This window comes from Staurois parvus, unplaced genomic scaffold (assembly GCF_062004578.1).
Source record: "Staurois parvus isolate SC_StPar_1 unplaced genomic scaffold, SC_StPar_1.0 ptg000225l, whole genome shotgun sequence".
In the NCBI taxonomy this organism is placed as follows: Eukaryota; Metazoa; Chordata; class Amphibia; order Anura; family Ranidae; genus Staurois; species Staurois parvus.
The window spans coordinates 12-72,100 of record NW_028318021.1 but is presented as its reverse complement, the minus strand read 5'-3'; the positions used below and the strand labels follow the sequence as shown (position 1 = coordinate 72,100).

The 72,089-nt window shown below is 42.7% G+C and overlaps 1 protein-coding gene across 1 annotated transcript; it reads left to right on the top strand.

Annotated features, from left to right (window-relative positions):
- The first annotated feature begins 28,817 nt into the window (after window positions 1–28,817).
- Window positions 28,818–71,273, top strand: LOC149460555 (cryptochrome-1-like). Its single transcript, XM_089679499.1, has 3 exons — window positions 28,818–29,636; window positions 70,837–70,945; window positions 71,127–71,273. The coding sequence occupies exons 1-3, from the start codon at window positions 29,479–29,481 to the stop codon at window positions 71,271–71,273; spliced, it is 414 nt and encodes a 137-aa protein (XP_089535625.1). The 5' UTR covers window positions 28,818–29,478.
- Window positions 71,274–72,089: the final 816 nt, after the last annotated feature.

The window sequence follows — 72,089 nt, the reverse complement described above, 5'->3', positions numbered from 1 at the left end:
GACTTTTTTATATGTTAACCATTAGCCGCCCGGCCTATAGCCGTTTGGCGGCTGCAAAAATGCTTCAGCTTTCCGGGTGCACGCCATTTGGCGTGCTCCCGCACATGCGCAGTTCGCGCGCTTGCAGAGCCACGCAGCGGCGCGATCTGTCACTGGCCGTGTACCTCGGACACGGCCGATGACAGATCTGAGTACCGTCCCCCGTTGCCGGTACCATGTGACCTGCTGTGACCAATCACAGCAGGTCACATGAGAGTTGTATACAATGGATGGCTTCATTCATGCCATCCATTGTATACTAGTGTCTAGCTGTGAATGGTCACAGTAGGTCACATGCACATGTCATGTGATTAGCTGTGGCCAAATCACAGCTAAGCACAAAAAAAAAAAAAAACTGAATGAATCGATTTTATTCAGGTAAATGCTTGCTTATAGCAAAGTAATTCTTTGCTATAAGCAAATTGTGTAAAAAAAAAAAAATACTGATCACTTCCCCAAAGTAGTATAATGTTACTATGGTAACATTGTACTACTTTGGACATAGTGAAATATAAAAAAAAAAAATCTTGGTCATAGTAAAATATGAAAAAAAATATTAAAAAATAAAAAAAAGTAATAAAAAATTTAAAATAATAAAAAATATATAAAAAAATCAACAATCGGAATGCGCTAAATATATCAAAAATAATATGTGTACAAAAGTCCCAACATCCTAAATACAATATATAAAAAATCTCCAGTGAAAACAATCCATAAATTGGTGTATAAAAGTGTGTAGAAAAAATGTCCAACACCCTAAACGAAAATTCTTTTTAAACATATAAATCCACCGTGCTTAATCCACCACCAAATGAATGGAATAAACTCACCAGAGCTCAATGCTGATTAAATTATAAATCAGCACAAGCGTGTTTGCTCTGGGAGCGATGAGAGAAGGCAGATCATGAAGTAACACTCTGTAGTATAGACACTTCCAGATATCAGGAGCAATACTCTGCAGTGACTTTGAGGTATGGCCAGGACTCCTTATATAGCGATCATCCTCCAAATATATAGTAATACCACTCAAAAATAAAGAAAAGGCATGATGGTGCAGTAAGTAAGAACCATTTAACTTTTATTACACTCTCATCTTACTCACAAAGTTGAGTGTCCACCTGACACTGGTATAACAAGCGATCAAATACACGGAATGGACGAGCCCCGTTCACCGCGGACACCTCGCCGACAGCTCCAGGGAACGTCCTGACGTCATCCAATAGGCTCCGCCCTACGCGTTTCGTCACTCTGACGTCCTCAGGACGTTCCCTGGAGCTGTCGGCGAGGTGTCCGCGGTGAACGGGGCTTGTCCATTCCGTGTATTTGATCGCTTGTTATACCAGTGTCAGGTGGACACTCAACTTTGTGAGTAAGATGAGAGTGTAATAAAAGTTAAATGGTTCTTACTTACTGCACCATCATGCCTTTTCTTTATTTTTGAGTTGTATTACTATATATTTGGAGGATGATCGCTATATAAGGAGTCCTGGCCATACCTAAAAGTCACTGCAGAGTATTGCTCCTGATATCTGGAAGTGTCTATACTACAGAGTGTTACTTCATGATCTGCCTTCTCTCATCGCTCCCAGAGCAAACACGCTTGTGCTGATTTATAATTTAATCAGCATTGAGCTCTGGTGAGTTTATTCCATTCATTTGGTGGTGGATTAAGCACGGTGGATTTATATGTTTAAAAAGAATTTTCGTTTAGGGTGTTGGACATTTTTTCTACACACTTTTATACACCAATTTATGGATTGTTTTCACTGGAGATTTTTTATATATTGTATTTAGGATGTTGGGACTTTTGTACACATATTATTTTTGATATATTTAGCGCATTCCGATTGTTGATTTTTTTATGTTTTACCAATATTTTGGGTTAGAGGTTTGCTGCTGTAGAGGATTGATATTATTGATTGGCGCTTTCTTTTCTTATACTTTAATAAAAAATATATATATATATATTTTTTTTTTCATACTCTCACCAGTCAGTGTCCCTGTTCACTGCCATGCCAGTTATATGATGACGCTGTACTGCACTGGTGACAGTATGTAAAAAAAAAATAGTGAAAATTATTTTTTTAATTTTTTCATTTTCCGAAAAATTATGACAAAAAAATACAACTTCAAAAAACTCGCCATTCCTCTTATGAAGTACGTCGAACTGTCTACTCTGCAAAAAGGGGTCATTTGGGGATATCTGTACTATTCTGACATTCTTGGACCTCAAGAAATTAGATTGGCTGTCAGTACTTCAGGATTGATCAATTTTCAGATCTATACCATAGTTTGTGAACTCTATAACTTTCCTACAAACTAAATAATACATCCTAATTTGGGTTATTTCCACCAATGACATGCAGCAGAATACATGTTGGCCTAAATTTATGAATAACAATTATTTATTTGTAAACTTTTATAACAGAAACAAAGAAAAATGTGTTTTTTTTCAAATTTTTGGTCTTTTTTTGTTAATTTAGCAAAAAATAAAAATCCCAGCGGTGATTAAATACCACCAAAAGAAAGCTCTAGTTGTGTGAAGAAAATGATAAAATTTTAGCTTGGGTACAATGTTGTATGACCGCGCAATTGTCATTCAAAGTGTGAGAGCGCTGAAACGTGAAAAATGGCCTGGGCAGGAAGGTGTAAAAATGCCCGGTATTGAAATGGTTAAAAAAGATCTGAAGAATATATTTAAATAAATATTTTTCATATATTTTGTAATATTTAAAAAATGCATTTCAACATGCAGTATATATATATATATATATATATATATATATATTTATATTTATTGAAATATATTTTGAAATATATTGAATATGGCCAAAATTGTAGTATTTCAAATATATGTCAATATTTTTGGGAAGAATGTTTTTAAAATATATTTCAGATATATTTTTCTTCCATATGGGCAAATCCAGACAGAGAATTGTGATTCGTCACTCCAGAGAACAGGTCTCTACTGCTCTAGAGTCCAGTGGCAGTGTGCTTTACACCTCTGCATCCTACGCTTTGCATTGCACTTAGTGATGTAAGGCTTGGATGCAGCTGCTCAGCCATGGAAACCCACTCCATGAAGCTCTCTGTGCACTGTTGTTGTGGTAATCTGAAGGCCACATGAAGTTTGGAAGTCTTTAGCTATTGACTGTAGACAGTAGGCGACTTTTGCGCACTGAGCGCTTCTGTCATTTTATGTGAGTTGCTGTTGTTCCCAATTGCTTCCACTTTGTTATAATACCACTAACAGTTGACCATGGAATATTTAGTAGCAAGGAAATTTCACAGATGGACATATTGCACAGGTGGCAACCTATCACGGTACCACGCTTGTATTCAATGAGCTCCTGAGAGTGACCCATTCTTTCACAAATGTTGCAATCTGCATACCTAGGTGCTTGATTTTATACACCTGTGGCCATGGAGGTGATTGGAATACCTGAATCCAATGATTTGGAGGGGTGTCCCAATACTTTTAGCAATATAGTGTATGTTGGTAGAGCAACGCTAAAAGAAGGCTGCACTACAAGACAAGGATGCCATAATATACACCACTGTCATTATTTAATTGCTCCAATTGTTGCACTACTTATCATAGTTTGCAATAATGGTTTTTGTCACACTTTAAGATATCCAGTCAATGGGATGTGGATAAATGTAACAAAAATATTGCGTAGCTGTACTTTTATGGTGTGCTGCCATTGTCAGTGGAGCCACACGTGTTTCCCATGAACCAGCACAGTGGGTGGATAATGTGCTCACATGTTAAGGTGGCAGTAATGACAATACTCACTACTATTAATCAGGTGGTGTAGCATGCTGCTGTTCTGTTCTCAATGACCAGCTTACCGTAGTACAAACAAATCAAGCTGCATGGTTTGACAACATTTCTATGACTCATCCCATCTAGACGACTATGATATTGTGATAGCTTTGCTCCCTATTGTGCAACTTTATAAACAAACTAGCAGTCACACAGTTATACAGAGTCAGTGTTTAGTGCCCAATTACGTATTGTTGTGCTGATGTCATTCTGCTGAGTAATGAATGCAGTGTGGGCACATTTGGGTTTTTTGATAATGACAGTAAGTGGGCTCAGTGTTTAAAAAAAAATGGTTGAATACTAATCTTTTAAAATGATTGCAATTACTCAAAAGGTTACAGAATATTCTTAGTTTAACAGACGTCCAGTATTGTGGGCTGGAAGTGACATCTTTGTCTGTGATGCAGGTGATGTCGTCCTTTTAGCTCATCCAGCTGTGAACTTGATTGGCTAGCTGCTGAGTTTGTGATAGTTACAAAGATCAACATCCTAACATCCAATCTCTGGACTTTTCACCTGGGGACAAACAACTTTAAAGGGTAACTCCACTTTTGTTGAGAAAAAAACATTCCCCTCTATGTACATTGCAAGGATCTTAACAACATACTTTGTTGCAGATTCCTCACATTTGTTATTCTGAAGGAATAGTTGTTTGTTTGTTTGTCTGTGTCGATATGCACAGTGAATCTGTATTGGAGTGGGTTTTATAATTATCAGCCAGCTGCTGGGCTCTAATGAGAAAAGTTGCAAGCCCTGCATCCCTTTAGATGTGATTTCCCTTTGGGACTACCTCAGCAAAAATGACATTTTAGTATCTTAGTGCAGATTTCTGGGAAAATCAGCGGGCCAATCACACAAGCAGGAAATGACATGTCTGGGGGGTGTTCTGTACACAGTCTGTGTACAGAATGCCTCCAAGTTGCCATATTGCATTGCATTTTACAGAATATTACAGTGCTGCATATTTAAAAAGGAAAGGTAAATTTTAATAACATTCAATTGAAATATGGCTTGTGTCGCAATTGTATATGCTATGTTATTATTATTTTTTTTATTCACAATTTTTTTTTCGCACAAATGTGGAGTTGCCCTTTAACCTCTTCCCGAACGCTCTATAGCCAAAAGATGGCTACAGCGCGGTCGGCTAGTTCTGGGAGGGCGTCCATGAACATCCTCCCAGAACCACACCCACCGCACATCCCCGTGTGGTGTGCTCTATGCAAGAGCTGTGATCCCTGTGTCCTTTGGACACAGTTGATTACGTGTCCAGGTAAAGGGCCAATCAGAGCCGCCTTTTACCATGTGATCAGCTGTGTCCAATAACAGCTGATCACAGTGTAAATAGGAAATGCTGGTTAGCGGCATTTCCCACATGTAACACCATTGATCATCAGGGCACTGATCATCAGTGCCCTGATGATCAGTGTAGCTCCATTAGTGCTTAGTATCAGTACCCATCAGTGCTGGTTATCAGTACCCATCAGTGCTGGCTATCAGTGCCTACTCAGTATTGGCTATCAGTGTCCTTCAGTGCTGGCTGTCAGTGCCCATAAACGCCACCTATTAGTGCCTATCAGTTCCGCCCATCAGTGCCACCTATAAATGCCCATCAGTGCCACCTATCAATGCCCATCAGTGCCACATATTGGTGCAGCCTCAGTGCCCATCAGTGCAGCCTATAAGTGCCCATTAGTGCAGCCTATCAGTCCCCATCAGTGCAGCCTCATCAGTGCACATCAGTGAAGGAGAAAAATCACTTATTTACAAAACTTTATAACAGAAACTTAGAAAAACTTTTTTTGAATTTAATGTTTGATTTTTTTTGTTTGTTTAGCAAGAAATAAAACCCCAGTGGTAATTAAATACCACCTAAACAAATGTGTATTTGTCTCAAAAAATTATAACAATTTAGTTTGGGTACAGTGTTACATGACCGCGCAATTGTCATTCAAAGTACAACAGCGCTGAAAGCTGAAAATCAGCCTGTGCAGGAAGGGGGTAAAAGTGCCCGGTAGGCAAGTGGTTAAGAGGAACCAGAAATATACAAACTGTGCCCAAAAAGGCAAACAGAGTGCAAAGGATTGGTCAGCAATGTTACCTGCAGGCTGTCTGTAGCTGATCTTTTCCTTTGTTCTGCACTGTGTCTTTGTATGGAGGTGGCCTTCTTGGTAGATGAGCAGGACTTTGCTTGTCAGTCAGAGTTGCCCCCCTGGTGGTTGGTGATCTGATGACTGATGGGGGAATGTTCAAGAAGCAGCAGAATAGGTGCAAGAAGTCCACAGCCACAGGATGGATGAAGTATAAGTAGGAAGTTCCTTGCACTGCAGCTTCCTTTCCAGCAAGGACAAACGTGAGCAGCCGAGAAGTGGCATCACCAAATTTCACTCCAAATTTCGTAGACTAGCTGTGCCTTAGATGCACTGCAGATATACTGCTATGAGGCTCAGGGCACAGGAAGTGCACTTCTAGTTTTCAGGAATTAAAGACAAAAAGGTAAATTTTTCAGGATACACATTAGGCAAAATTATCATTCCTAGATGTTCACTATAACAGAAAATCTTTGAAATTTTTTGGCAAGAGTCAGATGGAACAGGAAGTCAGAGGAACTCTCCCTAATGGGGACACTGGGCTCAATTTATTAAGATATACTGTAAATACTGCATGAATTATTGCATTAAAATAACTTGTGTGGTATTTATCTCAGAAGCACATAATTACCTAACAAGCATGCAATAATTACTGTTTTCATTGTGTTTTTTAGTAAATTTTTTGGGCCCTTTTTTATCTCAGACCTTTGGATTATCTCTCACCACCTGCACCAACACAGGAGCATGTTTTGAAGAATTGTTTGTGCAATTTTTATATGTGGAATCACTGGTTGCTATGGACATTTGTAATAATATCACCTATATATGGTGACCTATATCCCTGTACAGGGAATCACTGTGTGCCACTTATATTTTTGAATTATCACTTGAATATTCAAACTTGATATGTATTGCACTAATCACCTACAAATGTTACCTGAATAGATCTACGTATAATTTTGTATCACTATTATATTTTGTACAAAAGGTAATAGTTTACTTATAGCGCTACATCACTATTATACCAATTTTGGTTCAATAGACTTCAATGTAGAAAACACATGTAGTGTGTTTTTGAGGCATTTTTGATGCATTTTGCATTTTCGTTTTTAGTCTGCCCAGCAACAAGTTTGGCCCCCCAAAAAATGCAAATAGCATCAAAAAACATGTAAAAAAAAGTGTAAAAAAATGTGCGTGCAAAAAATGCAAAATGCCAAATGCCCCATAAAAAGCACTGCAAAATGGACAAAACGCAAACTGCATTAATGCCTAAATGCCTAGTACAAGTGATGAGAATATCAAATGAATGATCATGCTAGTCTCCATATCGAAAATGAAGAGGTTACTCAACTTCTGAAAATTCTTGTGTGACAGAATAGAATTTCAGAAGTGATGTCATGTATTGTATTGTCTTTGCATTGTATTTTCGGTCGACTACACTGCTGAATCAACGAAAATCGTACAATCTGGTATCGTACGGGAAAAATTTTCGCACTTGTCCCTTCAGTTATTGTCACATGAACTGTCATGATCAACTCTCAAAAGCTGTATACTAACGATCAGATTATTGTACGATCGCTCCTCATACTAAAATTTTCAAACAATTTTCTTATCATGTGCATGGGCTTTAAGACAGCACAAAGTGTTTTTTACTCCACAAAGGAGCTTAATCATGGAGTAATAGATGAAAAAAGTAGCCCTTATATCTAGCATCTACATCTGTTCCATACTAATTACAATAACTCAACGAGCTGAATGGATGATTCCACTATTATTATTATTATACAGGATTGAAATAGTTTGCACAGCGCTTTACAAAGTGAAGGTAGACATTGCAGTTACAATACAATTTAGTAGAAGAGAAAACAGAGGGCCCTGCTCATTAGAGCTTACAATCTAGGAGGAAGGGTAATAGCTGTGGGGGACGAGTTGATGGAGGAAATAAAAGGCAGTTTACTAATTAGAAGCAGGATAGGCTTCTTTAAAGAGAAAGGTTTTCAGGGATCATCTAAAGGTGGATAGATTAGGATATAGTCGGACAGATTGAGGTAGGGAGTTCCATAGGATGGGAAAGCTTGGGACAAGTCCTGGAGGCCAGCATAAGAGGAGGTGACACGGGAACTAGAGAGCAGAAGGTCTTGGGAGGATCGAAGAGAGTGGTTTGGTTGATATTTTGAGACCAGGTTGGTGATGTAGCTGGGGGCAGAGTTGTGGATGGCTTTGTAAGTTGTTGTCCGAATTCTGAATTATATTCGTTGTGCGAGTGGAAGCCAGTGGAGGGATTGGCAGAGAGGGATAGCAGACACTGAACGGTTGGTAAAGTGGATGAGCCTGGCAGCAGTATTCATGATGGACTGGAGGGGGATAGCCTATGTAAAGGTAAGCCAATGTAGGAGGAGTGTTGAAGTAGTCGAGGCAAGAGATAACCAGGGAGTGAATTAGGAGTTTTGTGGTATCACTGGTTAAAAAGGCGTGTTTTGGAGATGTTGCAGAGGTTGAGGTGGCATGATTTGGACAGGGATTGGATGTGGGCCTGAAAGGATAGTTCTGAATCCAGGGCTACCACTAGCACCTTGGCATGCGGGGATGGATTGATAGTGGTGCTATTGATCCTGCTCGAGAAATCAGGGGAAGAGGCACGTGGAAGAGGAAATATTATGAGCTCAGTTTTGGATAGATTGAGTTTTAGGAAGCGGTGTGACATCCAGTCTGATATGTCTGTTAGTAAATTGGTGATATGTGAGGAAACTGATGCGGTGAGCAGAGGAGTAGAGAAGTAGATTTGCGTGTCATCAGCACAGAAATGGTATTGGAAACCATGGGAAGCTATCATTGGACCCAAGGAAGAAGTGTAGATCGAGAATAGGAGAGGACCAAGGACAGAACCTTGGGGACCCCAACAGTAAGGAGTAGGAGAGGAGGAAGTAGAGTTGTAAGTGACACTGAAGGTGCGGTGAGATTAGTAAGATTCGAACCAACGGAGAGTACAGTCACGGAGACCAAGTAAATAGAGTTTTTTGAGAAGGAGGTGTGACAGAAGTGTAGGCAGGACAGAACACACAAAGAAGATGGTAAACACACAAAGCTTTATTGAACTATGAAAGACACTCAATCCGGACAGTTCATGGCACTTCGCAACATGCGGCTTGTAGGGACACCCACAGTAAGCGGGCTCACGGTGACTCAACGGGACCTTGGCGATGGGCTCTGATCTCAGCACAACCCCCACACAGCTTACTAGGGACAACATCAGGCTCACGGGGACTCAGCGGGACCTTGGCTGTGGAGTCTGGTCTCAGCACAGCTCCCACACAGCTTACTAGGGACAACATCAGGCTCACGGGGACTCAGCGGGACCTTTGCTGTGAAGTCTGGTCTCAGCACAGCTCCCACACAGCTTACTAGGGACAACATCAGGCTCACAGGGACTCAACGGGACTTTGGCTGTGGAGTCTGGTCTCAGCACAGCTCCCACACAGCTTAATAGGGACAACATCAGGCTCACGGGGACTCAGCGGGACTTTGGCTGTGGAGTCTGGCCTCAGTACAGCTCCCACACAGCTTTCTAGGGACAACATCAGGCTCACGGGGACTCAGCGGGTAGCGATGGCTCAAGCACTCAGGGGGGCAGTCCAGGTAGCTATACTCCGGGCATGCCATGGGGCAGTTCAAACAAGGGTAGTCTGAGCGCACAATAGGGGCAGTTCATGACAAGGGTGGTCTGAGCGCACAATAGGGACAGTTCATAAGAAGGGCGGTCTGAGCGCACAATAGGAGCAGTTCATGACAAGGGTGGTCTGAACACACAATAGGGGCAGTTCATGACAAGGGTGGTCTGGACACACAATAGGGGCAGTCCAGGGCACTCTGCAACATGTGGCTTGTAGGGACACTCACGGTAGGCGGCTTGCAGAAATTCAGCAGCAGGCGGCTTGTAGGGACACTCAGCAATGGACAGCTTCCAGGGACACTCGGCAACTGACAGCTTCCAGGGACACGCAGCAGCAGTCAGCGTGCAGAGACACTCAGTAGCAGGCAGTGTGCAGGGACACTCACAGCGGTCAGCTTCCAGGGACACTCAGCAACGGACAGCGGCCCTCATAGCAGCCAGCTTTTCAGGGACAGCAGCGATTAGCAGGCAGGGGCCCTCACAGCGACCAGCTTTTCCAGGGACAGCAGCGATTAGCAGGCAGGGGCCCTCACAGCGGCCAGTTTTCCAGGGACAGTAGCGATTAGCAGACAGGGGCCCTCGCAGCAGCCAGCTTGCCAGGGACAGCAGCGGGAGTCCTGGCTGTGGGATCTGACCTTTGAGGAGGGGGGGTCTCCTGCAGAGTGCTCAGCGGGGATGGCTGCGAGGCCCGGTCCCCACCTGGAACTCCCAACGGAACAGCTGCGGCAGACAGCACAGGAGGAAAGAGACCGGCCGGCTCCCTCGTTGGTGTTTTAAACCGCCCAGGGCGCTTCTAGGTTGCCCCGGCAAAGGCCGGCCCAGAGCCGTGTTGCCGGGCAACAAGGCACGCCCCCTTGACTCAGGCAGCGCTCTTGTGAGCGCAGCCTTTGTCACTGGTGGGTGCAAAGCACGGGAAGCGCCTGTGCCTGCGCTGCGTCCGCCAGGGCGCGCAAGGACATCTCGGCGGTCTGTCGCTGGGGTCTCCTGGTGGGAGGGGGGTCACAGCTCCTCCGCCTAGATTGCCGGATGAGTTGTGATCCTTGCCGCAGGTGTCCCCTCCCCCCATCCTGCACAGCCTGGCTTCAGAGGCTGTGTGCAGGATGAGAGGACGCGGGAAGGGGGGAGGAGGGTGAAGGGACGGCAGGGCACACCGTAAAAGAGGGGGTGGTCAGCTGTGTCAAAGGCAGTGGATAGGTCCAAGAGTAAGAGTACGGAATAGAGACCTTTGGTTATAGCGGTTAGCAAGTTGTTTTTTTTTTCTTTTTTTTTTTTTGAGGAAACATCAGCACAGTATCACTGATATAATTGAATTTTCACAGATAAAAAAAAAATCAGCAATATCCATCATCATTATCCTCTGATAGCATATTTATTTTACACTTCCCCCTTCCTCCCCCCAGCCTCTCCCCCTTTCTTCTCATCTCTTTAATCAATATATAAACAAACTTAACCCCTCATAAGAATCCAAATACCCATTTTATCTATTACCCTCACCCACCCCTCCCCCAACCTCCCCTCCCCTCCCCTACTATTCTAATATCTATCTGTATCTATTACTATTCCTTTTTTAAATTCTTTTTCTCTCCTTCCCTTTATGTTCCCAACGTATGTTTCTGAGATCTTAAATTTCATCCAACCACTCCATGTTCTCCTAAACATCTCCATTTTATCCTCCTCTATACATCTCAATTCCTCCATTCGAGCAATACCCTCCACTCTATCTATCCAATCTACAATCTTTGGGGCCTCCTTCACCTGTCAATATTTGGGAATCAAACCTTTTGCTGCACTTATCAAATGATACAAAATTTTATTTTTTTTCGTAGTTCCGAGGCGGGCTCAAAATAATAAAATAGACATTTCCACAGGTCTCCCTGGATATCTACCCCACATATTTCTTGGATATATAATGCTATTTCCCTCCATATATACCCAGGGGGATATATCCTGTCTAAGTCCATAAGGATCTTGTATATCCTAGAGATTATATTTTTGGGGGTTTCAACCCCATTCATTAGTTTTTCCAGAGGATTAATTTCCTCCAATGATCTCATCGGTTGCGGTAGGCTTGCCATGAAATGATATAACTGGTTATACCTCCATTCATCCAACTTATTAAATAAATCTTTTTTTTTTTTTAACACTTGAAACGTGCTTATTTTCCCTCCTTTTACAATATCTTTCAAATATGCACTCTTTTTTTTGTTTCCATTTCCCCCCTATTTTAACATTTCCTGGTGCAAAAAATTCTGTACCCTCTAATGGTATCAAAAGTGAGTTGTATTTCCATTTGTCCTTACTGTGAATTCTATCCCAAGTGTCTAGTACAATCCCAGTCATCTTACTTGTGCCTATATCTAATGTTCAAAACCTATGTGGTATCCATATCATCTTCTGTAATTGTGTTTTACTTAATTCCTCTTCCATTTTTACCCAACTTTTCCTTTGCAAATTAAAAGACCAATCCACAACTCGTGATAGCAAAATTGCTGTGTAATAATCCTTCTCTTTAGGTAATCCCAGTCCTCCACTTCCCTTTGCTCTACATTGCATCTCATGGCTTATTCTAGGTCTCTTATTAGCCCAGATGAATTTTGTAATCATCTTTCTAACTATGGTAAAGTAGGCTCCTGGGAGGGGAATCAGGAGCATTTGAAATTTATATAGAATTTTTGGGAGTAACACCATTTTAACTAAATTTATTTGTCCAATCCATGAGGCCCCACCCTTTGCTAACCTTTTTACCTCCTCATTTATTTAATTTATCAGAGGAATATAATTTGCCTGATATAATTTTTTTAATGAAGTGGATAATTTTACTCCAAGATAGTCTATTTCATTTTCCTTCCAGGTAAATGAAAATGCTTTTTGAAAATTTTTCTTATCTTTCACTGATAGATTAATGTTTAAGATTTCTGATTTCCCAGGCTTTATCTTCAAGTTTGATATAGCCCCATATTGTTTTAATTCTTTCATTAGGTTTGGTAAAGTTAATATAGGGTTGTTTAAGTTATTTGTGAGTTTTAGGTGAGCAGCTTCTGTTTGTGTTGTGGGCGAAATCCAGACTGAAGGGGATCGAGAAAGTTATTCTCAATAAGGTGGCAGCTCAGCAGGTTGTAGACTAGACTTTTAAGGAGTTTGGAGGCAAAAGGGAGTTAGGAGATGGGTCTTAGGTTGCTAAGATTGTTGAGGTCCAGTGAGGCCTTTTTAAGTATGGGGGTGACTAGCGCATGTTTTAGAGATTTGGGGAAGATGCCAGTAGAAAGGAAGAGATTGAAGATATGAGTTAAAGAGTGAAGGATAGAGCCAGAGGGTGACCATAGTATTTGCGGGGGAAACGGGTCCTACACTACCTTGATAGTACCAATTTTACATCAGCTAAACCACAATACTACTCCACACTACCACCTAAGATCTGATATCCATTCTAATATGTATCATATGTATCAAAATTATCAGCCAAAATACCAGAATACTCATTGCAATATTTGCCAACAAAAGTTAGAATCTAACCTACAAGGAATATGAGAAACTCACACATCGTGTATACATATTCAAACTAGACCTATAAGGTCACATCTTTTGCAATGAATGTAGATGAACACATTATGGACATAGAACCATCCAATCAGCTAATCACCAGTGCAAATCAAAATAAAAAAAAAAATTAAAAACAAATTATTTATTAGAAGAACAATGAAAACAATATTCAAAACTGATTATCAAATACACAAAATGACATGAATATATAGTATATACTATATCAATATGGTATATCAATAAGATTCCTTATAACATGACTTTAAGTATTCCTTTATAGTCTGGTTAAAAAACCTTTTACAGACCTCAATAGCTGAAGCTGAAATGTACACACAAAAGTGGATAACGTATCTCTTATGAGATGGTTTTTCAAATAAATATACAAAAAAACAGATATAAAACAGTTTAAAAAGTTAAACATTTTAGAAAACGACTAAAATATGTACTTATTACAATTATAGCTTATCTTAACAGTTCCAGCTATTTAGGATAAGTTATTGCAGACTTTCTCTACAGAAACCCCCCTCCCCACCATTAAAGAAGTACTGTCACTATTCCCCAGTTATGCCCACCTTAGTTCATCTTCCAGGAATGGGGAACATGGGACCTTCTCCCACTGACAGTGGTCAGGTCTAGCAGCCAATGGTATTATTAATAAAGTGATACTAAACCTAAACATTTTTTTTCCCTGAATGCATTGCTTGCATTAAGGTAAAACATGTTTTTAGTTTCCCTGTCCTCCCCCTTCCCTGTGTGAGAGGAGAGAAGAGATCAGCGCTATGCACAGCTGCATCTCTTCTCCCCTCGCTTCCTCAGAGGGGCTCGAACAGCAGCTGTACCCATTGGCTCTTGCTGCTTTCAATAAAATACGGTGTAGAGGAAGTGGGGGGTTTGCTAATGCAGGCCATAGATGGGTCGAAAATCGGCCGATTTTTTTGCCAAAAAGAAAAATCGGACGATTTTCGCATCGTTAATGGATTAATTGGACGGCCGTTTTTCTGGATTTTGGCACATTTTTTTAATCGGTAAAGTTGGAAAAAAATTGGCGGAGGAGGAGGAAGAAGAAGGAGGAGGAAGGAGGAAGAGGAAGGAGGAAGAAGAGGAGGAGGGAGGAGGGAGGAGGAGAAGAAGCAGAATTCCAGTCCGCAATTATATTTGACATGAAAAAGTCTTGCGGTTGCAACAATGTATCTATTTGTATCCGAATAGAAACATCTGTATCCGAAATGGATACAAATAGATACAATGTTGCAACCGCTATACTTTTTAATGTCAAATATAATAGCGGAGCTCTCTGCAGGGACAGAAGTAATTAAATGCCGGTTGTAGACGGGACTAAAATCGGACGATTGTTTTTACCGTTGGTGGTAACGTCGGCCTATTGAACAACTGATTTTTCTTTTTTTTTTTTTTTTTTTTTTTTTTTTAAACGGCCGGTTTTCGACCCATCTATGGCCTGCATAAGTCCCGCTGTGTGTGCCTATGGAGCGAGGCTCGGTAGACACACAGTTCAGGCGCAAGTATGCAGCATGTGACCCCATAGCAAATGACTTGTTATGGGGACACACAAAGAAAAGGAGGAGTCAGGATTGCCAGCGGGGGACCTGAGAAGAGGAGGATCGGGGCCACTCTGTGCAATACCACTGCACACAGCAGGTGAGTATAACGTATTTGTTATTTACATTTGAAAAAAAAATCTGCCTTTAGTAACACTTTAATATACTGCTTTTATACAGAGCCAACAGTTTGCTCATCACTTTACAAACTAAAGGGATGCAGTACAGTTATAAATCAATTTAAGACAAGATGGCTAGGAGTGCCAAGTGAGATCTTTTTTGTTCAGGCTGCATAAAGAAAAAATCCATGTGTGTATGGCCAAGTTTACTAGGACAGGAAGTGAGGGAAAATCTTCACACAGAACAGTAAAAAAATAACAAAGGTTCTAGTCTTCCTTATTTTATTAAACATTAAAAAAAATTACTGTAGATGAGCATTAAACTTTTAAAGAAACCATCTGATTTAGCAACTTTAGTCCCCTGCATCATGAAGGGGCTAAATGATTGTTCCTCAGCCCCACAGGCTGGCATCCATTTTGAGAAATGTCTATGACTGTAGAAAAAAAGGTTTCCCTAATTTCTGAGCTGAATTGGAAATCCCTGACATCAGGGAGAGTCTGGACTTAGGGTTCTGACACATCAGGTAGTCCAAGAACTAAGTTTGTTTATCTCACATGGCAAGAATGTTGAATTGCAATAGTCTGGAGTGAAACTGGGCATATGGAATGCCTCTAGAGGAGGCTACCATTAGACCCAAGACCCTAATGCATATACAAACCAAGGGCTTTCTCTGGCCCCAAAGGGTCCCAGCATTAGAAAGAGGAAACAGAAGCTTTTCTGTAGGCAGACGGTCCTGGATACATTTCAGTCCAGCACCAGACCTAAGTACTCCAACCTTTGAGATGGGTCCAAAGGTGACTGTAGGTTGAGGATCCAATCAAAGCTCTGCAGAACCTGTACTGTTGGATATTGGCTGACAGATAGCAATAAACCTTTAAGAGGAGATCGTCCAGACACACCCTAGTATAGATCCCTTGAGAACAGAACACACTTGGAGGGCCTTAGAGAGGTCAAGAGGGAATATTACAAACGGATGCTGCTGATAGCCCACTTCAAAATGCAGATAGTATTGATGAGGCAGATTATGTAGGAATGAGCAAATAGTCATTAGGGATTTCTACTGAGCCCGGAAAATCCTCTGAAAGAAAGGAGGCAATGACTGACAAAGCATTTTCCATGCAAAACTTTTGAACCCATAGGATTAATTTTTAGAGTCATAGATTCTTAGATCCAGAATAGGCCTAACTCCTCCAATTGGTTTTAGAACTGTAAGGAGGATCCTTACAGGAAGGATAATCCTTAAAAGTACTCTCCTGGTGGTATAGGAGTAATGATCCCCAGGTTTAAAAGATGTTGGACAGCTGAAGGCAGATGAGGAAGGAGACAAGCTGAAGAGCATAAAGCGGAGAGGAGGTAGAATGCAAAACGTTAGTTTGCAGCCCCTAGATGCAATATGCTGGATCCAGGTGTTTGAGATAATCTAAAATTGGAAGGCTGGGTAAGCCAATACTGTTTTCCACTTTGAGAAGAGTGCCTTTTTATTCTGGCAAAACAGGTGTTCACTATTGAAGGGTAAATGCTCAAGGCATTTCTTGCAGGGGAGTTCAGCTGGCCAGCATTTTAAGAGTAACACCACTTTTGTGGGGGAAACAAAATAGCAAACAAAAAATAAATATATAGAGAGTATACAATCGTGACACAGGTCATATTGTAATTGAATGTTATTAATGATTACCCTTCATTTCAGGATGCAGCCGCTATAATTTTCTGTAACATGCAATACAATATGGCACAGATGGTGTACAGAATGCTCCCCAGAAATGTCATTTCCTGCTTGTGTGATTCGCTTACTGATTTTTCCAGAAGTCTGCACTAGGATACAAGTCAAATTTTGAGCATATATCCGGCCACAAAAAAATGTTGATGCAGTTTTAATGCAATGCATTAAAAATGCTCCGAAATGCAATATTCATTTTCAGAAAACTAATTTTTCTTTTTACAATGCACCAGTGTGAACAGGCCCCTAAGCATAGCTGCGTATAACCCAGTTGTAATTTTTTAAAGAAACCTGTGCCCTGTACTGTGCAATCAGGCAATACTCATGCAACAAATACATTTCTGTTTTTTATGCTTGATTTTTAAGTCTTCTGGAAGATTCTATGGTCCTCCAGAGTAAGGAGGAGGAGATAGAGCCACAACCTGCTGAGTCATCCAGCTGACCTGCAATAACCCGACCTCAGTCACATGACTCACACAACTACCAGGAGTCATACACAATAATTTTGCCTATAATACATTACACACTAGAGGGTTCTACACTAGTATAGCATGGAATTCCACTTTAAGGAGACATCAGGGGTGTACTGAATAATTAAAGTCACATCTGCACTGCTTTCAGGCCAGTTGAGCACAGATCATGCTGAAATAGCTTCTCCCTCAACTTCTTTCCTGTAAAGTGGGGAAAAAACAGTACCAAACCCAGAAGTAATCAGAGCTAATCACTTTCAATGTTATTCTTCACAGGGAAGATCAGCAACTGGATGTTGAGTGATGTCCTTGTCATGATATTGAGTCAGACTCGAAGGCCAGTTGATATATTAGTAGAGAGGCATCCACTGACCAGCTGAATAATTACAGAAGGAGGTCACCCTGGCAGATGTCACAGGCTCACCTGGGGTGCAGAATCTACGTACTAACCAGTACTTCTGATTGTAGAGATGGGTTTTGCTGCGTGTTAGTACCAGGTTGCGGTCCTTAGGATCGCCCCACTAGGAGGTGAGTAAACCGAGGTCCAGTTGCAGATGTAGCTGGTAGGGATAAACAAGCATAGTCAGTAAACAAGCCAAAGGTTGGTAATGAGCGGTTGCAGGTTGGGATCAAGAAGTTTAGTCCAGGAACAAGGCAAAGGCTTGTAATGAGTGGTAGCAAAAATACATATGGCAGCAGGAGCGACAAGAGCAAGATATTGGCTGCAGAGAAAGCAATAGCCTGGCAAATAGTGCAGAGACATAGCATAAATCAGAAAGTACATGGAAGGAGCAAAGAGATCAAGATTTACAAAAAAAAAGAGGCAAGGCAAGAAAGTCAAAATAATTAGACAGGGAGCTGTCCAACATTTCAGGTGGCTCAACAGAAAGAGCTACTGTCAAACATAGCTGAGGTCCTGGGGTCAGATCCAGGCCATGACAGTCCTGCTGTTTTCAATACTGACACCTGCCATGATGGTACTGGGACAGTCTCTTGGGGAGCTGAGACTGAGAGGTGAACACTAGAGAGAGAGCTGCTGTCTTGAAGAGCTGCCTGCCTCAGCATGTGCCACAAATGTTGGAGAGAGAGAGAGAGACTCTGCTGCCACGTCTACCAGAGGTTGCAGCTGTGAGAGGTCACCATTGTCAGGTCCTGAGTCACTGCTGACATCAATTCTGTGGAAGAGTGTAATTACAGAGTCTTCAGTTGCAGCTAATGTCACCAGTTCCCAACAGGGGAAGGAGGTGTAATCACTGAATGTTTGATGGTGAGAGGCTGCTGGCCACAACTTTCTGCCCACTTCCTAAAGGGAGAGTGAAACCTATGGTTAGAATACAGTTTGGCTATTTCTGCTTGGTATTGTGGGATTCAATTAAATCTGAGGGCTCCAATACCAGAACTTTGGGCCCCAATGCTTACCAACAAACTGACAGGTGGGAGGGATCTTGAGAGACTAATGGACAGTTGGTTCCCAATACCACTTCTTAGTTAGAAGCTCCCTGGTTTTAAGGTTCAGAAGCAGAGGCATGTGGTTCTTCAGTTATTAATGGTGTTATACAAAATTGGTATCCATTTATTGTTTGTTGTTATTGTCATTTTGTTTATTGAGTTGCAGAGTGTGTTGTATAAATAAATGTTCCCACTTTAGCTTCTATGTGGCATTGCTGGAAGAGTCATTAACATCTGGAATCAGGAGCCAAACACCAGGGTCTCCTTCTGTAGTAAGCCCTATATATAAATAACAATCGTAATAATAATAATATTCAAACATTCTATTAAAGAAACCACATCAAAACACTGAGGAAAATTTATTTGGCTAGTGCACAGGATCAGCAGCAGGAAGCAGCAAGGGGGTAGTGAAGTAACTTGCAACAAGTTATTTATGTTATTTATTCTGGCAGGGAGGCATGGCACTGGCATGGAAGGTCCACTTTAAAGAAACACCCTCACTCTCCCCTTTTGATTCGGTACTTGGAGCCACTAACTAGGACAAGCATTTGGATAAGTATTAGCCTGATATAGTCATACTAGATAAGTGACTTGGTGTACAAACCAGAATATCAGCACCCAGCACAAAAATGTAACCAAACAAGCCATAACTCCTGATAATCACACATACTGCAGGCCAGTGACTCAATGCATCAAAGCCATTGAGCATATCTGACAGCCAAGGATAAAGCATTTTCAGAAAGACAGCATTGGCACCCAATTAAAAGTAAACTTTAAAGCAACCCTGCCACTGACATATAAAGAATTAACTAAAGCCACCCTGTGTCCTGTAATGATATAGGGGTTGATCCGAAGAACCGCAGCATGCAAATGAAGACACAATATGTGTCGTACTTAGAATTGTCAGGTAGCAGGTCTGTTGGTGTTCTTTCAAAAAAGTGAAGACTGGAAGTGATTTTTTTGCTAAATAAGTTGCTTATAGCAGAACATACATGCTCTTTTTTGTTGTTCTTACAATTTTGTTCCTCTGAGCTTTCTTCTAATAATGCCCTGGGCTGCTCTGCCCCCTGTGCTTGCTGGGACCTATGGAATCTCACCAGAGTCTTCACTATGTGTGTACTAGACCTACAACCTTATGTGCAAGCATTACCAACAGGGACCCCCAACCATGCTGAGACTGTGAATCACCGCTGTGAAGAAGGAGAGGCATGACGTTGCCCTTCTCACTCTTCCTGTAAGTGCAGTCTTGGGAATAGCTGCATATACAACTGTAGGTCTAAGCAGCACACACATAGTGAAGATTTCGGCGGGACTCCATAGGTCCTGGCATGCACCGTGAGCATATAATTTCTGCTATTAGCATTTAGAAAACTGACTTTTATATCACTTTAACACTGCCCACAGGAAAGGTGAATATTAACTGATTTCCTATACAGGGTGACTTTAGTTTTATATTTTTGAGCTAGCAACAGGAGCACTTTACAGCTGAACTGCACTCAGCTTAAAAAGCAATGGTCAGCTTTCCCCATTACCTTTTTAGTCAAGGGGAATGTAGTAGAGGGAAATACTTCCCTTATTCCTCTGACCCATGGCATCCAATGCCCTTTACTCCCTCTTCTGAATGTGTATGGGGCCACTGTACGCTATGATGGCAGTAAAGGTGCAGCCACCAAACCCGGAGAAATGGTGAGGCTTCCATGGGATCAGTCCTCGATAACTTAACTTAAATGTGGAACTGAAGAATAAGGTAATTCATTCTCTGTATTCTTCTTCATTTTGATTTTGCAAAGAGAAATTACAGACAGTTACAAAACTTAATAATTTCAGAACAATCCAGAGAGAAATATAGACCTCGTAAGTCCATCCATACAAGAGAAAGTGCATAATCATAGACAGTGGCGTCCCGGGGCAGGTGCAGGGGGTGCGGTCCTGCGGGGATCATCGGCTTTCTTTACAACTTACCTTTTCTTGGAGCGAGTCCGGTGTCACCCAGTATAGGTTGCATGCTGACGATCCTCGTCGGCATGCAACCTATACGGGGTGACACCGGACCCGCTCCAAGAAAAGGTAAGTTGTAAAGAAAGTCGCCAATCACTGCAGGATGCATCGGAACTGCGGATTGAGCATAATGGATCAGAGTCCGATCCATTATGCTCAATCCGCAGATCTGATCCATTTTGCAGGGATCGTCGGAGGGGGTGTCACCAAGTGTTACCACACGGGTGACACCAACCCTAGGGATGCCTCTGATCATAGAGCTATATGAGGAAAAGTACAACAGAAATACGGTGAGGCTGTGTGTATCAGGCTAGAGACATTACATAGATTCCTGTATGACTGAGCAACGAAACAATTGAACAAGTCGACAACACAATTTAACATTCTCTCAGATGTTGAGGTAGTATGTGAAAAACACCGTTATCAGAATTTGAAACCTGGAATTAAACACAGAATGCCCTCCTTAGCGGATACTGAGGTTAGAACAAGAAGAAAGCCGGATATACTTCAGCATATAGACTGAGCAACCAGATGGGCATATATGGGTATATACAGTATTCTTCATAAAAGGGATCTCTGAGAGTGAAAAAGTTCCAGTGGAAAAAATAGGAAAAGAATTGAGTGGAAATAAAAGAAAAGAGGGAGCAGGGGCACAAAAAACAGGTTGGGAAGGGAAAAATTGTAGGTTATGCTGTTGAGAGGAGAGTGTACCTCTGGACAAAAAGCCTGAGTAAAGCTATACCAGAAGCATAACTAATCAAGCGGCTTTCACGAATATCTAATAAGCTGACGAATAAATAAAGTCCACCTAATAGAACCAGGTTTTAGGACATTGTTTTCCAGTGCCATTGGCAGAAGCTAAAATCTCTTCCATAAGCTGGATATATTTAATTTTGCAAAACCAAAGGCTAATTGATGGGGCAGTACTTTGTTTCATTCAAGAACACATACCAGCTCTTGACAGAAATGCTGATGTGCTCCTGCTTTTCAGCAGAGACATTCCAAGAGTACACAAGGCTTGCCAACAAATCAACAGGCCACATGATGCACTTTATGCCCAACACCTGGACCTAGGCTGGATCATCATAGGCAACATCTGTCTCGGTAATGTCAAAAGATCCTCCAACGTTTCTTCTTTGAAGACGTGAACTGCCAAATGGTCGCATTACTTGTTTCGAACAGTGCCCACAGCACTACCATGTTAAAGACAGACTTTGCAGTAAAGGCATGCAACAGTCCTTCCCACAAGGTGTTAACAAGGCCCTTCATTTCTGGGATGATAATGTCGACAACACAGTGTTCAGTGTAACAACTAAAGCCAATGAGCTGGCAGCCACTAAGGAGTTCCTAAATACTATGAGCATGGAGTTCTATCAAGACAATTCCAACATCTGTGTGGTGCCACCACCATTTTTGGCCTCAAGAAAGAAACTCCTAAATAATGTTCAGCATGCAGCATGATTTACTTATTTAAAGCACAGCCTGAACAAAAAACTTGAGATGAAAAAACACTTTGTTGACTTTATGCAGAAGGTGATCGTGAGAGATCATGCTGAGCCTGTACCACCTCTCAAGGAAGTTGAGGAATGTGGGTATCTCCCATCCTTTGGCGTCTACTATCCTCACAAGACAGATCAAATCAAGGTGGTCTTGAGTGCTCCATTTGAATGTGTATTCCTCAACGATGTCCTTCTCACTGGGTCTAATCTGAACAACTTTACAGTTGTTTTGCTCCCCTTCAGACAAGAACCAGTTGCTGTTATGGCCAACATTCAGAAAATGTTCTACTGTTTCATTGTTTGAGAAGAAACAGAAACTTTCTTATGTTCGATTATATCGCAACAACGATGTCAGCAAGGAAGTCACAGACTACCAAATGAAAGTACATGGTTTCGGAAACAGCCCTTCTGCTGTAGCCATTTATAGGTTGAGAAGGACGACTCAAGAAGGTGACGAATGTGAATTTGTGGAAAAGAATTTCTACGTAGACGATGGGCTCAAATCTCTGCCTACAAAAAAAGCAATTGATCTTCCCAAGAGAACTTAGGATATATGTGCAAATACTATCTGCAGGCTTCACAAAATTTTCTCTAACTATGACAAGATAATAAAGCCTTCGTTTTGATGACCATGTGTAGTAAAAAGGGATTCGAGCTAAGAACGGATCTTCCCCTTGCGAAACGTAGTCTCGGATTGCTTTTGAGATGTCAAACAAAACATATTAACATTTCAGGTATCAACTTGTGACAAGCTCTTAATGAGTTAAGGAGTTTTGTATGCTGTGAACAGCATCTATGATCCTTTGGGGTTTTTTTAACACCCTTTACCATTCATGGTAAGATACATATAAGACAGCTTACTTCTGAAAACACAGATTGGGGAACCCCATTACCCAGAGAGAAGCAACAGAGATGGGAATTGTGGAAAGAGTCACTGAAAGCAGATCCGTGTTTTTCTGATGCTTCCATTGAAACAATAGCTGCAGTAGCCTACCTCAAAGTTATAGATGCAAGAGACAATGTAAGTGTGAGTTTTGTCCTCAGCAAGCCCCAACTGACCCCAAACCCGGCACATACCATTCCAAAGCTTGAACTCTGTACAGCCATGTTAGCCGTTGAAATTGATGAGCTTTTAAAACAGGAAACAGAATTTTCACTTTCACAGAGAACAAGATAGTTTTGGGATGCATACACAACCAAACAAAACAGTTATATGTGAATGTCAATAACAGAATAGATTGCATCAAAAGGTCCTCCAATGCTGACCAATGGTACTATGTGCCTATGGACCTCAACCCAGCTGACTGAGACACACGTGCAGTACCAGCAACTGCTTTTCTAAACATTTCATGGTCATACCCACATGACTTCTTGAATGATGACCCCATCACAATTCGCACTGATTTTAAATTTGAACTGGTACTATTTTGTCAATGGAAGAGGATTAATCTTCTAAACCATCAACTTAATTCAAAGGTAGGTGGGAAGGACAGGTGCATGTTGCTGTCTTCCACTCTGAAGAACTTGATTCAAAGGAAGGTAAGAACTGGTGCATGTAGCCACTTTCCCTCTGAAGAACTTGATTCAAAGGGAGGTAAAAAAGGACTAGTATATGTTGCTGCCTTCCCCTCTGAAGACACACCCAAAAACTGTTTTCTGTGTCACCTTAAAGACACCAGAAATAAATGATTTTACAAAATTTAAAGTATGTTATTGTTTGTATTATTCTTCTTCCACATTCCCCCCTTTCTTCTTTTTCAAGTGTTCCAGGAATATTCTTCTCTTGCAATGTTTACATTTGATTCTCAATTGTTTAATATTTGAAATCATAGATTTCGACGGGGAGTACCATGTTACCCAAACACTGTTTGTTTTCCTTTAAAAAATGTTTTCCTTTCTTCAGTCCTTAGGTAGGAGATGCTCTGTATAGCTATTCCCTCCTTCCTTTCAGTGTGTCTTTAGTTTCTGTTCTGAGAACATGTAATTACTGGAGCTAGACATACTATGAGGTTTTTTTAACTATCCGATGTTCATCTGTAAAGATATACACAAGATTTCGATTAAAGCTACCTACGGTCTGCAAGATGTCATTTGAATCGAATCACTGTCTGCTAGTTCTGCTGAGACTGTAAAATACAGCTATTTTGACACAACTGGATCAGTTATAGAGATCACACTTTAAGATAATAATCTATTCAAAATGAGGGACGTTTTATCTTTAAAGAGGGAGAGACTGGCTGGTGTGTCCTACATTGGATGGCACCAGACTCCTGGGTATTTATGCTGATCCGTAGGTTAGTATATTGTCTATGGCTGTATGAAATAATAATTATTTGTATGATGTATAAGGCATAGCATATCTGCAGGGTTTTTTTTTTGTTTTCTTAAGCCTCTAGTTTACTTATAAGTCACATATGGGTATAATAATTTTATATATAATTCAGAAGAGATATATTGGATTTTTCTTCTATAAAAATGTAAGATGTCATTTGGATAACTGTATTTCTAAAAGGTTTGTAATTATATTTATAATTGATTGCAACTGTGAAGTGAGATTGGATTGTATGGTTGTTGGTTTTGTAATAGGAATATTAAAAATTAATCAAAATTATTAGGGAAAAAAAAGATAAAACATCATGAACTAGGGCTCCAATTACAGGTTGAATGCCAAATCACCTAAAATCAGGTTTGGCTCACATGGTCATCCAAACTTTATGCAAAAATTTAAAAAATCAAGATAAAACTAACTAAATTGAGCTCTTATAACTTGTGTCCAACCATGATCAAAAAGCAAGAAATAAAAAAAATACATACATTACTACCACATAGAAAATGTATGTATAGCAACAAAAATACAAATGAAAGACATCAAAATCCTCCAGCATCATTTAAAAAGACAATGTTGTTTTTCTTTTTGTATAGAGATCACACTTGCAGTGTTTAGATTGGAGAGGCAGAAGGTTGGACAAAAATATGGAAACACTACATAATTTGCAGGTGTTTAAGTGATTACATGTTTCGCGTTGAAAGTGATGTAACATTCTTTTGCTTCCGCTGTGTGATGAGACACCAGCTAACAGGTAGGGAGCCTTACTTTCGTCATTCACTGCGTGCGCTGCTAGTAATACGGAGTCATATCAGAGCTTACTGAACTTCAAAGAGGGAAAATTGTTGGTGCTCGCTTAGCTGGTGTATCTGTGACTTAAATTTCCAATTTATTTGCTGTGTCGTGAGGTAGAGTAGCAAAGCTTATGACGGCATATACATAAACGCATCAGCTCGATCGACATGGTCAACTGACTGAAAGAGGCAAAAGGACATTCTGCAGGATTGTGACCCAGAATAAGAAAACAACTTCTGCAAAGGTGACTGTTCAATTTCAGTCTTCCAAAGCCTGTGTCCACAAATACTGTGCGTGCGATGGGAACTCCATAAGAAAAACATTCACAGGCAAGCTGCAAATTGCCAAACCACTAGTGATTGATATTAATGCTCAGATAAGGAGAGTGGTGCAACACCCATACATTGTGGACTATTGATCAATGGAAGACTGTAATATGGTCCGAAGAATCGAGCTTTGCACTGTTGCCAACCACCGGAAGTGTTTACGTGTGGTGAACACCATTCCAACCTTATGACCAGGACTGTCTTGTGCCAACTGTAAAGCAAGATGGCAGTGCAATCATGGTTTGAGAAGACATATCTTGGTATTCTGCTTGGTATTCTAAGTCATCACATTGAAAGGTAGAGTCACTGCCAGCGACTTCGTACACATTTTGGCCGACCATGAGCACCGCATGCAGACATTGTTTCCCGAAGACAGTGCCATTTACCAAGACAATAATACTCTGATTCAAACAGCTGGTGTTGTCAAACCGTGACTTGATGAGCATGCAGACCTTCCCTTGGTGTCCGACTTCAATATCATAGAGCCATTATGGTCAATTTTGGAGAACTAGGTTGGGGTTCATTTTCTGCCTCCAAAATCTCTGTGAGATCTGGAATGATTTTTGCATGAAGAGTGGTATCAGATTATGTTATCCAACACTTATATTTGTCAATTCCCAGGAGAATTCAGGCCATCTTAGATGCCAAAGCGGTCTAACCCCATATTAGGTCATGATTTTGTTCTTTTACCTGGTGTTTCCATAATTTTGTCCAAACACTGTATATTTGATTGGACAGATTGGAGGGGTTTGGAACACCTTTTAGGTTTTTATTGCTATCTGTGCCTCAGTTCGGGAGACTCACCCTATCTGTTGTCATTGAAACTGAAAGTAAAGAAAATCTCACATTTAGTTTTTTCCCCAGAAAGTAATAAAGGGGAAATCTTCCAAAGGGGACACTTCTGCTGACCTGGGGGGCTTCAATGGATTCCCTTAATTTGCAGGAATTCCCACTCACTTCCTGTTTAGTTATGGGACAGATAGTGATGGAAAATCTCCACAAAGGGAGAAAAAAAAAGGACAGGGATTACAACCCTCCCTATAATTTATTCAAAATGAAAAACGTTATGTACAGCAGCCCATTCATTTGAATGGGCTGCTGTACCCATGAGAAACGTAGAGAAAGAAATCCACAAACCCTTTTTTTAAAAATTGTCATGCAGGTGCCAATGCGTGGGCATCAATGTGTAAGAATTAGGGTTCATTTACACATGCTTCAACTTCAACACACATTAACGCCTATCAATTCAACATGCTTTTCTGAAGCTTGGCAAATGCCCTGTGTGTGTTGATTTTCTATTTGTTTTAAAACCCCAGTAGAACCCTGGCTCAGTAGTACCCCCAGTCAGCAGATCCACAGCTCATTAGTAACTCTGTTCAGCAGATCCCTAGCTTATTAGTACCCTTGTTCAGTAGATCACCTGCTCAGTATTACTCCTAGCTCTGCTGATGCCCCGGTCAGTAGTAACCTTCAGCTTTGTTGATCCTCCATTCAGTAGTAACCTCTAGCTCTGCTGACCCCCATTCAGTTCTAACCCCCAGCTCTGATAATCATGGCTGGATCTAGGGGTGGGATGCTTTGGGGTGCGCTACGCTCCCCCAGATTTAAGTTGTGCCCCCCTCCCCCCTGGATACTGCAGTCAGCTGCACTTTCTTAGTCTTTGCTGCTTTGTCAACACAGTAAATGTACTACCCAGCTAGGTTGATGATCAGCTAAGCACTGTGAGCAGGGAGCCCAGTGAGGTGGGGGAGGCTGCCTGTAGCACTCCCCAGTCATCTAATAAAGTTAGGTTGTCCCTCAGGGATTTACAATATCTCCCACTGCAGCCAGAGTTTGTGGGTGGGGCCAGGGGTTTGAATACCTCCCCTACTCCTCCCACAAACTCCTTCACTCAGTCTGATCCCGCAGCTGAAGAAGAGGAAAGAGGCGTGGACACACCAACTCAGGGAGTCTTTGATTGCAAGCCATGGGGGTAACACCATGACACGACATACTGTCCTAGTCTAACACTTTGCTGTCCTAAGCTGCTACTATATTGCCCTAAACTTCAACCATACTGCCCTAACCTTCCAATATGCTTCTCTAACTGTGTGTCCCTCCATGGATATGCCTACCCAGACCATCACTGACCCACCACCAAAACGGTCATGCTGAACAGTTACAGGCAGCATAATATTCTCCATGGCTTCTCCAGCCCCTTTCACATCAGTCACGTGCTCAGGGTGAACCTTCTCTCCTCTGTGAAAAGCACAGAGTGCCAGTGGCGGACCTGCCAATTCTGGTGTTCAAATGCCAATCAAGCTCTATGGTGCTGGGCAGTGAGCACAGGGCCCACTAGAGGATGTCGGGCCCTCAGGCCACCCTCATGAAGTCTGTTTCTGATTGTTTGGTCAGACACATTCACACCAGTGACCTGCTAGAGGTTATTTTGTAGGGCTCTGGCAGTGCTCATCCTGTTCCTCCTTGCACAAAGGAGCAGATACCGGTTCAACTGATGGGTTAAGGACCTTCTATGGCCCTGTCCAGCTCTCCTAGAGTAACTGCCTGTCTCCTGGAATCTCCTCCATGCTCTTGAGACTGTGCTGGGAAACACAGCAAACCTTCTGGCAATGGCAGGTATTGATGTGCCATCCTGGAGGAGTTGGACTGCCTGTGCAACCTCTGTAGGGTCCAGGTATTGCCTCATACTACCAGTAGTGACATTGACCCTAGCCAAATACAAAACTATTGAGAAACAGTCAGAGAAGCTGAGTAGGGAAAAAAATGTCAGTATCCTCCACCTGTAAAACCATTCCTGTTTTAGGGGTCGTCTCATTGTTGCCCATCTAGTGCACTTGTCAATTTCACAAATACCAAAGCAGCTGAAACTGATTCCCAACCCCCTCTGCTACTTAACTGACCAGATCAATATCCCAGGAGTTTCATTGACTTGATGCTATTCTCCATAAGTTTTCCTTTCATTTTTTGAGCAGTTTATACATGTCAGCAGGGAGACTCATCACTGGGACATTGGATTCTATTAAGATCCCTATTCCAATCCCCCCTCAGCCGGTGTTCAGTCGCCCCGCCCCCGGGTTATGTTGTTCGGAGCAGATCTGGGGCAGGTGTGTCCTGTATTAGGGTTACATAACCGGCAGACTGCCAGCTACTTATAGCAACAAGCGGGAGGAGGAGAGGATTAACGCGGTCCGTCTAACACGAAGATTATTTCTGTAGAGCCCCCGTGCACTGCCCTGCCCCCTCACACCGGGGTCCCCGTATAAATTCAGCCGCCCGCTCCCGCCGCAAAGCCTTCCCGTCCTGTGCGCGCGCACGGCTGCCCCATCCTCGGCTCAAGCCGTCCACGTGCTCATCCGGGAACCTGCCCAGCGCAGCCCAATCCTAGGACCGCCTGGCTCCACCCACCCTACGTCACCGACCACAACGAACCGATTGAAATTAAAGAACGGGGCTTCCCCTCCCCCACCATGTCGTGAATTACTAGGTTGTTGACGGACTACTGAACGGTGACCAGCGGGTGTCGACGAGGACGTGGTTGCTGAAGTGTCCGCGCTAAGGGGAGGGGGCGGTCAGGAGAACACACTAGAGAAACGTGAGGGCTGCATGAGCACGTGACGCCGGCGCGGCCAATGGTAGGACGGAGGTGGGGCTTAGGTGACGTGTGGCACGGTGTGCTGGTGCGAGAGGTACGCACTTGGTTGAGGCAGTCAGAGACGGTGGTGCTGAATTTTGTGGTGGACCCCCTCAGTCCTGGAGCTTCTCTGGCTCTGAACACCATGATAGGAAGACCACTGCTCTTCTCTGATCACCGCACTGAGCTTCCATTGTGCTGCCCCTCTCCACAGGACCGCAGAAGATAAAGACCCATCAACAGCCATTTCTATAGTCCCCCCAAGTTCCTACTGGACACCATGAGCTTGTTCTGGACTTGACGTCTTTTTTCTCTCACCTGACGTCTTTTTTCACCTGACGTCTTTTTCCCTCTCAAAGGGTCCTTTTTTCTCTAGTGCCCCTCCCCTTGTTGCCATTTCTTTAGGGAACCTTTCAAAAAAACAAAACAATGGGGGTGAATGCTGTCCACTGGTTCAGGAAGGGACTGAGGCTCCATGACAACCCAGCCTTGAGGGAATGTATCCAAGGATCTGACACTGTTCGTTGTGTCTATATTTTGGATCCCTGGTTTGCTGGATCGTCCAATGTGGGAATCAACAGGTGGAGGTAAGCGGAACCGCCCCACGAGAGGACGCATACCAATAGAAACATGGAAATGTCCATAGTTGACCTGGTCTTCTGAAAGGGCAGGCTTTGGGGTTGTCCTTGCTACCCTGCTGCGTTAATTACAGGTTCAGGGAAAAGGACGTCCTATGGGAGGTCAGACTTTCGAAACTTCCTTGTTTGTGCCTGTTCTAGGCTGTGAATGTCTATGGGTAAGATGGGTAAGCCAAGATGATGGTGACCATTGAGGACCATGCTTCTTTGGAAAGAGCATGATGGCAAGGGTTGCTCCTATGTTTCTGCCTCCTTGGGTTCTCTTTAGGACAGTGGTAGTCAGTGTTTATGAAGGTTGGACCCAGACAAGGTAATCTGATGAAACATGGGGAAAAAATCTTGTGAGGTAGTGCATGCCGCAATAACTCATTGCAACCAAGCTCCAGTAAACACAGAACTGTAAACTGTGGCTTACTGGACATTGGCCTTCCGTACTGATTTCTAATTTAATGGTGCAACCAGTTTTTCAGGACTGCTCCTCAATCATGGGTAACCATACATTTTTGGTTGAGTAATTCTGAAAGTAATAGTTTTGTACTTGGACTCCAAAAGGTGTAGCGCCATGTTCAGACGTGATCTATTGGGACCACAAAGTCCAGGTCCAAGAACGTTGTTGGGGTTGGGATGCTTCTGTAAAAAAATACAACAAAGCTAATGCAAAAAAATAAAATCTGTGGTGTGGAACCGTTTGTTAGTGGTGCTTTTAACTTCAATACCAATCCACATGTTTATCAATGTTTGTATTATGTAAGTATTTATATGATGTTGTTTATAAGTCAAAATGGCTTAAGAAATGACAACCTACATATGCCATTGAAATAAATCCATTGGCTACATGTAGTAAGAAGTGCTGAGTTCATGTAAAAACTTTTCCTTGCCAGTTGTATCCAGGTGTGCACTTTCTGGCACTGTTGCTGTTTCTAAACCAGTGGATTCTCCAAGTGCACGTTTAGTCATCAAAGCACTGGTTCATTGCTTTGGATCATAGCCCTTATTACAGCAACCAGCCATGGCAAAGATCTACCTCCTCGGAAAAAAAAGCAGCAGCCAAGTATCTTTTAGCATCTGAAACCCATGAATATTTGTTTTCATATTTGGCAGTTGTAAGTAAATGCAGTTGGCATCAAGTAAAATTAGAATGAGAGGTTGTAGCAACACCCCTCTCTCCTCCCTACAGCTGGAGAATGTGACCTGTAGGAAGAGCCATTATTCGTTATGTAAAAGGGTGTAGCATGCTTTGTATGCTTGCTCTTGTTTGATGCAGAAAGTCTTCAAATATGCTGAGCTACCTGCAATCTAAAACAGAACCTTTTAGCAGTTGTTACAAGTATGTCTGCCAGTTGCTACTTTTTCATGTGGTGTTTTGCACTTGCACTTTTTTTGTGATACACTTACGGGTTTTTACGTTTATAGTTGCACGTTTGCGGACTTAAAAAAAAAAAAAAAAAAAAAAAAAAAAGGTTGCTACTACAGTTTGTTATTCAAGATATTAGCTCAAGCCATGTATTTAAAGGGGACAAGCATGGCGCTAAGTGTTCTCCCTGTGGTTGTACAGTGTGTAACGTTAACTACTTCAGCTCTGGAAAATTGTATTCCCTACATGACTAGGAAATTTCTTTGCTACCCAGCACATCTCTATTTTACAACACATTACCAGCCTGATTTTTATATATATTTTGTTTTCAAACAAAGCTTTCTTTTGGTGTTGTTTGATCACCACGGAGTTATTTATATTTTTATATATATATATATATATATATATATATATATATATATATACACACCGTATTTTTCGCTCCATAAGACGCACCTAGGTTTTAGAGGCAGAAAACAGGAAAAAAAAAATTCTGAACTAATGGACTGCAGACATAGCACAGGAGATGACTAGAGACTGCGGACAGCACAGGAGATGACTAGAGACTGCGGACAGCACAGGAGATGACTGCTGACCTTTGGGGAGGGGGGGGGGAGTGGGTACCTGAATTTGACAGGTACCTGCTCTTACTTCCGCGGAATTGTTCTTTGATCTTACCTGTTCCTCTATCCAGCCGCGTGCTGTCTTCCCGGCTTCTGTAGTGTCGGCGCTCGGCATGACAGCCGGGTGCCCAGTGCACATGAGCGAGAAGCACTTGCGCTTTGTGATTGGTCCGGCGGCTTCTGGGATCTGTCATGTGTCCCAGGTACCGCCTTACCATTCACAAAAAGCACCGCTTCTTGCGCATGCGCACTTGGCACCCGGCTGTCAAGCCCAGCGCCCACACTACAGAAGCCGGGAAGTTAGCTCGCCGCTGGATAGAGGAACAGGTAAGATCAAAGAACAACTCCGCGTAAGTAAGAGCGGGTACCTGTCAAATTCAGGTACCTGATCCCCAAAGGTCAGCAGTCATCTCCATAAGGTCCCGCTTCAGAGCTGAGCGGCCAGCCCGGTATTCTGACGCGTTGGTGGAAATACCGAACTGGCCGCTCCATATTCGCCCCATAAGACGCACTGACATTTCCCCCCCCCTTTTTGGGGGAAAAAAGTGCGTCTTATGGAGCGAAAAATACGGTGTGTGTGTGTGTGTGTGTGTGTGTGTATTAAACATCTGATAAATTAATTTCTAGTTGCTCAGTTGGCAATGGTTGGTTTCACGTCTCAAAAATAAGTGTTCAGCCATTTTTAACTGCCATATTCTAAGTTTTTTGTTTGTTGTAATATGGATGCCAATTGTTTGCAGGGTTTTTATTATGCACATGTGCTTAGTGAATGTGGATGACTTCTGCGTATCATTGTGAAGGGGAAAAAAATTAGGCTAATGATCAAGTACACCAGTGTATGTACTTCTTCTGTTCCTTTTTAGTATCTGTAGTTCTCTGACCAGTTTGGAAACATTTTGCCTAATGTCAGATACATCTTGGAGGCCAGGTGAGCAGTGCACTTGACCAGGACTGCTGGCCACCAACTTTTGTATATCCTTTGCTGTTGACTGTTAACGTGTATTGACTCCACAATAAACCTGCTTTTTATATATGCTGCACATGGCCTTATTTCTAAAACCGTGAGAGTGAAGAATTGTGTGAAATGTCCAGTCTTCATACCTGCACTTGAAGACAATTGACAGTTCTCTTTTGTCTTATTAAACTAGAGCTACACTGAGACTTAGTTAACCTTGCAAACAGAATTATGACTCCCATAAAAAAAAAAGGAGCCATCATTTGTCAAAGATATTGGTTGAACAATTGGGATGCTTGTATTAGAAAATAGATTTTATATATCTAGCTCCTTTTTTTTTTTTTTTTTTTGGGCTATAACAGTTTTTATTAAATATATATTTTTTTCAATCCAAGAAACAGGAAGTGTGTGTAGCTCACTGCATAGCAAAGCTCATAGAGAACTATAGAGATACTAATGAGATTCAACAGTTATCCATAGACAAAGCAGGCTATGGGGGGGGGCGCAAAAGTCCCAAAATAATTATCACATATGATCTGTGCAAATAATAAGCTAGAAATTTGGTGTGGAACCTCTAGAGCTGACACAACATTGTGGAGAAATGTTCACATTAATTTGCATATTTAGCTTAAAACATCAGTGCAGCTATATAGAATGAAAGAAAGCGAATAGGTAAAAAGGTTGGGTAGATAGAAAGGAATAAAGAGGAGCAGATTCATCTCTCTTCACGTCCTAGGCCCGAAAGACTGAAGGAAGATGTTAAGGAAGATGTATTCTCTGCCAGATGCATTCCAGCTGTTACTCAACTCATGGAGCAGTGTTTCCAACTCATTTAATTCACTGTCTTTTGGAATCTGAGGATCTGTCTGCCCTATCGCTCTCCCCGGTGCTCATTAGCACATCCATTCACAAGCTTCAAGCGACCATACTTGCTGCATAATCCAGCATATTTAGACTGCCTGCTTCTATTATGCAGTGTGATTTTTTTTTTTTTTTTTCCCCCACGCATTCCAAGATATTTTTGTACTTTCCGAGAAAATGACAACTGGATATATCCTAAGCTATACAGTAAGGGAGGGCAGAGCTGTGTAGGATTCAGAAGCCAATGAGTTAGTAAGGGAAAAACTGGGTAACCTGAGTAGTCAAGTTCCATGGCAACATTTTCCATCATTTTTACAACATGTTTGTAGAAAGTCTATAAATTAGATTGTGTACGTGTACAGCAGCGTGCCCTGGTACTTCAAGTGTTCTGTAAGGGTAGGGCCCTAAGGTGATCATATTGCTGGCTTTGGTTAAAACATTAAAGCAGTATAGATGTTACTCTAGTGAGCATGGTCTTCTCATTTATTTACATCCTTGTGATATTTTCCTCCATATTGAAAAGTACTCTACAGCTTTGAACATTTTAACAATTTAAAGTCAAATTGCAGGGAACATGTGAGAGAATCTGTGAGCTGCTAATGTTATCCAGCAAACACTGAAACTGTGTCTGAATGTTCTCTCCATTTACTTTAATCTGGGTTCCACACACTGCTGCCAGAATCCACAGAACACTGCAATGGGTCATTAAGAATGTGCCTCTGATGCCTGTGCAGAGGAACTTCTGATTCCTATATTTTCAGTCAGAATAAGATTTCTAAGGTGGGTCTGATGCTGGTTAGTGGTTTTGAGAGACATTTTAGTACCAAGTTGTTTTACACCAGAATATTTTCATGTAGTGGACATGAAAGGATAGCTCTTCATGTTACAGACAGGTCTGCAAAGTGGTTCCCAGATTACCAACAAAATAGCCTGAGGTGCACTGGTGCCATGTAGCAGCACAAGAATGACAACCAAAATACTGAGCAGTTTTGCTGCTGCCATAAAACATTTCAAACGGTTGCTTTTAATATAATTTAGGAGAGTTGGATGAAGTTACCGTATATACTCGAGTATAAGCCGAGTTTTTCAGCACATTTTTTGTGCTGAAAAACGGCCCCCTCGGCTTATACTCGAGTCAACGTCTGCAGATAAGCTATAAATGGGGTATGCAGCGCTAGAGAACAGATAATAAACACGGGACTGTTTATGATATGAAGTACCAATACAGCAGTTCATATAATAGTTCATATATTCCAGCCTGAAAAGATGGAAATGATCCAATGATGTTCCAGATCACAAACGATGCAATAAGAGAAATTAGTGAGGTTGTGCGCTTACCACAAGTACACACAATATGAGCATTGTATGTAATTAACAGCAACCGGGCATCATGGTCTGGTCAACCGTATCCTGGGCACCATCTGGCCATGTATGGACATCCGGGTCACAGGTACAACGCTATGCAGGCCCCTTCTGGCTTTCAAATCCAAAAACGCCACCTTGCATAAGCTCATAAAAAACGAGCCGGGAGGCAAGAAAGCGCTAATAGTAAAGTACGTTTATTTAAGAACATAAAACAAAAACCAAGCAGCCAGGACTCACATTGATATAATATAATAAAAATCCAGGCCCACATCAATCCGCTCCCTGATGGTCAGTGGTACACTCAACATGCAGCGCATACAGATCAAAGTAAAATCAATAGAACCCTGGTGGTCAGTGGTATCACAAATACATAGCCATAGAGTATGGTGAGTATAAACAGAAATATACTCATCCAGGTCAGGTGAGGTAGTTCCCTGGTGGCTAGTGGGTCTCTTAGTAACAAAGGCGTCAATAGGGTGGATCCCCTAACATGTTTCGAGCTAAAGCTCGTTTTCAAAGGGGTCTGACCCCTTTGAAAACGAGCTTTAGCTCGAAACATGTTAGGGGATCCACCCTATTGACGCCTTTGTTACTAAGAGACCCACTAGCCACCAGGGAACTACCTCACCTGACCTGGATGAGTATATTTCTGTTTATACTCACCATACTCTATGGCTATGTATTTGTGATACCACTGACCACCAGGGTTCTATTGATTTTACTTTGATCTGTATGCGCTGCATGTTGAGTGTACCACTGACCATCAGGGAGCTGATTGATGTGGGCCTGGATTTTTATTATATTATATCAATGTGAGTCCTGGCTGCTTGGTTTTTGTTTTATGTTCTTAAATAAACGTACTTTACTATTAGCGCTTTCTTGCCTCCCGGCTCGTTTTTTATGAGCTTATGCAAGGTGGCGTTTTTGGATTTGAAAGCCAGAAGGGGCCTGCATAGCGTTGTACCTGTGACCCGGATGTCCATACATGGCCAGATGGTGCCCAGGATACGGTTGACCAGACCATGATGCCCGGTTGCTGTTAATTACATACAATGCTCATATTGTGTGTACTTGTGGTAAGCGCACAACCTCACTAATTTCTCTTATTGCATCGTTTGTGATCTGGAACATCATTGGATCATTTCCATCTTTTCAGGCTGGAATATATGAACTATTATATGAACTGCTGTATTGGTACTTCATATCATAAACAGTCCCGTGTTTATTATCTGTTCTCTAGCGCTGCATACCCCATTTATAGCTTATGTTCCAAGGTATTGAGGATTACCCTGTATGTCAGCTGCTTATTTGATCTGTTTGCGCTCACTTACCCACCTTTGAACGTCTGCAGATGACATGCCGTCCCTGTCATCTGGACACACCCCCGGGATCAATTCTCGCCGGTGATTGGCCGCCGGAACTGTAGCTCAGGAGAGGCACACAGGCGCCCAATCACCGGCGAGGAGGTGGAGCTTGGAGAGGAGGAGCCGAGCGGCACCGCGAAGATCGAGCGAGTGAAGAGGAGGAGAGTGGCCGGAGAAGGAAGACATCTGACCGGTAAGTGTGTACCATGGGAGAGGGAGGGAGTGAGCGAGCCCAGGCTGGAGCAGGGGTCACCAACGATGGGGCACTATTCCTCCCCCCACTGACACCAACAATGGGGCACTATTCGTCCACCCCCCCACTGACCCCAACGATGGGGCACTATTCCTCCCCCCACTGACACCAACGATGGGGCAGTATTCCTCCCCCCCCCCCCCCCCCACTGACACCGATGGGGCAGTATTCCTCCCCCCCCCCCCACTGACACCGATGGGGCAGTATTCCTCCCCCCCCCCCCCCACTGACACCGATGGGGCAGTATTCCTCCCCCCCCCACTGACACCAACGATGGGGCAGTATTCCCCCCCCACTGACACCAACGATGGGGCAGTATTCCTCCCCCCCCCCCCCCCCACTGACACCAACGATGGGGCAGTATTCCTCCCCCCCCCCCCCACTGACACCAACGATGGGGCAGTATTCTCCCCCCCCCCCACTGACACCAACGATGGGGCAGTATTCTCCCCCCCCCCCACTGACACCAACGATGGGGCAGTATTCTCCCCCCCCCCCACTGACACCAACGATGGGGCAGTATTCTCCCCCCCCCCCACTGACACCAACGATGGGGCAGTATTCCCCCCCCCCCCCCACTGACACCAACGATGGGGCAGTATTCCCCCCCCCCCCCCCACTGACACCAACGATGGGGCAGTATTCCCCCCCCCCCCCCACTGACACCAACGATGGGGCAGTATTCCCCCCCCCCCCCCCCACTGACACCAACGATGGGGCAGTATTCCCCCCCCCCCCCCACTGACACCAACGATGGGGCACTATTCCTCCCCCCACTGACACCAACGATGGGGCACTATTCCTCCCCCCACTGACACCAACGATGGGGCACTATTCCTCCCCCCACTGACACCAACGATGGGGCACTATTCCTCCCCCCACTGACACCAACGATGGGGCACTATTCCTCCCCCCACTGACACCAACGATGGGGCACTATTCCTCCCCCCACTGACACCAACGATGGGGCACTATTCCTCCCCCCACTGACACCAACGATGGGGCACTATTCCTCCCCCCTCAGCTTATACTCGAGTCAATAGTTTTTCCCAGTTTTTTGTGGTAAAGTTAGGTACCTCGGCTTATATTCGGGTCGGCTTATACTCGAGTATATACGGTACTCTTTAACACCATCAGTTTCACAAAATTATCATCCGGTGTTTTGCTGAAGCAACCTTTTTTAACAAGTAACCTCAAATCTGTAAAAATATCCTTCTGTATTATATGGCTGTGATAAGTATGTTTAATTGAAATCTTGCTGTGTAATAACTAGATTCTTTCTTTCATATAGTTACATAATTGTAATTAAGGTGACTTTGAGCGTTGCTCCATTATTTTTGTAGATAAAGACTGTTTTGAAATGTTGGCTCTCAGTCAAACTGCTTTCTTCAGTAGAGTCCTATAAGCTGCGAGTCAGGTTTTGTGATTCCTCAATGAAAAAGTACATGATACTTGTATACATCTAATGCCAAGATTGTCTGGATAGGCACCAACATCCCTAAAATTCTTAGTCACCAAGACCATTTCCTACAGCTGTGGGACTTTGGTGCCAAGTAATGTACAAAATACACTTGATTGTTAAAACCCAATTGTTTATTATAAAAGGTAAAACCTATCCCTTTTTAGACTTGACAATACTGTTCCATAGTGGGAATGTTGCTTTCCGGGAAGACCAAGACTTTTCCTGAGAGTTGCCTTCTTGGTGTTGTAGTGGGCAAGTGGAAACTCCCTCTTTCCCTTTATAGAATTTTGGAGGGCCACTTGGGGAATAACAGGAAGCGGACCAATACAATTTTGCTGCCTTTTTGTCTCCAGAGAAAGGTGTGGTTTTTTTTTTTTGGTTTTTTTTTGCACTACATATATCATTCACCTGCCTACCCTCCTCCCAGGGTGGAAGGTTTGGTGTGGATGGTGGTCCCCAGACCAGAACTCCAGTCATGGATACATTTTATCTTTAGTTTTTCACAGAACGTGAAGAGGGGGTGGAGAACCACGAAACATGCCGTGATTTATCGTATTGCTTTCATCGGACTGGACCCCAATTTCCATCTAGGAGCCAAGTTATATCAAATGACTATTTATTGTGAAACCCTTTAGAAAATAATTTTATGTATCTAGGTTATGCAATACAACTGTGAAACCAGTATTGTCTAGTCTATAGGGGATATGTTTTAATTCGTTATAATGGTTGGATTTTATCAGTATAGTATATTTTGTACATTTACTTAGCACCTGAAAATGGAGCTACACTGCATCTGAGCACCACAAACAAAAAACGCTATTTAATTAATGTTTTAATATCCCAAGCAAACTCGCCCATCCATTCTTGTCTTTTTACTTTATTTTGCTGGATAATCGTTTTGAAAAACAACCCCCCCCCCCCAGCATTTCTGGCTGTGGCCATCTTGCGTAAGGGCAGATGATTTATGTAGCATTTAGTTCCTGGAATCCATCTGTCGTTAGCTTAAGCAGGCAGGAGGGTGTGCTTGGCTAAGAAAACCCCTCCACCTCCTGAAGACTCATGGGATATGGCAGCATTTGCCTAGGCCTGGAAACCAGAAAGTAACTGAAGAAATTTAAAAAAGGCAAATATGATATACTTTCCTATCTACTTAGTAATGCTACAGCATAAGGATTTAAAGTGGTCAACGTTGACTAAGAGGGAAATTCCACTTTAAAAATTTCCACAACTGTAAAGTTATTTTGGTGATTAAGTAAAGGGACGTGATTAACAGTATATGAATGAAGCACTGAAAAATACATGAAAATGTAAATGTCTATTTTCACAATTGTTCGATTATATAGTAAATTGTATGGCAGGTTATAACTTGTTTTCACTATTTAAAAAATTTTTTTTTTTTTTGCTTTATTTGTATTCAATCCACACACTCCCAATATGTCCAGTATGCAGGAATTTAAAAACCTCATTTACTCAGGGCAAACATGGTACCTATCCCTATAGCTGCAACACTGGAAATGCATCTCCAGCTGCTAAGAGACCCGCGCTTCAAATAGCGTGGAAAACTTTCTCCCCTCCATCCACAGTACTGCCTAGTGGAAAAGTAAGCTCTCTTAATCGGTATAATTCTCTGAGATTGAAACCAATAATAGGCCTGTGTAGCTTCTTATAGCCTTATCTGAATGGAAAACTGCATTCATGTATATTAAACAGGTTTGAGTAGACAGCTGATCTGTGGCGATCTATGCTGGTCCATCAACTATGGAGGCTTTCAGACAGCTCATTGGCAGTCATGGAAGCAGCAGTACCTCTGCTGGTCCTTTAAAGCAGAGCCCATAGTCCTGTATTGGGCACAAGGATGCTGAGGGACCGTCCACAGCCATAGCGTAGGGTAAAAAAGGGGAGCCACTGGCTGAGGGAGCAGATGATCGGTCATTGTATTTTGCGGCCTCCTAGACCTAAACGAGTAGGAGAAATCTATTCTATGAGAAAAGTATGAGGGCTGCCACAGCTCACCTTCCCTTTCAGAATGTGTTCTTTCATGCTGATCCTTTTGCTTCAGTGCTCTAGAGTTTCTGACCTTGAGCAAATGCTAGAGATAAGGCACGCTAAGGCATGTTTTTAAGCTAGATACAGCCAGGCAACTAGCATTTTCAGGCCAGCGATGGCAGACTTCCTGTACGCTTTTTCTGGCAGTCACCTTGAATGTAACCTGTACACAGTAATCTTCCTGCTTAACAGCAGTCAGCAGCATCTTTTTGGTGTCTGCTGTTAAGAAGGACATTTTCATTGTTAAAAGGGTACCCCAGGGTTACTGATCTTTTATGCTCCCTGACTCAACAGAATTTAGTCTTTCTCTATTTAGAGGCTGGGGGAGGGGAGGAGACCTGTAAGTGAAAATGAAACTGCAGGAGCAAAAAGTAAGGTCTCCTTTTCTATAAGGACTTTGCTCTGTCAGCTGTATAAATAACAGAATTGACTCCTTTTTGACCATGCCTCGATGCAAATTCACTTCAGTTGCAAGATGTTTGTGAGTTTCCTTGTATAAACTGCCTCTTTCAAATTTCAATATAACATTTTAAATAGGATTCAAATCAGGTCTTTTGACTAGGTGAGTCCATAACCCTCTATTTCTTTGAGCTCCTTGGTGGATTGGCTACGGTACTTCAGATTATGACATTGAAATATGCGTTTGAAGTTCAACTTTTAGACCAATGTCCCTGCATTCTCATCAAGCACATTTTTGATATGATGCAGAATGTATAGATGACTTGAAGACTGTAGCTGCATATACCCTGAAGCAGCAAAGTGACCTCAAACCATAACGTTTCCCCCACAATGCTTCACAGTTGAGGTTTGGCGCGAACCAAAGACAGCATTTTAGGAGACAGGCATGTCTGTTACAGTGACCAAACAACCTTAACCATGATTTATCAGTCCAGAGCACATTGTTCTAGAATGCCTGGTCTTTGCCCATATGTTCAATGGCAAGCTGATGTCTTGCTGTATGGCAGCAAAGTGTTTTTTTTTTTTTTTGATTCCCTATTGTAGCAGACCAGCGGCACTGCCAATGCATTAGCTAATCTTGTTGCTGCAGCTTAATTCACACAGGCAATTAGCACACCCTGTGATTTCTGGCAGCAGGAATCCACAGAATTTCTATGTCTAAAATGGCAGGTGTTTGTGAATTGCTGCAGCCGCTAAGAACATACAGTGCAGGCTAATGGTGGCCGCAGCTATTCCTGACTGTTTGCACAACCAGCAATTTTCAGTGATCATGGCTGGATGCAGATAGAATGTTAGGAATGACATAGTAGAGTGTGTTGTTTGTGTAAATATCACCTGTAAGATTTCAGATTTTGAGTAAACCCAAGATGGAAAGAAAAAAAAAATGCTTAAAGGGTCAGTAAATTCCTTAAGGCTTTTTTTTTTTTCCTGTGTATTTCGTGCTTTAATTTACTTTGATCTTTATTACAAAAAAATAAAAGGTGCAAATCAGGTTACTGAGTAATACACCATAATGTACATGTAGAGTGTTGGCCCCTCTGCACCCAGCTCCCAAGACTCTATTCTAAATCTGATGTTAAAGTCAAAGTGTTTGTTGTATGGAAAGCCAGCAAATGTTTGTTTTTGGTTTTTTTTTCTTGCTGCGGTGGTCATATTTGTAAATAGGAGATCATACGCTATGTATATATAAATAAACTAAACTAGCTCTTGATAGTTTATTGTTCGCTGCCAGAGGAATGAAGGACCCAGATTTGCTCCAAAACAAACGTCAAGGTATTTTGACCTTGGATATACTTTATATTTTCATACCACATCCAGGCTAGTATTCACGAACTGGTTTACCGTAAGCCTGGGTTCACATATATGCGGTGCGGTATATCGCATGTGATTAGCACAGGAACCTCACCGAATTCCTGTGCAAATCACATGTGATTTGTGTATGGTGTGATTGGAGCCATACATTTCGTATGGCTCTAATCGCACCTCACCCGCACCAAAAAAGGTGCAGGACCCTTTTTTTGGTCCACACTAGAATCGGATTGCATGGGTCTGATTCTAAACATCGCACCACGTTTTGCAGACTGCTTTCGGTGTGTTGTTAACTTAACATACACACAGCAGTTCGCATGAACGGGGTGCGATTCTGATGCGGTGCGGAATTCGCACAGAAAACGCTGCAAATTCTGCACCACATCAGTATGAACCAGGGCTAAATGTACACCTGTAGAGGTCTAAAAAACAAACAAATGCTCTAATTTGTTAAATTATAATGAATGCACGAAGTAGAACCAGGTGCCTTGTAATACCTGAACTTTGACAGTATCTACTGCCAGAGTACTCAAAGGTTCCTATAAGCCCCCATTCATGATTGTCTTTTGTGCAAGTTTCCCTACAACCGACTACCCTAAAACATGCAGAATCCCATTCTTTCTAATTGGGCACCTGTGCATGGTAGCCAATCAGCTTCTAACCTCTGCATGTTCAGTTAAGCTTCAGCAATAAAACCTGGAAGCTGATTGGTTTTTATGCAGAAGTGGACAAGATTCTGAGTCAACCAGGTTTAGTAAATAAACCCCTATATGTCATACACTTTTTTTTGTGTGTTCAGATGTTTTTGGTCCCAAAGACTTCAATTTAAACCACCTGTAAGTGCACAAAATATGCGCACAAAACTCTTCTCTTCATATAGTACTGTTCTCCTCCTGTTTCCCAGCCCAGGAAATTTAACTCCAGAAGTCTTGATACTTGTGCAAAACTGCTTGTAGAACACCTGATGAATAAAAGCTTCAGAATCACCAGGAATACATTCTTTAGTTGTAAAATTAGACTAAGACCCTGACTTCCTAAAAGCATAGGTATGACTCAATGTGCCTGACCCAGATCCATAATAAAAGAAATTATAAAACCACTAAACATTCTTTCAAAATACATATTAAAAAACTAAAAATCTTGAGTGTGGCGACTGCAGACAACCTACTCATATTAACCAGTGTAACACTAACTTGATCCTCATGGTTGCTTTAATGGTTGCTCGGCCCATATGTTTTACTGTAAACTAGGTCATTCTGTTGGAGGAAGTCGAAGAATTAAAGAGAAACTTGCTTGGCAGGTTACACATGCATATAAATAGCATTGCAATAGTGATATCAGCATGTTGAAATGTGTTTAAATATACAATTGGTTGGATTTGTAAGGAAAGCCAAGGTAAAAGGGCCATCATTAGTGCTAACCCATGAAATCCAGTTGGGGATCGACCTTGCACTGACTAGTGCTTGGATGCATTTCCATCCCAGTAGTGTACAGTGAACTGATCTCTAGTAGTTGAGAGCAAGCTTTTACACTTTAAGGGGATTGTATATGGTCCTGGACTCTTTATAGCCAACAATTAAAGATGTTCTGGAAACTGTAGTGAATGTCTATTATAGTAATTTTTCACTTATTAATGTAGTGGTTTCGCTGGCAGTAGGGGGTTTCAGGACCTACAGACATGGCCCATAAATGTGAAATATTTCTGAAGTGATGACCACAAATGTGTACAAGGAAGACCTGTGGGATGCACCAGGAGTTGTGTGTGTATCTGCATAAGAGTAACTTTCATTATTAATCAGCTGATGCAAGGTTCTAATACGGATTTAGAAGTGATTTAACCCTTTTAAGAACATTTGACGAAAAAATTAATTTTTTTGCGGAGGATTCTTAAAATATGACTGATCTTAGTGCAGACTTCAGGGAAAATCAGTAAGAACCCCTCCAGGTTGCCATATGACATTGAATTTTACAAAAATACAGTGCTGTAGATTGAAAAGGAAAGGATTATTCATAACCTTCAATTTATAATAAGGCTTGTCACAATTCTATGCTGTATTTTCTTTACCAATCCCCCCCGCCCCCATGGTTTACATACAATAAACATTTGCAAAGAGTTAGAAACGAACAGACATGGGCAGTCAAGAATGTAAAATTACAATAAACAAGTTATGTAAAGCGACAATGACCGGATACCACCACCAGGGGTGAACAGAACAGAAACAGTAGTTTTGAACATCGTTACAGGGAAATATAATCCTCCTAATCCTCTTTTCTTTTGTTTCATAATCTATTTTTGCAGTATTTTTTTTTTTTCCCACAAAGCCGAGTTACCCTTTTAATCTTCTGTTTATCTCAGGGGTAATTCACTCCAGAATATCGCACAGGAATACTGATTCCTGTGCATTCTCCTGCAGTGCCATTTTGCAAATTGCACCAGAACGCACATACACATGCAATAACTTTTAAAAACCCGCTGCACCAAATTGCATGGTACTGCAGTAACGTGATCTGGTGCCTGCAGATGCTCTGCATTTGGGGTGCTGTTAACAACCCGTAGCAAATCACAAAGGCAGTGCGTTTGAACGCAGTGCGTGAAATATGCGCCTTTCCAAAACCATGTTCTGATGTGAACCAGCCCTCAAATTTTCTCATACCACAACCTTGAGAAGCACATTAAAGTGTGAAGACCTAAAATTGTAAAAAATCAATATGAATTGTGAAAACCTTTTTAGAATGACACAGTATTCTTAAAAAAAAAAAAAAAAAAAAAAAAAAAAAAAAGCAAACTTTCCAAATCTCCCATCTTCTTAAGTGTGGAGGGTGTGGCCCACTGATAGAGGGGTGGGTAGTGGTGTGACTTAAAGTCAGCAGGAAGTTTGTTCCCCATCCTAAATCTTCCTATTTCTTGTTCCACAGCTGGTGTATTAAAGTGTTACTAAACCCTCAACAGTAAAATCAGTCTGTATATGCAGTAAAGCATGCTTGTTATACTCACTGGAACCTAAGGGGTTAATCCTCTGCATTGTGTGAAAAGGGTGTTTTGGTCCTGTTTTCTCTGATCTTCATCTTGTTCAAATGTCCACCTGATAAGACAGATTGAACCAGTAGTCACATGCTCAGCTTAGAGTGTATTGTAGAGTTTTGTTTTTTGTTTTTCTTGGGAGAGTGCATGTGATCAGCACAGTGCCAATCAGCATTGTCCAAACTGAGGTCAGGGGTTCTGCATCCTCCTAGAGCAGAAAGAAAACTTCTTCTCCGACAAGCTTTAACCAGTGCTCTGCTGAAGTCACAAGACTGCTCTGAATGCTGATGAGAAAAGGTATTTAGCAGTTTATATTTACGGAAATATCTGCTTCTGTGCTTGGGGTCTTCAGAATACTCTAGGAATGAAAGGTGACTGGCAGGATTACTGTGTTTGCTGTTGTCGATGAATGCTGCTGAAAAAGGCATATGTACAGAAGAATGGATCAATGTAGTATCAGTAATAAGGGTTGCATACACTTTTTAAGTTGACATGAAAGAATAAAAATGACCACTAGAGGGCTACAGAGATCTTCGTAACTGCAAACCAGTTGCTCTATGGACAGCAGCATAAATAAATGCTCATTCTCTTAACAGTAAATGGTCATTTTAATTTTGTTTCATCATGCCACTATAAATTCTTCAGAAATTATTTTTTTACTTCTGTATTCTGTGTAGGCAATGCTACATTCACATTTGAATTGAATTAGATTTTGAAAGTTGTTTGTTTTTTTTTTTTTTTTTTTTTGGTGCTCTACAGAAGCTTTCTGGGGACAGTTCTGTGCTTTTGGTCTCATGTTTATTATGAGGGTGCCTTGAAAAACATGCATAACACATGAGATCAGGCACTACCATTGACCCGGGGCCATGATTAAGTCACTCCCACGCATGCGTGTGGGAGCCCTGGCACACAGTTCTAAAGGAACAGAACTGCTTGGAATATAAATATTCAATAAGTCTGAATTGTTAAAGGTTATAACTTTGGGGTGGTCTGTACATTCTATCTGTATAGAACCTGGCTGAACATGACTTCTGAAACTAACTGTACACAAGTTTAATTTATGACAATTCCTGCTGAATTGGCTGAAATTAATTCCATGGGCGGCCCTGTTGACACCACTTGGCTCAACAAGTCGGGTGTAAAGTTTTCAATTGAACAGAACAGCATGTGCATCTGGTCAGATGTGGGCACTATTTTGGATATTTTGACAGCCGTGGGTATCAGCTGTTAGGCTGGCCATACATTATACAATTTTCCTGTCAGGGATCCCCTCGATCCCCGCCGCGTTGGTCCCGGCGCAGGCGCAGTATGCCGCCCGGCGCAGGGACTCGAGCACTGGTTCCGGGCCGGCCGCGGCGTTCGAGTTCGCGCATGCGCAGTAGAAGCCGCGGCCGCCCGCTGGGCACCAATGGCAGCGCAGGGCGGGATATTTAAACGACCCTGAGCTGTCATTCAGTGCCTTCTGGTCTTTCCTGCATCCTGAATCCTGTGAACCTGTACCCTGTAAGTTATTGACCCGGATTGTACCTGACCTTGCTGTTTCTCCTATTCTGACCCTTGCTTTGCCTGACCTCTCTCCTGAATGCCCCCTATTGGATTTGACCTGCTGTTGCTGACCTGGCGTGTGACCCGACCATTCTATGCCCGCTGCCTTGTACCTTGCCGCCCTCTCTGTTACCGACCCGGCCCGTCTGACCTTGCTCATCCATCCATCCATCCCGTGCAGCGGGGTCTTCTGACCTCCTCACATCAGACTCTTCCCCGTGGGAGTCCCTTGCGCATACTGCTACCACTGACGGGCGCACCCAGTAGCCACGACCTGGTCTCAGGGAGCTCCAAGTCCATCCCCACCATCAGGGGCTCTGGTGAACAAGCACCCTGGGACTTAGACTCCGTGCGCTGGGGACGCCTATTCAGTGGAGTGCTAGTAGTACCGCCGGGCGGTCCCTTACAGTACCAGAAGGCCATGACTGAGTCTAGAGGAGGTCCATCTCCGCTGGAGGAGATCTGCAGGCACCTGTCCAATTTGACTCAGACCGTATCGGCCCTGCAGGATAGATGTCAGCGGATTGAAACTCAATTCCAGGCCTGCACTATATCCGCTCCCGCCCCACAGGCCGCGGTCACCACGTCCCCAGCTGTAGCAGCCCCTGTGCTGGTGTCTGGGGCATCCGCACCACTCCCGGCGGCCGACCCCCGAGTACCCTTACCGGAACGTTTTCACGGGGACCGCACACGTTTTAGATCATTCCGCGAGTCCTGCCTCCTCTATTTTGAGCTACAACCCCGAACCTTCGTGACTGAATCCGTGAAGGTGGGGTTCGTCATCTCCCTCCTGCAGGGTGAACCCCAAGACTGGGCCCATCGATTACGGGGAAAAAACGACCCTCACCTCAGTTCGGTTGACAGTTTTTTTGATGCTATGGCCATCCTGTATGATGACCCACAGCGGGCAGCTTCTGCTGAAGCTACTCTGTACACGCTCCGGCAAGGCCGCCGAGCGGCGGAGGAGTACGCAGCTGATTTTAGGCGATGGATGGGGGATACTCGCTGGAACGAGTTCGCACTCCTGCATCAGTTCCGTATTGGCCTATCAGATGGCCTGAAAGACGAGCTCGCCCGGGTGGAGGTACCTGAGACTTTAGAGGACTTAATAGCACTGACCATCAAAATTGACCGTAGATTGCGGGAACGCAGGTTTGAGAGGTCCGGCCAGGGTCATGGAAATCCCTGGGGATCATTTCAGGGTCCCAGTCAAACACCTAGGCCAGTCGTCCAAAACCGGCCACCTGGAGACAACCCCGAACCCATGCAGCTCGGCCTGGCACGGCCTAAACTATCCCCAGAGGAACATCTGCGCAGACGATCCCAGAACCTGTGCCTCTATTGTGGCGAAGCTGGTCATATGGCGCGTTCCTGCCCGCAGAAACTGAGTAAGTGCACCTCTTCTTCCTTATCCATTGGCAATGTTGGTCCACCCCAATACTTAGTGGTACCCCTTTCCTTTCAGCTTCCAGAAAGGACCGTGGAAGTATCGGCCATAATTGACTCTGGGGCATGCAGCTGCTTCGTGGATATTAGTTTTGCTCACCAGCAGGGTATTCCCCTTCAATTAAAACAGAAGGGGTTCAATATTTTTTTGGCCGACGGTTCCCGAATAAAATCGGGAATAGTGAACCAGGAAACCCCCTCCATCACCACTGTCATTGCCGGCCAGCACCAGGAATGCCTCCGCCTGGATGCTATAGCTTCACCCCTCTTCCCAGTCATTCTGGGGCTCCCATGGTTACGGGCCCATAACCCCCAGATTGACTGGGCGACCGGAGTAATCACGTTCCCTTCCCCATACTGTCGGATATACTGCCGCACTTCGGGCCCGGGGGCCCCCCAAATCCTCCTGTGTTCTGAGGGGGAAGCGGAACTAAAACAAGTAATCCCTGCGGTCTACCATGGGTTTTTAGACGTGTTCAGCAAACGGGGAGCTGATGCTCTACCCCCCCACCGCCCTTATGACTGCCCCATTGACCTGTTACCCGGCTCAGAAATTCCTTTTGGGCGAATCTTCCCCCTTTCAGAGCCCGAATTGGGGGCCCTAAAGGAATATATCGAGGACAGCCTCCAGAAGGGGTTCATCCGTCACTCCACCTCACCGGCGGGGGCGGGAATCTTCTTTGTTGAAAAGAAGGACAAAACCTTAAGGCCATGTATCGATTACAGGGAATTGAACAGGGTCACGATAAAAAACCGTTACCCACTACCATTAGTACCAGAGCTGTTCCAAAGCTTAAAGTCAGCAGTGGTTTTTCCCAAGCTGGATCTGAGGGGGGCGTACAACTTGATTCGCATAAGGGAGGGGGACGAGTGGAAGACGGCCTTCCGCACCCGCTTCGGTCATTTTGAATATCTGGTCATGCCGTTCGGGTTGTGCAATGCTCCGGCCACTTTTCAACACTTTGTAAACGATATTTTTAGGGACTTTCTGGACGTCTTCGTGATCGTTTATTTAGACGACATTCTGATTTTCTCCCCGTCTTTGGGGGAACACAGAATACACGTAGCAAAAGTATTGGGGCGGTTGCGGCAGCATGGGTTGTACGCCAAGGCAGAAAAATGTTGTTTTGAACAATCCAGCATTGCCTTCTTGGGCCTGATTATCTCCACCGCGGGGGTCGCGATGGATCCCCAGAAGGTCGCTGCAATACTGGATTGGCCTGAACCCACAGATAGGAAAGGCGTCCAACGATTCATCGGCTTTGCAAATTTTTACCGGAAGTTCATCAAGAACTTCTCGGGTCTGGTCTCCCCCATTACTCAGCTAACCAAGCTGGGAACCCGATTCAGATGGACACCAGAAGCGCAGGGAGCTTTCGGAGTCTTAAAGAAGCTGTTCACTTCGGCACCCATTTTGGGTCACCCAGATGCCGCTCTGCCCTATATCGTGGAGGTAGATGCATCGGAGAATGCGGTAGGCTCCATCCTCTCCCAACGAAAAGGCACCAAGGAACTGCTCCACCCTGTAGCGTTCTTCTCACGGAAGCTGACCCCAGCGGAGAAGAACTATGATATCGGTGATCGAGAGCTACTAGCGATCAAAACGGCGTTAGAGGAATGGAGGTACCTGCTGGAAGGTGCGGTGCACCCCATCTTAATATTTACTGACCACAAGAACCTAGAGTATCTGAGAACCGCCAAGCGTCTACGCCCGCGACAGGCAAGATGGGCACTATTCTTTTCGAGATTCAACTTCCATATTATGTACCGGCCGGGATCAAAGAACACTAAGCCGGATGCGTTATCACGGATGTACGAAGACGCCAAGGAGACCCCAGTACCTGACACCATCCTGTCCTTGGGTAACTTCTTGGTCCTTCAGTCGGATCTTCGTTCCAGGCTAATGGAGGCATCCACAAACTTCTCTACCTCAGGCGGAGGGCCGCTCCGGAACAAGGGGGGACTCCTATGGAGGGATGACCAAATTGTGGTGCCGGAAGAAACCCGAACCCTGGTTTTGGGGCATTGCCACGACCACCCAATGGCGGGGCACTTTGGCCCAGAAAAGACCCTGGAACTTCTCCGACGCTCATTCTGGTGGCCAGACATGGCTAAGGATTGTAAAGGCTATGTCAGGTCCTGTGTCACCTGCCAGAAGAACAAGCCAGCAAGAAACAAGGTTTGGGGTCTGCTGCGACCCTTACCTATTCCTGAACGGCCTTGGCAAAAGATCTCACTAGACTTTATAGTCGAGCTTCCGCCATCCCGAGACCACACGGCAATCCTGGTAGTCGTGGACCGCTTGTCCAAGATGGCCCACTTCATCCCGTTGAAGAAAACCCCCTCGGCGGCCGAGACCGCGCAAGTCTTCATTCGAGAGGTAGTCAGGTTGCATGGGGTCCCTGAAGACATTGTCTCGGACCGAGGGGTCCAGTTCACGTCCAGATTCTGGAGGGCACTGTGCAAAGCCCTGGACATCAAATTATCTCTCTCCTCTGCGTTCCACCCTCAAACTAACGGTCAAACCGAAAGGACCAATCAGACCTTGGAGCAATACTTAAGATGCTATACCTCGTTTACTCAAGATGACTGGCTGCCACTTCTTCCTTTAGCGGAATTTGCGTATAACAACGCCCGCCACTCAGCAACAGGGCAGTCCCCGTTCTTTGCCAACTATGGCTTTCACCCAGTCTTCCTCCCGGATTTGGTGTCGGAATGCCCAGTACCAGCAACACAAGATGTGGTAACGTTCTTCGCTGCGAACAATAAGAAGCTTCAAGTGGCCATCAGTCGGGCCCAGGAAGACTACAGGAAAGCATTCAACAGGAAACGGAGAGGAGATCTGGTATTGCGGCCTGGGGAGAAGGTTTGGCTGGCGACGTCCAATCTAAAGATGCTTTGCCCGTCAAAGAAATTGGGACCCAAATTTATAGGCCCCTTCTGCATTAAACGGATGGTTAACGAAGTAGCCTACGAACTCGCCCTCCCTGACACGCTCAAGATCCACCCGGTCTTTCATGTGTCCCTTCTGAAGCCTGTGGTCCCAGATGCCTTCCCTGACCGGGAATCTAGACCCCCGGAAGCGGTAACGGTCGAAGGAGAAGAAGAGTTCGAGGTTGAAACAATCCTGAAGTGTCGGAGGGGAGGCCAGACCCAATTCCTTATCAAATGGAAGGGCTATGGTCCTGAGGACAATTCTTGGGAACCAGCCCATAATGTCCATGCACCCAGACTTGTCCGGAGGTTCTTTCGCGATCACCCGTGGTGGAGAGATCGGGTGGGCATCCGGAGGTTGCCCGTAGGGGGGGGGCAATGTCAGGGATCCCCTCGATCCCCGCCGCGTTGGTCCCGGCGCAGGCGCAGTATGCCGCCCGGCGCAGGGACTCGAGCACTGGTTCCGGGCCGGCCGCGGCGTTCGAGTTCGCGCATGCGCAGTAGAAGCCGCGGCCGCCCGCTGGGCACCAATGGCAGCGCAGGGCGGGATATTTAAACGACCCTGAGCTGTCATTCAGTGCCTTCTGGTCTTTCCTGCATCCTGAATCCTGTGAACCTGTACCCTGTAAGTTATTGACCCGGATTGTACCTGACCTTGCTGTTTCTCCTATTCTGACCCTTGCTTTGCCTGACCTCTCTCCTGAATGCCCCCTATTGGATTTGACCTGCTGTTGCTGACCTGGCGTGTGACCCGACCATTCTATGCCCGCTGCCTTGTACCTTGCCGCCCTCTCTGTTACCGACCCGGCCCGTCTGACCTTGCTCATCCATCCATCCATCCCGTGCAGCGGGGTCTTCTGACCTCCTCACATCAGACTCTTCCCCGTGGGAGCCCCTTGCGCATACTGCTACCACTGACGGGCGCAGCCAGTAGCCACGACCTGGTCTCAGGGAGCTCCAAGTCCATCCCCACCATCAGGGGCTCTGGTGAACAAGCACCCTGGGACTTAGACTCCGTGCGCTGGGGACGCCTATTCAGTGGAGTGCTAGTAGTACCGCCGGGCGGTCCCTTACATTTCCTTTTAGATTTAATAAAACCATAAATTATGAGGTCAAACCTAAACGCTTTAAATTTGTATGCAGTCAGGCAGATTCTTGCACTACATAATTGAAGGTAAATCTAAAGGAAATTTTAACAAGAAAATTGTATAATATATGGCCAATTTTAGAATATGCACTGTTTAGCGTAGATTAGGGAACCAAGTGATTTCTTTTGTTCAGCCTGTGGGGAGATAGAAATGTTAACGTGTGTGGCTAGGCTAAGTTCAGCTAGCAGTTCTGTTGTGAATAACTTGTCAATGGAAAGCCAAGACTCTCCTCACCTTCCCCTATGGCAGTTCTCCCTCTATGCCTCTGTTGGAGAATTGTTGCTTTGTTCCTATCTTGTTAGCAATTGAGATCATTCAACATTTTGAACATCAAGGTAGTGGCTTCCAGAAAGTGGCAGCTGATAGGAGAAGATGGACACTGCTCAACCGACCCCAGGAGTCAGACGCATGAATGGCTTGGTTTCAGCCACTACTTCGGCCATCTGATGCATTTTGTCCTGCCCACCAGGGCTTGACAACTGCTCCCTTTCTTTGCTGGTGGGGTGATTCTTGTCTCATTATCCATCTTGGAGCAACGCCACAAGACATTCTCACAGCTTCCAGAAAGTGGCAGTTGCATTTCAGATATTCTGTGGTTAAGAGCTACCAGTACGACATGACTCTAACCTTTTCATAATTCAAAATGTTTTTTGGCTTTGTACACTTGTGGCAATTTTGTACCATGTAATCTCACATTTGTAAATCATACAGTATGTTGCCCAAAAATTTCAACCCTGAACCCCTGATCCTAAATAAACCAGTCACTCTTATAACAGACCTTTGAGGAGACTCTCCTTACAATGGAACAGAAATAAAGAAGAAAAGAATTTGCACATAAAAAGGCTTTTAATATATAACTGTCCCACTTCCTCCACCGTACATGTCCCCTTTCTCCACTGTATTCAACAGCCTGAAAAATCTTTGCAGTGGACTATACAAATGGTTTGCAAACTTGGCCCTATTCTTGGTCCCTCTCATCGACACCTATATCTCTACAGAAAACAATTGTGACATAGCGGACGGTTGAGGGAGCCACGTTGCAATGGTGGTCCAAGCATCCAACACACCTAGTAGTGGGCCAGATGCTGCAGAAAATGGTGGCATATGCAGTGGAACAGCTCAGTCGTTGAAGCTTATTTGAGTAATTTTTTTTCTCTATTCCTGTTGCAGAATACCACTTCCCAACAGGTGTTCTGAACCTTGACCATTCTAAAATCTCAATGTGATGCAACCAGATCATGGCTGGTGGGAGCGGCCAGCAGGGTGCTGTACATAGCACTATGAATCCAGTGAATGAAAGTGTGGAAGGCCCTCTTCACTCATGGACATAGTAGAAATGCTGGCAGAAACAAACGTTTCTGCAAATGCGCTTAAAATATGCAAAACGCTTGCGTTGCCATTATTTCTTAATAGCACCCCAAACATGGGTAGCAGTTGCACTGCAAAAAGCTTGACTCATGTCCAAAATTTGGTGCATGAACTTCTTTAGCATGTTTTTGGAGCAGAGGGAGGCAATTCAAATGAATAGTGCCACTCCAAAAACGCTCCAAAAACGTGACACGGTAGTGTTTCTCAGGTTTGAACCAGGACCTAGACACTTGACAGCCTTGTTGGCGAAGCAGGGGAGGTCTGTTCTTTGCTGCAATTTATTTAACTGCTTGATAAACTGGTTTTGTGCCAGCCAGAGATTCAGAACTGCTGGCACATCCAATGTAGGTCAAGTACTTTTACATTATTTTTTTAATAATGTACCGTGCGCCTCTTGTCCTTGGCCACATGTGGGCTGCTTATGTGTAAACATTTTACAGGAATAAAGAGGTTCTTATGTAAAGCACATTTAAACAAACAAATCAATATTTCTTTTTCCGCTCACCATTCTGCTCTCATTCTCCCATGGCTAAAGTCATTTTTGTTTTTCTGCTTTAATAGGTTGACGTTCAGCTGGTGGTTTTCTAATTCTGTTCATCTTTTTATTATCAGTAAAAGTGAATGGCTCAATTTTGAAACATTTCAGGAAGCTATTGGAACAGGAGACAGAGGCCCCTTTCACATGGGGCAGACCCATCAGCAGATCTGCTTGCTCAGCAGGGGGGCTCTTTCTAATGATCTCTGCTGAGCAGGCGGATGGCAGGTCCATGTCTGCTCCGCCTATGCAAGCAGGCACAAATGCAGCACTCTCTCCTCTGTGGACAGTTGGAAGGAGACGGACTGTTATTCGATATGATCAGCCAGAGGGATGGGGAACAGATCACCATATGTCTGGTTTTTAACAGACGGGAACGGATGCAGGCAGGTGTAAATAAACACATGTCTGTTTACACCTGCCACTCCATAGACAGCAACACTTTTATTATATGAACTCCAAAAGTCCCGGTTTGACTTGAATGCCCCTCGTGTATGTACACTATATTGCCATAAGAATTGGGACGCCTGCCTTTACACGCACATGAACTTTAATGGCATCCCAGTCTTAGTCCGTAGGGTTCAATATTGAGTTGGCCCACCCTTTGCAACTATAACCGCTTCAACAATGCTGGGAAGGCTGTCCACAAGGTTAAGGGAGTGTGACTATGGGAATGTTTGACCATTCTTCCAGAGGTGCATTTGTGAGGTCAGGCACTGATGTCGGACAAGAAGGCCTGGCTTGCAGTCTCCACTCTAATTCTTCCCAAAGGTGTTCTATCAGATTTAGCTCAGGATTCTGTGCAGACCAGTCAAGTTCCTCCACCCCAAACTCATCCATGTCTGTTTTTGGACCTTGCTTTGTGCACTGGTGCGCAGTCATGTTGGAACAGGAAGGGGCCATCCCCAAACTGTTCCCACAAAGTTAGAAGCATGAATTGTCTTGGTATGCTGATGCCTTAAGAGTTTTCTTCACTGGAACTAAGGGGCCAAGCCCTTAAAGAACTCCACAACATAATCCCCCCCCCCTAAACCAAGCTTTACACGTGGCACAATGCAGTCCGATAAGTACTTTTTTCTCCTGGCAACCGCCAAGCCCAGACACGTCCATCAGATTGCCAGACAGAGAAGCATGATTCGTCACTCCAGGGAAAACACATCTCCACTGCTCTAGAGTCCAGTGGCGGCGTGCTTTACACCACTGCATCTGATACTTTGCATTGCACTTGATGAAGGCTTGGATGCAGCTGCTCAGCCATGGAAACCCATTCCATGAGGCTCTGTACTCACTATTGTGCTAATCTGAAGGCCACACGAAGTTTGGAGGTATTGACTCTGCGGACAGTTGGCGACTTGTACGCTTCAGCATGCGCTGACCCTACTGTCATTTTACGTGGCCTACTGGGCTGCTGTTCCCAGTTGCTTCCACTTTGTTATAATACCACTAACAGTTGACTGTGGAATATTTTTTAGTAGCAAGGAAATTTCACGTATTGACCTATTGCACATGTGACAACCTATCACGGTACCACGCTTGAATTCCCTGAGCTTCTGAGAGTAACCTATTCATAACTGTTTGTAGAAGCAGTCTGCATGCCTAGGTGCTTGATTTTAAACACGTGTGGCCATGGCGGTGATTTGAACACCTGCATCCAATGTTTTGGAGGGGTGTTCTAATACTTTTAGTGTGTGTGTAGTAAAGCGTCAAGTCAATTAAACTCCTGGGATATTGATCTGGTCAGTTGAGTAGCAGAAAGGGTTGTTAATCAGATCAAAATATGCATAAATATAATAGTGTCCAAAATATCAAAAACACAATATAGGACATAATCCAAAATATCAGTGTCCTCCACAGTATATAAAGTCACTCAAAATTCAAAAACCTCAAAAAAAGAGACAGATTCACATTGTGCGTTATCCTCAACTCAAATATAAACGCATGTGTAATCCACACAAAAACACTCGTGATCACTAATAGTGCCGAAAGTGAACAACCGTGTGAGTGTCAGTGAAACAATCTCGTTAATCAAACAAAACAAAACAGTGCAGGCTTGTGCAGAAAGTGTACACCTCTAAAGTGTGCAATTAAATACCCTTACCAAATATCAAAAAACACAGGGCTTGTAATCATCTAGGCAGGGTGTATTCATTTTATAGTATTCCATCAAAGAGATCCTCCCAATTACAAAGACAGACTCCTTAACACCATGCTCCAATAACGATGCCCATCCAATATATGGAATAAACAATAGTGTAAATCCGCATAAAATTGAGAATATATACTTTATTATATGCTTACATTCTCCATCTTTAAAATTGCCATCATATCAGATAGAATTACAGCCAGACCTCTGGAGATCCTCTGAGTCACCAAACGTGTGTAAACTCGACTTTCCAGGATCCAAAATGGCCGCTCGGTCCACTTCCGGAGGAAGGACAATGTGTTGGGTTCTATTTTGCCTAAAAAGCCTTTGTTTATTTATAGGAAGAATACGAATTTAAGAGATAGTTTAGTTAAAAACATTATCTCTCCTCCTAAACAGAATAAATTACATATGTTTTGGTTTTAAGGGGTTTTACCCATGCAAAAAGTGTACTACTTGTAAGGTTACCAATATTAATAAGAGATCAATATTAGATTTTACATCTTGCAGCACAGGCATTAATTTTAAAATTAAGAAGTTAATCACCTGTTCTACCAAATATGTAACATATTTACTGGAATGTCCCTGTCGATTTCAGTATGTGGGCAGGACATCCAGACCGTTACATATTAGACTGGGAGAACATCTTAATAATAGGCAATGGTCCTTTTTCCCTTTCTTATCTAGACACTTTAGGGATTTTCGTGACTGTGACCCTAGTGTTATGAAGTTTTGTGGGATAGATAGGATGGAAGCTCATTGGAGAGGTGGAGATAAATTAAAAGCGATCTCCCAAAACAAAACTTTTTGGATATTCGAGCTTCAGACTTTGAGACCATATGGTTTAAATGTAGATTTGGATCTTAATTCCTTTTATTTCCAATTTTTAACTTTAACTTCTGAAGTGATAGTAAGGGTACATTATTGATATTTATGTGAGGTGAGGGTCTTAATTTATTTTATTTTGAATTTTATTCAGATTTTATTTTTATATCAAGTATTTTAATTAGGGGTCATGTATAATATATATTAAGTAGATTGAGGGACTATCTATAATGTAATCTTGGGATTTTTATAATTGACTAGTTAATATAATTTGACTAATTATGGGTCTAATAATTTATTAGTTATGGAGCATTATTAGGTTGATATCATAGGAAGATTATATAGAACTCTTATGGTTTATTAGAAATGGATGTGCATTAATGATGTTAGTTTCTGGATATATACTCCGCAAACATGGATTTGGCCTCTAGGGAGCTGGGGGATTAATGTGGTCTTATATTGTTGTTTTTATTAAAAGTATGGAATTTAGGGGGTAGTATTGAGTTACATTATATATGTCTATGTATTTGAAATGTATTGCACATGTTATTTTTTATGTAGCCATTATATATGATCCATCAGAGGACAGTCGCCGTTAACATGCCGAGGGCAGCGGGGTTGTCAGCCATGGATGTGATATAGATGTAGCGCGGTGTGGGCGGCGGTCCCTTCTCCGACATTGTGGCTTCGGTCTCTGCGCTCATGTCGTAGACAGGTATAAATATGACCCTCCTGATTTGACGTCTCTATCTATTATGACTAATTCCGATGACAAAATGCGTCAAGGGAAGTGACGTCAAGACGCACAGCGGAACCGGAAGTGACCGAGCGGCCATTTTGAATCCTGGAAAGTCCAAGTTTACACATGTTTGGTGACTCAGAGGATCTCCAGAGGTCTGGCTGTAATTCTATCTGATATGATGGCAATTTAAAGATGAAGGAGAATGTAAGCATATAATAAAGTATATATTCTCAATTTTATGCGGATTTACACTATTGTTTATTCCATATATTGGATGGGCATCATTATTGGAGCATGGTGTTAAGAAGGAGTCTCTTTGTGATTGGGAGGATCTCTTTGGTGGAATACTATACATGAATACACCCTGCCTAGATGATTACAAGCCCTGTGTTTTTTGATATTTGGTAAGGGTATCTAATTGCACACTTTAGAGGTGTACACTTTCTGCACAAGCCTTCACTGTTTTGTTTTGTTTGATTCACGAGATTGTTTAACTGACACTCACACGGTTGTTCACTTTTGGTGATCACGAGTGTTTTTGTGTGGATTACACATGCGTTTATATTTGCGTTATTGAGGATAACGCTCTATGCAAATCTTTCTCTTTTTTTGAGGTTTTATGGTCCCATAAATCACTTTGGAGGCTGTTTTGCAACACAAAGGTTTTTTGAACTTTTGGATGTTTTTGAATTTTGAGTGACTTTATATACTGTGGAGGACACTTTGATATTTTGGATTGTGTCTTATATTGTGTTTTTGATATTTTGGATACTGTGGGATTATATTTATGCATATTTTAATCCGATTTTTACACTTTGGGGTGAAAGTGTTTACATGCGGTTTTGGGAATTTTTGTATACTATAAGGATACCGTATAATTTATTTATCATTTAGGGTTGTTAATCAGTTTTAGCTGCTTTGGTGTTAATGAAATTAACAGGTGCACTAGATGGGCAACAATGAGATGACCCCCAAAACAGGAATGGTTTTACAGGTGGTGGCCACTGACATTTTTTTTCCGTACTCCTCTTTCACTAGTTTTACATTTGGCTAGGGTTAGTGTCACTACTGGTAGCATGAAGCGATCCCTGGACCCTACAAAGGTTGCACAGGCAGTCCAACTCTTCCAGGATGGCACATCAATATGTGCCATTGCCAGAAGGTTTTCTGTGTCTCCCAGCACAGTCTCAAGAGCATGAAGGAGATTCCAAGGGACAGGCAGTTACTGTAGGTGAGCTGGACAGAGTTGATACCATTGAATGGCCCCCATGCTCGCTTGACCAAATTCCAATAGAACACCTCCAGGATATCCTCATGTTTTGGTCCATCCGAAGCTGCCAGGTTGCACCTCAGACTGTCCAGGAGCTCAGTGATGCCCTGGTCCAGCTCTGGGAGGAAATACCCCAGGACACCATCCGTCATCTCATTAGGACCATGTCCCGACGTTGTCAGGCATGCATACAAGCACGTGGGGGCCATACAAACTACTGAGTACCATTTTGAGTTGCTGCAATGAAATTTCAGCAAAATGGACTAGCCTTGCTGCCTCACATTTTCACTTTGATTTTTGAGGTGTCTTTGAATTCAGTTCTCTGTAGGTTGATAATTTTCATTTCCATCAAATGTTGGGACATCCTTACGTTCCTAAGACATTACCCAGGCCATCTCAGTATAGATACCCAGCATGATATTTTTCCCTACTGAGATCTGATGTGTTTTCAAAGTGTTCCTTTAATTTTTTTGAGGTGTGTGTGTATGAATATACAGTTAGGTCCATATATATTTGGACATGGGCAACATTTGTTTTTTTTTTCTTCCTTCAAGCATTTACCAAAAAAATATTCAAGCTATAGTTCTATAATGGATATGGGCTGAAAGTGCACACTCTCAGGTTTAATTTGAGGTTATGTACATCCAAATTAGAGGAAGGGTTTAAGAATTACATCTCTTAAGAGTAGCCATCCCTCCTTTTTTTCAAGGGTCCAAATGTAATTGGACAATTGAATATAATCATAAATATAAAGTTCATTTTTAATATTTTTTGTTGAGAATCCTTTACTGGCAATGACTGCCTGAAGTCTGGAACCAATGGACATTACCAAAGACTGTTTCCTCCTTTCTGATGCTTTGCCAGGCTCTAACTGCAGCTGTCTTTAGTTGTTCTTTGTTTGGGGGTCTTTCTGCCTTTTTTAGTTTTGCCTTCAGCAAGTGAAATGCATGCTCAACGGGGTTGAGATCAGGTGATTGACTTGGCCATTGACGAATATTCCACTTCTCTTCCTTAAAAAGCTCCTGGGTTGCTTTTGCAGTGTGTTTTGGATCATTGTCCATCTGTACTGTGAAGAGACATCCAATGAACTTTGCTTCATTTGGCTGAATCTAAGCTCACTGTATATCTCTAAACACTGCAGAATTAATCCGGCTGCTTATGTCATATCAACAATAAACACAAATGACCCAGTGCCACTGGAAGCCATGCATGCCCATGCCATCACACTGTCTCCACCATGTTTTACAGAGGATGTTGTGTGCTTTGGATCATGAGCTGTTCAAATCCTTCTGCACACTTTTTTCCTCCTGTCATTCTGGTACAGATTAATCTTTGTTTCATCCATTCAAAGAATGCTTTTCCAGAATTTGGTCTGGCTTTTTTAGGTGTTTTTTTGGCAAAGTCTAATCTGGCTTTTCTGTTCTTCAGGCTTATGAATGGTTTGCATCTTGTGGTTAACCCTATTTGCTCTCGTGAAGTCTTCTCTTGATTGTAGACAATGATACGCCCACCTCCTGGAGAGTGTCCTTCACTTGTCTGGATGTTGTGAATGGGTTTTTCTTTACCATAGAGAGGATACTGCGATCCTCCACCACTGTTGTCTTCCGTGGACGGCCATGCCTTTTTATGTTGCTGAACTCACCAATGCGTTCTTCTTTCCTCAGAATGTACCAAACTGTTGATTTGGCCACTCCTAATGTTGCTGCTATCTCTCTGATGGATTTGTTTTGTTTTTGAAGCCTTACAATGGCCTGTTTCACTTGCATGGACAGCTCCTTTGAATGCAGGATGTAGGTTCACAGCAACAGATTGCAAATGCAAATACCACACTTAGAATCAACTCCAGACCTTTTACCTGCTTAATTGATGAAGACATAACGGAGTAGCCCACACCTGGCCATGAAACAGCTTTTGATTCAATTGTCCAATTACTTTTGATCCCTTGAAAAAGGGGGGGATGGCTACTCTTAAGAGCTGTAATTCATATACCCTTCCTCCAATTTGGATGTACATACCCTCAAATTAAACCTGAGAGTGTGCACTTTCAGCCTATAGCTTGAATGTTTTGGTAAATACCTGAAAAAAAACTAAAATTGTGCCTGTGTCCAAATATATATGGACCAAACTGTATGTGTGATATATGTAAAAATAGTATTTCCATCAGTAATCCACCGTATCTGCCTTCAGTAAGATAATTGTAAAAAAGCAAAAGTGATTGCTGGAGATCATAGGGCATAACTTTCAGCCCACGCAACAAAGTATATTCTGTTACACATAGGTTGATGTCTGAGCCTTGATTACCGTCCGTGTGTCCTGATTTCAGTGTCCTTGCCTGCCCATAATAGTAACTCTTCTGTGTTTCCCTTCTAGGTTTAGGGTTAAATGCTGTGTTTTTTGGGTTTTTTTTTTCGGTTCTCTTTAAAGTAATGGGAGGCTTGTGATTGAAATACAAGGCACCCTAAGGTAACAAATTGCTAAAACTGTTTCGAAACCAGCTCGGTGGACTTTTGCTGCATTTTAGATCTGTAAAAAAATTTAAAAATGTGTATCTGGGGGTAATGAGGTCCTGTGTGTGGACTGTATTTTCTGGTCAGTGTCAGTAATCCCATTGGGATTAGGGGACAGGAAATGAAAAGAAGAATCCACACGGTCACACACAGGAAAAGCCTCATAACTGATTTGTCAGGCAATTTCTTTCCATCTGTAACAACCCTTCAATGGTTGAGGGCTCGTCACAAATTTGCGAAGCATTACTGCACACGCATTCATTTGAGGTGCATAAAGGCAATCAACACAGCCTGACATCCTTAAAATTGCACATGACCCTTTTTTTCTCCTCACACAATCCACTACGATGTGGTACAACATGCTGTAACACAGTTGTTGAGTTTCCATTCAGATTGTCACTGCAATGCAGTAACATGTATTACTGTTTGTGTTACCAGATATTACAATAATGTGAACAGTAATTCAGGTTTTACTGTAACGTTGCGGTGTAAGTCTAAAAACTAAAGTTCCCGCTGTAAGAAACACTGAAAAGGGCGACTTTTGTCTTGGTGAGCAGACAGGAGCATTTTATTGCAGACTGTCTTCTCCAGCATTGTAAACTGAGCTGCACATGCGCAGCATACAGTACCAGGATGACTAGCTTCTGCCATTGGACAGGTAGGTATGTACCATTTTTTTAGTTAAAGCACTTTGTACTTTTACTCAATCTCCAAGCATATTGTAGGTACCCCTTGTATAATACCTTCTAAGCCAGGCCTCTAGCACACTGCAACTTTTTCTTTACTGCTCTGAAATTAAGCCCTTTGTTACCATTTACCTGTACACACAGGTGTGTAAACAAGCGCTGCATACCAATATTTTGCACTGGTATGCGCAAATGCGTGCAAATACATATGAGCATAAATATTAATAATTTTTCATAGGAATGTATTATGCACATGAATGCGTATACCTACAAATACTCCCAGATATGCGCAAAACAAACATCTGAAATTACGTCCAGAAATGGTGATGCTCAAACACCACTACTGTGTGCAAGAGGCCTTAAGCTGTGTAGTTCCGAAGATATCACTGTTTGGGCTGGTGATGTTACCCTTGCATGCCCGCTTTATTTTACATTCATAGAAGGCTGACCATGCCTTGCTCATACAGAGCCCCTTGTCGTAGTGACTTAATCCTGTGACCCTGACATAGATGCTGGATCTCACAAGCCTTAGGAAGCATCCTTCCTACCTACTCTGGTTTGTGCATGCTCATGATTGATGCTATGACATCTGTGAAAGGCAGAAGCAAGGTTGCAAAGATTTAAAGATGGGGCCAGCTTCTTTGGGAGTGGGGGTAAAAAACATCCAAAGGCATAACAGTAGACCTACAATTATAGGTAAATTTGATGTTTACAAATCACATGATGAAATTGTGAATGGTGTTATTTTTCAGGTGGCATAGTACAGGGTTTAATTTGCTTTAAAGTTCTGCTGCTTGTATGATCCAATATGTATTTTGTGTGTACTGGTCCTTTTTTAAAGTTTGTTTTGTTGCAATAAAGTTATATAACGTCTGATTGTTTTTCATTTATTTGGGGCAAAGCGTCGGGCACAGTGCCCCTTGCAAAGTACAGAGTTTACTCCGTATGTGATCATGACCTTTCTAGATTGTAAATTCTAATCTTTGTGCACTATATTATATTCTGTGAGGGTCACAGACTGAGAACATTTTGTCTTTACTTTTATGCGCATTTTGATTTAAGCATGAAAAAAGGGAAATGACTGAGAATGGTTACACGTAGTTCTCATGTAAGCTGCAAAGTAGGTCAGTATACAGGAGCAGCCCACTCCCCCTTCCGGTTACCAGGAGAGATGACCTACTTTCTCAGATTGTTGTGACATTTTCAAATAGTTTAAAAGAGATCCACAATAAAAGGCAACAAATGGATTCAGGTGAAGCCTGGGCCTCTATATCTAAATGTGGGCCTTGCTGCAGTTATTTTTGTATTTTAAAACTGACTGAAAATAGCGCACCCTTTTCTGATGTATTAAATTGTTGGCCTATTATTGGACATACCAAGGCTATTTTTCTGCACTATTAAAGGATAAATGGGGCAAAGCATTCTGTTTGTCATATTTCTATCAAATATCTGAAAAACATTGCAGACCATTTTACCTTGTATGGTCATAAATGAATCCTTTGACTGGGATGTCCCTATTTTGGTGTGAAGATTTCAAATCACTTTAGCAGCAGTTTTGTATATGGTGGGTCCATGCACACAGCTCAGCAAGCTTGTGCTGCGTTCAGAAAATTTGGCTGTCAGTATTTTCTTCCATTTTATGTTTGTACGCAAGTAAATGCATGTGCATTCATGCTGGCATTAAAAACTGTACTAGTGGAATGGAAGAATTTTATGGATGTTTTTATGTATCTAAATTTGTGTAAACTGAAGCATTCTGGAAAATTTACGTGGTTTTTTTTTTTTTTTATTATTACACAGGATCTTTGTCAGTAAAATTCAGAGTAGATGTACCAAAATTTGAAAAGAGCGGTTTAAGGGACTGTATGGGATCTAGTAATCAAAGGACATTTTTGGCAAGAAATATGAGAAAATTGTACAAATTTTATTAAATGTAACAATGCCTTATATAGCCTTGTAGCTTTTACATACAGAAGTCACCATAAAAACATTTAACAATTATATGGAAGAGAATGTTGACATCCTATTTAAGAGAGCATTAATATGTCAAGATTCTACACTATATAATTTTTTTTATGGTGATTTTGTATGTACAATCTACATAGCCGTGTGAGCTTTTTATCATTGTTACATTTTATTAAAATTTGTATGTTTTTGGGTTTTTTTTGTTTTTTGTTTTTTTTTTATATATTGCTTGCCAAAAATATGGTTCCTAAAGTCAACTCTCCTATAAAAACCACAAGGCTTAACAGACATGTTGGTCTGTCATGGACATGTCAGGAGCTCTCTTTTGGGTGTAGAATGACATTTCATGTTCAGGTTCCCATTGTTGTAATGAAATCGTTAAGTAAACCTTTTTAGCAGGGAAACTTGTTAGCTCTCCTGTCCTGCCCTGTCTTTTATCTACCTATCTGTCTTTTAATATATAAATCTTCTGGCACAATCCCCGTTGTTGTAACTAGGTTTTATGGGGTCAAGCTTTTCAACAGTTTCCTGGCACAGTGTGTACATACTGTGATTTATAACATCTTATTATTAATTTGTGCTGTCACCTGTGTAGCTGCCTAGGAGATGGAATCAGACCTATTACACAGAGTATTCCATGAGACGATTCTTTTATGCCTGTGTTCACTGATTTTAATTCATATTTGAGCACTTGCTGCTGAGTTACCCACACGAGTGTGCTACTCTCCATCCTGTGTAATTATCAGTATGGTGTTCACCTGATCATTCTGTAATTTTACCAGCAGCCTTAAAATATCCAAAGCGGGGCAGGGGAAGCCAAATGTGTTTGGCCAGGAGCAAGGGAAGCCAAATGTATTTTTCTGACTGAAGTTATACAGTAATCAAGGCAGTTTCTAGTGGTTCTAGTGCACGTGTCAAACACAAGGCCTGTGGGCCGAATTTGGCCCGCCAAGACAATTTATGTGGCCCCCGCACCTCTCCTACAGCACCCCTCTCATTTTTGCCTCCACCTTGTCTTAGCAGTTGGCAGCAGAGAAGGCAACAGAACTTCTCTGCCAAATTCTGCTCTTCTCTACAGCCGCAGAGAGGCTCATCTCTGCCCTCCCTTCTTAGCAGTCTGCAACGGATAGGAGGACAGAACTCCTACAGATCCCACTCCTTTGTGTGCAGCTGTAGCACCTCCTCGTCTACGCTTCCCCTGGTCTCGGCATTCGGCAGACTCTAGGCCTCCTCTGGTCCTCCTCCAGATCTTGTGATGTAAGGAGGGGTGGGAGACTCTGACTTTTGATGTTGGGGGGATTTTGACATCTGATGTAAGGGGGATGTTGGGGTACTCTTGACAACGTTTTATTCTAGTCATAAACAAGACTGTATGGGAAAAGTTTTTGGAGACCTACCATTACATCTTTATGAGCTTCATGAAACCACTATTTTGTGTCTTGATCAGCCTCTTTTGGGAATGCTAGCAGCAAGATTTTTTTGGAGTGTGTTTATAAGAATCTGTGCCCATTTGGCACAAAAGAGCAATTGTGCTTCAGATAAAGTTGGATGAGAAGACCTGGCATGCAATCAATGTTCCAACTCACCACAAAGGTGTTTACCTGGGTTTAAGTCGGGGCTTTTTGCAGGCTACTTTATTTTGCTCATATAGATCTGTGAGATGATCATTTGGGCATAGAGAAAATTGTGCTTGCTTGCCAGGTACAGCACACTAATTGGTTAAATGGTTAGCACTTCTGCCTAGCAGCACTAGGTTTGTCAGTTCAAATCCAAGCCACGGTGCCACCTGCCTGGAGTTTGCTTGTTCTCCATTTGCCTGCATGGGTTTCCTCCTGGTATTCTGGTTTCCTCCCATGCTCCAAAGACATTCTGATAGGTTACTTGGATCCTGTCTAAATTGGCCCTAGTATGTGTATGTATGAATGTGAGTTAGGGACCTTAGATTGTGTGCTTCTTGAGAGTTAGGGACTGATGTGAATGTAAATTGATGGTGCTATAAAAGTACCTGTAATAAATAAATATGTTTGTTCTCATAGATTGAGTGGCATGAGCACTGTGGCTATTGCTGTGTGTGTGTGTAGCACTTACTATGTGACATGTGCAGGCTAGTGGCCAGTAACAGGAATTTAAAAGCCCTTTTGGGTTAATGTAAAAGTATCTAATGGAAAAATGCTGTGGTTTGTTTTTGTTTTTTAATAAGTTATTTAACCGCCCGCCATATAGTCCAATGACAGGCGCAAGGTGGTTCTCTCATTCTGATAGGCCGTCTTTTGACGGCCTTCCATTCTCACCACGCATGTGCAACTCAGGGAGCACGCAGCAATCGGCGGTGCTCTGTGTCCCTCGGACACAGCGGATCACCGATCCACGGAAAGAGCTGAAGATGTTGACTCGGTCATGTGATCAGCTGTGTCCAATCTCTCCTGTGTCCATTTCTCTCCTCTCAAGCTGTCACGCTGACAGCTCGAGAGGAGAGCCAGTAATCGGCATTCCGCAGAGGGGACATGTACACAGATTATCAGGGCACTGATGATCAGTGTGGCCCCAGAAGTGCCACCTGTCAGTGTCCATCAGTGCCAGCTGTCAGTGCCACATATCAGTGCCTACCAGTGCACATCAATGCCACATATCAGTGCCCGTCTGAGCTGCCCTTCAGTGTTAGCGCACATCAGTGAAGGAGAAAAATCACTTATTTACAAAATTTTATAACAAAAACTATAACATTTTATAACATTTTTTTTTCTCAAAATTTTCAGTGGTTTTTGGTTTAAGAAAAAATAAAAACCCAGAGGTGATTAAATACCACCAAAATAAAGCTCTATCTCACAAAAAAATGATAAAAATTTCATATGGGTACAGTGTTGCATGACCGCGCAATTGTCATTCAAAATGTGACAGCGCTGAGAGATGGAAATTGGCCTGGGCAGGAAGGGGGTATAAGTGCCCTGTAGGTAAGCGGTTAAACCACTATGGTACATTTAGGGAGAATTAAATTTTAAGAGCATTACCATGAGCTCTAACATGAGCCCAGCACTTAGCCCTTCATGAACCCTAAAGCTGGCCATAGATGATTAGTATCTTAAATTATCCTATAATATTTTTTTTTACCTTAATGCATTAAGGAAAAGAAAAAAACTACCTTTAGAATCACTTTAACCTACTATGGCAACTAGATGTGGCAAAAGGTGAACTTAGTCTTTTCGTGCTATTGGTAGATGACATCACATAATCCATGTAAATTATGATTTTGTCCATGATTCCACTACTTCCATTTCAGGGATCCCTGCAAGGAGAGCGAAAAGAAGTTGGTGCAAAATACAGGAACCAATCAGATATAAATAGTTTATTACTGTCTTCCATAGGTAACATGGGTCCTCAGTCTAGGAATGGACTCAGCACCTTGTTCTAGGTCAGGAAAGAACTGTACATAACATCTAAATCTGTCTCAATCCACTCTATATTTAATCATCTATGTAGCTTTGACTTGTCCTGGACTGTCTGTTTCCAAATACAGTTTCTTATCCGCACAAGAGGCTGGAGTGTCTAATTGTGTCACTCAGGTGACATTCTTAGTAGTAAATGCCACTCCATTAATCTGGATTAGGTGTCTTTAATATGATGCTGAATCCCATAAAGTAGTTTTATTAAATGCACTGTCTGCTGCTGTTAACTGTCTGCTGGTTTTATTGTTCATGTACAGTACTTTATCTTGTAAATCTTGGTTATGCATACGCTCTAGTAACAGGAAATATTTGTTTTCAGAATGTGATATGGAATGTTGAAAAATTACACGAGAGCTCCTGTCCCTGGTGGTAAATAAACTGCCACAAGATTGCCAAGAGACCATTCAAATGCTCCTGTGGTGTTACGGTCTTAGCCCAGGTTCACACTTAACACATAACGTTGCATGACAAGTCAAAAACACATTAATTTCAATGGATGCCATCTTAATGCGACAAAAGGTTCCTGTACTACTTTTCTGTGACCTGAGTGCCATAGACTGCAACGTTGCATCACTAAAGTAGCATGACTTTGGGATCGCAGCAGTATGAACTCAGCCTTACTGGCTTAAAGGATACTGAAATTGACCTTTAATAGCATGTTGCACCTGTATTTAGGGTGTAACCTGTTACTGTGCAGTACTCCTGATTCCCCAACTGTGACAGTGAGCTAGGGTTCTTCTCCCGTGCCTGCTGTCACAATTTTTAAAACTGGATCGGTTGTGCAGGCCTCTGCCTTCACAGTTGCATCATTCCTTCACAGCAATCTGTGAATGAATAAACTACAAAGGATACATGAAGCATCAATTACATTTAAAAATATGTATTGGTAAAGTATTTCTCCTTTCTCCATATAAAATGAAGTTACTGTATCTACAAGAAGCAATTGTATTTTTTATAATATATATAAAGTGTATTTGTAAAAAGATATAAAACAAGTGGATGTTTTTTTTTTTTTTTTTTTTTTCAAGCGCAGGAGCCTAAAGTAGTTTCCTGTGCCTCAGGAGCCCTCATGGCATTGATGTCTCTTCCTGAAATTGGAACTCTTGACTTGCCCCTGTTCGCCTCCCATTCTTAACTGGTGGTTGTCGAAGGTACTCAGTTACTGGTGGTAAACTAGTTATGAGGTACATTAAGGGGCAGGTTAAAGCTCCTAATTCACAAACTGACATCCGTATTGAAGGCTAGATTTCTGCTTATGAACCTTAAACATTCTTCCTATTGAAAGCCCCTATTTGTGCAGTTGTTTTCTTGTATCACCCACAGTTAGGGCCCAATTCTTCCATTTTGTGGCTTGCCTTCAGAAACAACTAGAATTGTATAAATGGCACAGTTTCCATCTGTGTTTGTGGGTTCTGATTTTGAAAAATGCAGTTGCCAGCCTTTTCCCCTTAGGTTTTTCTTTCATGATCAGGAAATGCATACTTATTTTCAGAACACAGTGCCTCATGGGTATTGCAGCCCTTTACATAATGGAGCACCTGGATTTCTGAGCTCCTACTGCTAGGGGTGTGAAAGTATCTTCAGATACCTCTCCTTATCTACTGCTACTTTACCATAAATCCCAACTTTCTAAAGTGAGAAATGGGGACACCTTTTAGCACAAAGTGTATTGGCAGAGAACACCTCTTGCAAGGCTTCCAGTTACAGAGACCATGAAAAGTGGGTCCTGCCAGCTACTAATCTGTAGCCCAGATCAAGAGTGGTCTGTGACAGCTCAGTGTAGCACTGCACGCTCTCAGCACAAAGAACCACCCCCAACAACAACAATGCATGTGTGCGGCTTGTCATTAAAGACCACCCTTTTGGTGCTGCACATGTGTTGGAAGTAAATAACAAGATGCATTATATTTGATTGTTAGATGAAAGGTGTAATGTAATAAAATACTTTTTATTAGGTAAAAACTGGGGAGAAAAGATGGTGGGGGGGGAGGGAGAAGGTCCCTCCAAATGAGGAGAATGTTGGAAGCTATGACCACCTATACATTGCAAGACATTGTAGTACCTTGTCTAAGAAGGTGGAAATATTTTGGTGGTGGTTCAATGCATTTTACAGACCCCAGAATGTTATATTAGCAGGACAACAACATAGTGACCAATCATAGCTGATGCATGCTGAGCCATTTGGGATCTATATGCAGATTACAGTAGCTCAGTCACAAGTGCTCAACATTTGTGTTCTACTCATAACAATAATAGCTTTATTGTAAAGCCTGCAGACAAGGTTACAGGTCAGAAGCCTATCCAAATACAGTTCTAATCCATCTATCAGACGGAATGTACAGTCGTGTAGCTAATCAGCCGTATATACCAGGGAGCAGATGTTGATCCTGCAGACACACAGGGCATGGAAGTGGGTTTGTAGGTCAGTTTGTTCCATTGGATCATTTCAGATTGTTCTGTCTGTATTCGCCAACTTTGTACAGGCTTTTGGCTGTCCTTTAATTAAATGTTGTCTAGAACCATAGTCACATGATGGAGCTCATGTAGTATAGCATTCCTAAATAAATTATTTTAAATGATTTGAAAACGTAGATACGCGTCCCTCCATCCTTTTTAGGTGAAACCTGTTTAAAGCAAGTGTGTGCGTATGTGCGTGTGTGCGTGCGTGTGTGTGTGTGTGTGTGTGTGCGTGTGTGTGTGTGTGTGTGTGTGTGTCCGCCTTCAGTTCTTCTTTAGTGACTTGGGACTTGACCTCAAATCCTAGAGTAGGGTAATCTGGTATGCCAATTTTGGCCAACGCATGTAGTCAGGGGTCTCCAAACTCTCTAAGCAATATGTCGGTTTACAGTACTTTTTGGGGGTGACGACCTGTGGCCAGTGGAAGTAACAGTGATTCCTTGGTATTAAGGAAGCAAAGAATAGTTCCGCTTCGTAGGTGTCATTGGGAGGAATTGTGGCCCATCATTGGCGTCATTGTAAGGAATAGTGCCCAATCATTGGTGTCAGTGGAATGTATACTGACCCAATGTTGGTGTAAGTGGGAGGAATAGTCCTCCAAGGGCTGGATAAAGGTAGGCAAAGGGCTGAATATGGCCACTGGGCTACAGTTTGGAGACCACTGCTCTAGACATTGCATCTTACAATTGGCCCATCATTGAGAGGGCCGGGCAATTGACAACAGGAGGCACTCTATTTTGCATACTGTAGCACCCTGTGGTTTAGGGTTCCTGGGGTGATCAATTCAGGTTGAGCTGGATGTGTTTTATATAGTAGCATTGCCATTTGGAATTCATGTACTTTGGTATTCATTTTTGCCTGTTTTTATAAGGTATACATGTATGAGGCCTAGCCTGTGTTCACTAATAGAGGATTGATGTCTAATTACCAATAGCAAACAATTATTACTGCAGTGATTGGTTAGTGGAGGTCATGCATTTTTTTACCTTTTTTATTAAAGCTTTTTATGTGTTTGTGTTGTCCATGAGGTTGCTAACATGTCTATCTATTTTGCTTTATATAGATTCCTGCTGCAATGTCTAGAAGACCTAGATGCTAATCTGCGGAAATTAAATTCCCGCTTGTTTGTGATCCGCGGACAACCTGCTGATGTCTTTCCGCGGCTCTTCAAAGTATGTTTTTCATAATCATTCTTATTATTTTTGTTTTATCGACTGCCGCCTTCTGTTCTACTTCCTGTACCGTGTTGTACTGTCATTTCATCCATACTAAAATGTTATTAATTCACTGTAGTTAACTGAATCTGTGTCTTTATAGGAAAAGAATGTTTAAACTGTTTCTTTCTTTTTCCAGGAGTGGAAGATCAGCAAACTGTCTATTGAATATGACTCTGAACCATTTGGAAAAGAACGAGATGCTGCAATCAAGAAATTGGCAAGTGAAGCTGGTGTGGAGGTCATTGTACGCATTTCACACACTCTCTATGATTTGGATAAGTGAGTATTTTAGAAGCCCCAGACAGCTTCTTTTATGTGGTAAATGCTACATGAGTTGCATTAAGGCCTGTTGTATGTGGGTGGTAAAAATTATGCATTTGTAGCCATGTAGCATTTTTTTTTTTTTTGTACACAAATCTGAATGGAGCATTGTTTATAGGACATTGCACCCAGTTGTGTGAAGATACATAATGCACCGATGTGTTTAAAGCCTTGTGGTATACATAAGCGTATATGCATAAATTGAAACACTGACAGCTAGAAGACAAAGAATTGTATGTGTATATACTTATACGCATGTTCATGCTTGTGTACACAAGGTCTTTATGGAACATAACTTGCCAGCCTCTGTCAGCAAGATCTTGTGTGTAAACATCAGTAAATTTTGTGTGTGCAAGAGGCCTAAATCAGCCTTCGCTAATGTTGACAGTTATTTCCCCAGTGGGTGCTGCCAGCTAACAGACAAGGCCATCATTCATAGCATAAACCTCAGATGCCCACTAAACAGTCCTTTGAATTCAGTCATCTTCCACATCAACACCAGAGGATCAACAGAGGAATGTGAAGTTGACCAATTGGAACACTGTGCCTGATCTTCAGAATAGGGCTGTAGGACACCTGACCATTACACCTGTATGAGCTTGTGGGACCTCCATATTAATGCTTTGGTGTTTATAATAGGATCTATGTATCCCCACTTTTCTCCCCTTTGCAGCTGTAACAAATTCCATACTCTGGGGAGGGTTTTCTCAATATGTGAGTATTTGTGTCTATTCAGCCAATAGAACATTGTTAGGGTCAGGTATTAATTTTGAACAAG

Coding starts and splice junctions, on each gene's coding strand:
- LOC149460555 (XM_089679499.1), top strand. CDS start 29,479: ATGGGGGTGAATGCTGTCCACTGGTTCAGGAAGGGACTGAGGCTCCAT. Junction 29,637..70,836: donor GTGGGAATCAACAGGTGGAG/GTAAGCGGAACC, acceptor TGCTTTATATAG/ATTCCTGCTGCAATGTCTAG. Junction 70,946..71,126: donor TCTTTCCGCGGCTCTTCAAA/GTATGTTTTTCA, acceptor TTCTTTTTCCAG/GAGTGGAAGATCAGCAAACT.